Raw genomic sequence first — 72,089 nt, forward strand, 5'->3', positions numbered from 1 at the left:
ACATACGAGACCTTAAAGTTGGTGCTTGAAAAAATTAAATATCACGAGCATGGGTGGCAAACTTGCGGTGATTTGAAGATCATTGGATTGTTGCTGGGACAACAAATGGGCTATATAAAATTTCACTGTTTCCTATGCGAATGGGATAGCAGGGCACGGGATAAACATTGGGATACAGTGAACTGGCCGGAAAGGAAACAACTACAACCAGGATCCAAAAATGTCTTGAATGTAAGTCTCATTGACCGTGAAGAAATTCTATTTCCACCCTTGCGCACCAAACTAGGATTGATGAAACAGTATGTCAAGGCATTAGATAAAGTAGCCTATGATTTCCATATTTATCCACTAAATTTCCCTCATTATCAGAAACAAAAATCAAAGAAGGCGTATTTGATGGACCACAGATTCGTAAACTGATCAGGCATAAAAATTTCACAGACACGATGACCAAAATTGAGAAAAAGGCATGGAATGCATTCAAAAATATAGTGACTAAATTCCTTGGCAACATTAAGGTCCCTCAATACAAAGAAATTGTAAGGAAAATGTTGGTAAAGTTTAAGGAACTCTGTTGTAGTATGAGCCTTAAGATTCATTTCTTAGCTTCGTATGTGGATTATTTCACTCCAAATTTAGGAGCTGTCAGTGAAGAACAAGGTGAAATGTTTCACCAGGATCGCAAAGATACAGAACGAGCTATCAGGGACGCTTGGCATGTGAATATGATGGCCGATTACTGTTGGTCGATTGCACAAGACGACCCTTCTAGAGATCATTCAAGAACTTCAAAATCCCGGAAATTCCACGGAAAACGGAAAAAGACGGAGGTGTGAATCTAACCTGCACGTAATGTACAAGTAACAAAACTATGTATGTTTAACCAAGTAATTTTAATTCAAGGTACGGTTATATTAATTTAAAAGCAACTGTACAGCCGAAACTAAATAGGCGCTTTATGCATCAGTTTCACGAACTTCAATATACAATAATATATAATACAAACCATCTACTTGCTTACAAAGCAACTTTTATGTGTATTTAATGCATGCAAAATATGATTACGTTTTGCAAGCTGAAATTTACATGAATATATCAAATTTAATCAATACTAAGTATCTACAATTTTGCGTAAGAACAAAATAACATTTTGTATAATTGCCACTAAACCAGACGTGATACGCCAAAACAATTCTTTTGCAGACTAGTTTTTCATTGAGAAGCTCTCCGGGACGTTGACAGAGCAGCGTACACAACCTCTGGTGTTCCTGTACACCAACTTGATCCAAATTATAAGCATTTCTGGTACACTATGGTCACGAGTGCAGACCAGATCACACGGTGTGGAACACGGTCGAAAGTCGTTTCAAGGTTAAGGAAGGCAATACACAGTATATGGCTGCTGTTTCGCTCAGTGCTTTTCAATTTGTATTCTGGCAGCGAAAATTGCTTGAGTTGTTCCAGCACCCTTAATGAAGAAGCATTGGTTAGCAATAATGCCAACGATTTCACCAAGTAAATAATGACGGATAACTCGAAAATCTTTTCGTGTGCAATAGGGGACAAACTGGACGGTAATCTGCACATTCTTCTGGATCATCTTTTTGCTTAAAATTAGGCAGAAGGATGTTTGTAGCCCAGTGATATGGAACAGAGCCAGAGTCAACTCCGGCACTGAACAAGCTGGTCAACCAACTGATAATGAGTTCTTTAAATTGCTACAACTTTCAGAAGTTTGCTGGGAGGTCATGTGGTCAGGGCGCTTTTTGGTTCTTCATACGCATGACGGCACTCCCGACTTCCTCTGATGTGATGCATAAGGTAAGACATACCATCTGGAACAGGGTGATGGTGGGAACTCAATGCAGGAAATCTCTACAAATGTAGTTCTCAACGTTTGAGGATTCCGTATCTAACCTGTAATTACTGGTCATCTTCGCCTCTAATGCAGACAGAGTGCTCAAATTTGGTTACATTAACTCATTTGTTCCCAAATTATTTTCTTTTTATCTTTTTGATAATTTGTTATGCTTTTGCTCACAGGGGATCCCAAAACTGCAGTAATTGTGTTAAAATTATCTTACGAAATTTCTAAGTATCTTTTTCCGCACGTTCCATTAATGGAACAGCGGGCATGAACGGGTAGTTTTTCAACAACGAATTTTGCATTTACGCGAGTTTTCATACATTTGCATTTATTGGCCCTCAATTGAACACTAAATAAAATAAAAACACACTTTATTTACAACTTAAATACAGGAAATATTATAATCAGCATGAAAACAAAGAAACAAACGAACAATCTCTGCTGTGTTTAGTAAGGAAGGTTCACAGGATAAGCACTGTACTACAGCAGTGAAGAATTTTCTCTTCATTCTGCTTTTAGTCTTTGTCTCACATGCCATGAAATGCTGCAAAATAGTTGACATGAAGTGCAACGTCACATTTCGTGCACATTTTTGCAGAGTTTTCCTTATACTGTGCGCATTTGGAAGCCAACTGCATGATCTGTTTTTCGTCAAAATGCACTTCATCTGAAACTCTTTTGTTTACTGGACAGACCTGCTTTAGTGATCGGCCAAAGGAAGCTCTCGAACTATATTTTTGTAGAAATGGTAGAGTTACCCTCCCAGTAAATACTTCCTGGAAGAGCGATATATAAACCAAGCATTATTCGCAGACACATTTAGAGGAAATGCAAACAATGGCCGGTACCATTTCTTCATCCTTATGGAGACTAATGACCCCAAAATTTTCGTTGATGCGATCAGCGCCACCCGCTATTGGTGCCGGATGAGGAACATCACTTTTTCTCTTGAGTGATCCCTTCCACCCCTTTGCTGTCCCGCCTGAGTCGAGGCTACGGTAACAATATTGTTGTCATTGTACCGCATAAGCGTAATCCCACCTTCAGCGTCGGTTAACTAATGATGTGATCCCCTTCCCCTCTTGGCTAACTCTTTAGCATTCATCAGCTGAACTTCCCCTAACCTGTTTTGACGAATTATTCCCGTATCATTATGTCAATTTTTGTAATAATAATGTTATTGGCTTTACGTCCCACTAACTACTTTTACGATATTTCGAAGACACCGAGGTGCCAAAATTTAGTCCCGCGGGAGTTCCTTCACTTGCCACAAAATCTACCGACAGGAGGCTGACGTATTTGAGCACCTTCAAATACCACCGAACTGAGCCAGGATTGAACCTGCCATATTGGAGTCAGAAGGCCAGCACCTCAACCTTCTGAGCCACTCAGCCCGGATTGTCTTTTTTTCTGGAGTTCCTCCAAAACTTTGATTGAGGTGGAATAGTTAGCAAAGTAAACATTATAGCCGACGTCCTTCGGTAATAATGATACCATGTCCAGAACTACGGATCCACCTATACCAACTCCAATATCAGGCATCGTGTTTCCTGCACTGGCTCCTTCACATGGATTTGAACTGCGTAAGTCAACTGAATGGACACACTTTTCATCTGATTTAGCATGTTCTTTGTTACACTCATCTAAACGTAAATCTATATCTACAATTTCTAGGTCTATGATTCTCTGTACAGTTGTCTCCACGAGGCAACGGAGCTGGTTGCCCGATAAGTTATCAATATCTTAAGCAGCTTCATCCCCACTATCTTCATATTCTCCGGCGGCCCAAATGACAGCGTCAGTCTCCATTTCATTCTGATATTCTTGTATCTCATGAACTGAGAGTATAGAGTGAAAAAAAATTCCCTCAAAATTATGCAATATACCTACATAACAGGTTTTAAGAGGTTAAGAACAATTTTGTAATCTTACTGAGAAAATGAAGTTAAACTGTTACTTCCGGGTGAGCGATTCCAAATGATTATCTGCTGCCATGTTTCAGGGAAGACAAGGGTAGAGAGGGGTGGCGGAGTGTATGATGCAGACAGAATGTTTCGCGCGTATGATCAATTTCCTCATAGGACTAGGACAGGATTGTCTGTAACAGGCAATATCAACAGCTCATTAATTAAATAGCCCTAATTGCACACACAGTGCGAGAACACACTGTACTTAAAACACACTTGTCAGTCAGTGAAAGCACCAGATTGTTTCACCTCTCGTCTGTTTGTCGCAGTGACATGCTCAGTGCTGCCGCGCCGCGATTGTGTATTCCTTCACTCACAACACTGTAAATACTGAACGAAGGGAACAATACACAAATAGTTTGATTACAGTAGATGTTATGGCCCCTTCTACTTAGGTGCATAGTTCACAATGGGGTAGTAGTGAGTGACCTTCAGACTCTGTTAAGGATGTGTGGTGTGTGGCAAACGATTTGGAAAGCTGCCTGTATTCTTGCTACAAGCTTGTCTTCTCTTTCTATGTGGCCCACTTCGTAGTCAATTTGTGTAGAACAAACTGTACACCGCCTAGCGGAGCTCAGAACTGAACGAGTAACTTGTGCATTACCTCTGTCTCCCACTTGTCACTTATCCGCCCTCCCCTTTTCCGGCTCACAGCAACAGCGAGCGGCTGGCTCTCCCCTGTAGCAAATACAACAAGTTCGTCAATTTGAATCGCGCGCCCGCAAGTAACAAGGTCGCTTCAATTAATTAGAAGAAAAACATTTCCCGCCAATCCGACAGCACCATCATTCTCAGCATCAAACGAAGAGCATGCCTGATTTCTCTGTCGGTATAGTTGTGATACACCTTGTACAAGTGAATGCGCCTCTATTCAGGGACAGATTACTTACCGACACATTTGGCAATGACAATTCTTTCCCTGTGTTCTGGATTATTTTGTTAAACCCAGTTTGTATACAGTATGTCCTTTTTTCCTACACCTCTTCTTCGACTGGAATCATCGATAAGAACGTCTGCTTTTCAATGCGGTAGGAACTATGTTTTGTTGTACCCAAGTTTACTGTTACGGTTGCAGTGAATGGTCTTTAGAATGTGGTCCAAGTGTTGTGAATCGCATTCAGGTCAACGAGAAGAAAATGTATGCTGTTTGCTACGGTCTCCTTCTGCCCTTTAATCCTCCACCACTTGACCTTCTCGGGGGGTATTTATCCCTCCACATCTACGATGCTTAGAGGTCCTTAATTCTGCTATGACTACCTTATGTTAAGGTGGTACACATTAACACCGTTTGCTAGTCGGAGATCACGATGCCGAACAACGATAAGGTCAATTCGGTTGCTGCAGTGATGAGCTGATTGATGCACTTACGAAGAACGTATTACCAGAAATCAAGTCATTTGCCTCGGTGAAATCCAAAATATGAGTTCCATCATCTTTCCAGATACATGACAGATTTTTAGTGTGACCAACATGCGTATTATTATCACCAGAGAGAAGTGGGAACTCATGTTCAGGACAGTCTCAAACATAATCTCGTAGCTCCTGCCAATGCTGTTCCTTTTCTAGGTCATCACAGCCAGAGTGTCCTGCTCCATTGCTAAATGGTTTGCGTGCGTTTCGCCACAGAAATCAGGGTCGGGAATTTTAACCATAACTGGTTAATTCCCCTGGCATGGGACTGGTTCATCATCATTTCATCCTCATCACGACACGCAGGTCGCTAACGGGATTCAAATCAAAAGACCTGCACCTGGAGAGCCGAAGTCCTCAGACACATCCCGGCACTAAAAGTCATACGCCATTTCATTACAGCCAGATTGCGACAGAGAAGTTTGAGAGGATGCAATGTCGACTGTAATTGACATAGGGCTGTCCGAATAGCACTGAACTTTAACAACTCAATCTTGCAGGCTTGCACATATAACACAATATTCCTGTTGGATGTACCCTGGTAGATTAGTTCATAGACATCCCTGATATCATTTGATTTCTGGCCCTTCCAAAGCAAGCAACTTACTATCTAGTTAAAATAGCAACTTTCACTTCTAAACTTCACTTAAATTATTCTTATCACAACAGGTTAACTGAAACAATTGAATTTTAGTGAGAATTAAATTTCTAGGGAGATATCTCCCCTACAATGAATAGATTAAGTAATAATAAAGCAATCATAATATTTACTAATAAAATAACTACACTACTGTAAATCCAAGCCACATTTAGATGTATCCGAATTACAATAGTTTAACTAAAACAACGAATATACTTAAAACTATGAACCTATCGAACTTATGAGCCTGTAAATTTTCATTGAATATGTACATAACATTTAGTTTCCTTGGTTTATGAAAGAGACAAGAAGGTGAAAAGTTTGAATGTAATTATCAGTCAACGAACAGTGGACAGTTGAATTCGTAAATTTAAGCCTTACTAACAATAGTTAAACATAACCTACAGGAAATTGGATTTTTATGATTTCTGCCATTCCTTTTTCACCATTGAATGGTTTTTTACTATTTGTTTTATATCACACCGACAAAGATAGGTCATATGGCGACGATGAGCTAGAAAAAGGCAAGGAATGGGGACGAAGCAACTGTGGCCTTAATTAGGGTACAACCACGGAAAACCCCCTTCGGGGCTGTCGACAGTGGGTTCGAACCCACTATCTCCCAAATGCACGCTGTTAGTTGCAAGGCCAGTTGTTTACTACCACAAAGAAACAATTGCTTGAATTCCTCCTGTTCCAACAATACTGTGAGGGTATCTTAATACGTAACTTCAAACAACACGTTAAAGAGTAAGTTGTTATTTTAGAAATTGGTTATTCTCAATTACCGAGGTTTACACGCAACTTCGGACATAAGTTTTCATATACATGTCCAAAATGATAAGATATATGGGTTACTTTAGAAAATACAGAGTAAAAGAGAACCCCCAATGCATAGCTTTCAAAATTCTATGCAGAGCATGCTTTACTCCCTTGAAGTCAAGATGGGCTGTCTAAGTGCAATCTATTGTTCTAGGATCGAGGTAGCCCTTACTTCATCGCATCTTCTCCGTATGTCTTTCACCGTATCGGCATTGTGATTACAATAGACCATGCTACCAAGTTTATGATTATATTCTTGCAGCACTGTCCGAAGTAACCCCACACAAGCACCCTACTGAGAAAAAGCCGCCGAAGACACAATTCTTGAGGTGATCAAGCTAACGCAAGTTGATCCTAACAGAACTTCAGTTGGTGTAATACACTCAAAAACAATTCACTTCAACTAACATTTGTTGACAATGTGAACGATCAGTACCACACGCAACAACAAACAAATTCTCCCACTGGGGGACAGAGAAAAAGAGACGGCAGTCAAGAAATAGGTTTATCACAATATTTCCATGAACTTTGACTGCCCTATATCAACACAGATGTATACATATTAAGAAACAAAGCGTACACTTGTTTGAAGATGAACCCTCGTCCAGATTAATCCCATGGAATATTTTGAAGCTAATACTCAGAGAAGTGTAAGAAAACACTAGTCAACTGCAGGGTATGTGCTGTAAAACGGAACCATGGATCAAAGGTATCGGGGCACAGAGAAACACTCATGGCTCAATTTAGCTCCAAAGGGAAAAGATAGGGTTGGATCAAACATATTTCAATGACACTTCAGCGAATGATCAATTAACGAATAGTAAAGTTAATGATATCATTATTTAACTGTAAAACCAATTATAGTATTAAAATTAACAACTAAAAGAGAGCTGGGCGGCTGAGAATAGTTAACTGTTAATAATGTAGAATGACACTGCACAAGCATTTTAAAAATCTATAGATAGTTTCACTTTAAAGTTCTACACAGCAGTTCATACTGAATATGAGATTTTCAGACCAGAAATATAATTTCTACAAACCAGTATTACTAATACAACAACACATCAATATATCAAAATATTATAATTTTAATACTTCTGCATCATTGATACAGTAGTAGATACTGTTGAAAGAAATATTTCGTCTACAACACATTGTACCCGTATATTTCAGCATAATTGGAGTTAAAATTGAGATTTCCGCAAGAGCTTAGTTTATTTCATCAGTGTGTAATTAATAACAGTTGCGGGTAATCCAGGATCAGATAACCTAGGAGCAAGTCGCCTTAAGCTCATAGCTGCATGACCGCGTGGGATCCGTTCCTCTTCTCTTATTGGTCAGGAGCCTAGCATGCGACAGACATGAACAGCTAACATTTTCAAGGCTAGCACCGCCCGGCAAGTTTTCAGAACTCTTCACAAGAACAGTTTCGAACCATGATATTTTAAGAAGATATGAAGATAATTTACGATTGGTTTCCAACTAGTCACAGCTACTAGGCTGAGAACTAAAGACACTGTGCAACCGACGCTCTATTTACTCAGCTCTTACTCTGTTGCTTTAATACTGCTCTACGTCAGAGCACAACCTCACTTCGCTTTCCCACTACAATTCTACAAGGTATTCTACGCCAAGCGATGTTTATCAGCCGTGATGTCTTATAAAGGAAACACGTTATTTCGTCTTCTGCAAGACATAACCACTAAGATATTAATTCCAGAACACGTGTGGTAAGCATAAATCATCTGAACCCGCAAATTAAGTACCATTTGTGTCGACTGACATTTAAATAGACATGGCAGGAGCACATAAGTAGGGGCCGTTTTAGTTTCACTGTTTGTCAGTGTGTGTGTGTGTGTATGTGTGTGTGTGTGTGTGTGTGTGTGCGTGTGTGTGTGTGTGTCAGAAAACCTAGTGTTATCACAATTCTGCAAGACAAGGGACAAGGAAAATCATCATGCTGCTTGCAAGAGAAACTTCTGCTTTTACCATGGTGCACCTTACAAGGGATATTTTTTCTGGAATGTGCTACAACCTAAACGATGTGGAAGGGACCAATCGTGAGATGTAGCCAACCAGGAGTTAATCAACTTCGCTCATCAAAATGCAAGTACCTTTTTTTAAGATCCATTTGCTATTCAGAAGAACTTCATTCTTGAAAGAGTATTTTCTATTATTCTGTGTCGTTACAGATTCTTATCGCTTCTGATCAACTTATTGGTTTTGGTAAGTGTTGTGAATGATCGAAACACACTCATGCTCAGATAAAACCAGAACAACTTGAAAGATTAGAGATACAAAGTTCATATTCACGGGGCATGTGCACTAGTATGTTCTAAAGAAATGATTAGCATTAGAACCACGTCGACCCTCAGGTTCAAGGTGCACATCGATATCCCTTCGTTTCTCCACCGAATGGTAAAACGTGCCTGCGGTTCTCGTTGTCGCCATTACCCAGTGTGACTTGACCAAACGTGCAGGATTCCTCGCAGACGTATGTACATTATTGAGCATGTGAGGCGACCAGCTTAGTTTAAGATAATAATCACTCTCTGTGCTCACTCAACAACCCCAAGCTTGTCTGATTGAAGAAACATAAATAATTAATGCGAATTTTAAACAATTACTAGTCTGTCTTCTATAATGTGTGAAGGTAGATTCACAAATTTTCTTAATGTCCTAAAGTGATCATTCCTTTAGTTATTCGATCATGATAGTGAGGGTGACATACATTCTCGAATGTTCATGAAGTTAAGGTTCGCAATAAATAATGAAAATGTACGTAATGTAATACTCATGCCTAAATAAAATGATTAACCTCACATGACCTTACTTCGTCCGGGATTTGACAAGTAAGGCTTCGCCAAGAATGCAAGCTTAAGCTAACAGGCACGGATTCGGCTCAAGGCCAAATGTCACACGCCATGGATTCAATCCTCGGCTGAAGCTTACAGTGTCATTAGCTTAGCTTTACCGACTCAAATTAGACGCCCAAAGAGTGCTGGCTTAGCTAACAGACATAGATTGGATGCCCGGGTTAACCTTACAAGGGCGTTACAGATTCGAGTTTGATATTCGATCCCAGGATTAACCTCATTAAACAAGATGAGACATGGTCCATGGGCTTTAGGGTCTGTGCTTGGAACTGAATGGTGGCCATACATTCTTTAATAGGACTATGGAGATGCTGTAAGGCTTAATGCACGCGATTTATTCATAGGGGCATAACACGGAGCTGAGTGACTGCAAAACGGAAAAAGGCCAAAGGGCTAAACAGCTACATGGCAAAAGGATATAAAAGTGTTAAGTGGTAAAAGACAAAAGGGCAAAACGTCTAAATGGATAAAGCACTGACGGTCGAAATTGGTAAAAGCTGAAGGGCAAAACGGAATGAGCTATTGTCTGGGGCTCAGAGCTGAACTTGGAACAGGATGGTGGTATGGGACTATGGAGATAGTGAAAGGTGCATTATTCATAGGGACATATCTTTATAAAGCTAGTTCAAAGTCTTGAAGCTGAGTAACTGCAGAGTCAAAGATGCTAGCGTGTGCGCAGATGCGAACCATGCTATTGGTTTTAAGTTTTTGGAACCCTAATTTTTTTATTGTAACAAACCTAGCTCTTAGATTTGAATTCTAGAAACTTATAGTAGCGTATAATATCGTGGACACCACTTAGAGGTTAAAACTTTGTGTTCAGAAGTGAAAAACATGTTCGCGCTACAAATGATTGGCAATGGAACCCAGGGCCCTTCCCTTTGGACTGCTGAGTACCACGCTAGGTAAATGACTGCACATTGAAATTGTGCTTTGAATTCAAAACACCTAACGTTTGAGCTGCGAGAAATTACAAATCCCCACCCCGACTGGGAGTCGAACTCAGCATTCTTTCCCTTGGACTGCTGCCTATCATAGTAACTAAATGATTGTGCATTAAATTCAAAAACACCCAACTTTCGAGCTACAAGATATACAAATCGCCGACCCGACTAGGATTCGAACCTGTGGCTCTTTTACTTGGGAAGCAGAGAAGCATGCTAACTAAATGACTGCACATTAACAGCTGATGTGTTTAACTGAAACACGTAGCTTTAGTGCTACAAGAAATGAAAGTAAAAAATCACCGACCGAATTAGAACTTGAACCTGGAGCCCCCTTGGGTCCAAAGCTGAAGTGCTATTCGAATAACTAACTCCAAAATTTCAAACTTATAATTCTGCGCAAATGAAAATATCGCTGATTCTGGATTTCAAACGTGCAGCTCACTTGGACTCAGAACTCAAGAGCTAAACTGCACAACAACAAGAATTTTTTTTTAAAATCCTCAACCCGACTTGGAATTGATGACAAGCTTTGCTTTCCCTGAAGACTAAGTGTGAGCTATTAGCACTAAGTATGTTACCTGAATGTGAATAGAGAATGCAATAAATTTAGTATAAAATGAGGTCGTGACATATGTGCATCACAGGAATAGAAACAGACTGTACGAACATGTTGATTAAACTTGGAATTATTTGCTGTCACACAAAATACAAAGTTCACTGTTTTTGCATTTAGCCTAGTATGCACATCTCAGCAAAAGAACATTGGCAGTACGAGTAAGTTGACTTGATTTGGAAGTAACTTATTTTCTCAGATAGGGAATACATAGTTTATAGTTTCTGCATTTAACTCTGAGCTGAAGATTGAAACCTGGAGACTTGCAATTGCCTGCTGTAAATTTTACATCACTTTGCACCTAACATTATAGCTGCGAGCAATTAAGAAATCCTCAAGCCGTCTGGGAATTACACTTGTCACACATTCCCTTGAACTACTATCATAATAACTACAGGAATGTGCGAAATGTGCATTACATTCAAAACACAACATTCGAGCTGAAAGAAACATAAAAAATCACCGACCAGACTAGGAATCAAACCTGTGGTTCCATAACTCGGGCAAGAAACAAGCATACTATCTAAATGACGGTATATGTGTTTAATTGAAACACTTCAAGTTCGACTTCCTTTCGAGGTGAGGAGAATAATAATATTATTCACATTACGCCTTACTAATTACATTCCACCGTTTGAAACGTTCGCAATAATAATGATAATTTTGAGAATCCAAGCTGGTAAGAAAGTTAAGGCAAGCACTTTACCGTCTGAGCTCGGTGCTTAATGTCCTCAGTTGCTAAGTGCTGAAATAGCAATCCCCGTTTCAAACAGTTTTCGAAGATACCGATGTGCCGGAATTTAGTCCTGGAAGTTTTCCTTTATCTGCCAGTAAATCTAACGACACGCGGCTGACGAATATGAACACCTTCAAATACCATTGAGCTAAGCCAGAATATAACCTGCCAAGTAGGGGTTAAAAGGCTAGCGCCTCAACCGTCTGAGCTACTAAGCCCGACAATTCAACTATTACAGTAAGAAACGAAAACACACATACGCTAATAATAATATAATTTGGAGGATCCTAACCACCTTCATACTGAATATTCAACATGTATACCCAATAAGAAAAATATCTGGTGCTGGAATTTAGTCCCGCAGGAGTTTGCGTCCTATCAGAATCACCTACCTGGTAATAAACAATAAAATCTCTGACCCTGCCAGGAATTGCAAAATCTAGACTATTTAAATCATCATGGATTACACGACAAAAAACAATAAAAATAATTTGTAGGATCCGAACCACCTCCGCACTGAATATTCTACATGAATACCTAGTAAGAAAAAGAAATCTGGTGGCGGAATTTTGTTCCACAGGAGTTCGCGTCTTATCAGAATTAACCAATAAAGAATAAAATTCCCAACCCAGATAGGAATTACAGTCTAGAATAATCAAATCAGCCTGGAATACACCTACATACGCATTATATCTGTCACATAAAATGGTTTACAAGCAAAGTGTAAGTCCTGAACAAGAGAAGTGTTCCACATTCGGCTGTCAAAGATCAAGGGGGTTACTCTATTGGAGTGTCTAACAACTAGGCTCGCGATAATAATGCTGACAAGTAAACAGAAAGTTTCGTGTTACTGCATTCTTTGGACCTCGCTTGCTAGATGTGCGCAAGAATCATCAGAACTGTTAGGAGGATGAGGCTACGAGTTTACTTATTATTACTGTGTGTTTTCGCCACCTTATATTTGAATTTTCTGGCTGAGTAGCTCAGATGGTTAAGGCGCCAGCCTTCTAACCCCAACATGGCAGGTCTGATTTTGGCTCAGCCCGACTTTCCTCCTTAGTGCTGTAACTGTTCCCTCTCCTCGCTTCACACTTGAGACGAAAGTTATTTGCTGGTGACACATGAATATAAATATAAACTATATTTGGCTTGCCCGCAAATTGCCACGCAAATAAAATATCAATTATAATTCCATGGTTTCCCATTTCTCTGTGTTTTGATTGGGCGCCAGCTTTACAGTTTTTAACAAAAAGACCGTACAGCAAATTTTATATTGAATAGCATAAAGACTTATACTTAAATCACAGGGGTAGGATTTTAAATAATTAACCATTAAGTATCGCTTTGAGAAAGAAAATTAGCGCAATATCCAGTCAAATTAATTTATTAAACAAAAATGAGATAAGTCGGAAAACTTCGTTTTAGCTTGGAGGGAATTAAGAATTTAACGTTACTGTAATTTACTGTTGCTTGCATTATCTAATCGTGGCTCACCAATTGCAGCTTTCGTTGAGGTCATCTGAACTCCGTGGTTACTCGTTCCACTTTTCTCGTTGTAGACTGGTTCCATGGACATCCTTCCTTCCTTCTGCAATTTGGTTTGGGCTATCTGGCCTAACACTCCCTAATTGCATCGTCCTTAAATTGGACATTGGCCCTATGCTTAGGAAAGTTGATCACAGCTGAGCTTATGTGGAGAAAATGCAGTGTTATGAATTTTTCCATATTATTAAAAATCTTGAACAAACTAAGCTGTTCTCCTGATACAGTACAGATTTGTACCAAGTACCGTAGACTTGAACTAGCATAGTTCTTCGTCTAGAATAATATAGAATAAATAACACGCAGGGTACAACTCCGTCTCACAGCATCACGGCTCTTGCGTACTGTATATCGATGGTAACTCACTCTGTGTCAGGACTGCTCCGTTCACGATAATATACACGAGACATCCCCACCCTTGGTATCTGCTCCATATCAAGTCTCTTTTCCATCGAAGCACCGGATTCCTTGAACTCATATCAGATCTTTCCCTATCCTGTTTCTTCACAGGTAACCAATGGGCGTGTCTACGATGTAGGCAGGCAGCTCTAGCCTTGCGCGCGGGTCGCTGTATAATCAGGTACTCTTGAGTTTAACCCAGTGACTCATCCCTAATTCCCAGCTTCAAGAATAACTTTTCCGTTTACACAAATATGAGATGAAATGACACAAACTCTGTCTCAACATATGGACCAAATTACAATACATATTAAATTCCTATCGTGATAATTAAAATAATAAATGATGTTCTAATGTAACTAATATGATTCAAATATCATTCTAATTTACAACTGACTGTAGTTTAATTAACAGTTCTCAATGAATAATTGCCGATGACGGACAATTGATATCGAGTGATATCACGTAATTGGACTGTAGAATTACAATCGACGTGGCTGGAGAAGCCTGGACGGTTACATACGCCCTCCTTTTATTTACAAATATCACATATGTGAAAATAACACACTACACGAATACGGCTGATACATACATCATTGCCTCTTATGAACACCTAATAAAACATACATAATCCAAATCTTGTATCCCACTGTAGAGTGTCTGTTCCGATGATACCATATAACACTTGTAATAACTCGTGCCGAATTCCTAACAAAAGTTTGTCAGCAACACTCATAATATTTTACATTACAGCAGGTAAATAACACTATCTTTGCTTCTCATCATCAGAGTGTTCTCCAGTTCTTGGCTATTATAATTTGAATACACCACACACACGTCATCACACGTGGCTTATCTCACTTAGATGGCAGCAAGCAATTTCTTATTTTCATACCAAAACAACAAACAAAAAACTACTTAGAAAATTATTGCATTAATTTCCTTATGCAGTTTCAATAATTTCTCTAGTTATTCATGGCTTCTTCAGTAGTGTCAGTCCTAGGTCCTCAACCTATACATGAATTCATGTTTGCTAACTCAAGTACATTTAGTGTTATCTCAAAACTACACCTGGGAGACATTAAGCTTAATTCTCCAAAATGTATCGTCTCAGAGAACGAATATTATAAGTGGCCAACAGGACAAAATCATCATCTTCAAATCTGTATGCACAAGGACCAACCCGATAATGAATCTTGTATGGACCCTGATACAACAAAAATAATTCCTACGTCACATTCTCTTCATTAGATGAGAGCACGGGAACACGTAACAGAAGAGAATCTCCTATCTGAAATTCGTGTACTCTTCTCAGCCGCTTTAATCAAATTTTCATGGTATTCTGCCCACTTCCACTTACTGCCAGATTTCAGCAAATCTGTAAACGGCTCTAATAAGTAGGAAAATCTTACTACAAATCTTCTAAAAAAATTACATACCCCATTGTATGATCGCAATTCTTTTATATTCCTGGGCCTTTTTGCATTCAATATTTTCTCTATTCTCGTGTTTCTGGAGTCACACCTACTGCAGATACACGGTGTCCTAAAAAGGTGACTTCGGGCTTACAAAATATGCATTTCTCCAATTTAAGAGTGAAAACTGCCTGTTCTAACTTGGTAAATACCCTATCGAGATGTTCTAAATGCTCTTCAAGACTACTAGATAAAATGAATAAATCATCAATATAAATAGTGGCATAGTGGTCGGCTTCGTTCACCAGAGCAATATTCAAAGTACGAATTAACGCAAAAGAACTAGTACGAGCACCATATGGTACACGTCAGAATTGATAAGTTACTCTTGTGACTAAAAGCTGTTAAAGGTCTATCTTCCTCTCTTAACGGAATTTTTCAAAAACTACTACGTAAATCTACAGTTGAAAACCAAACTTTCCCTTGAAAATCCTGTATCAGCTCTTCTACAGCTAACGATTTTATTTGATCTGCCGCAATATGTTTATTCACCTCCCTCGCATCAATACACATACGAACAGAATCGTCCCTCTTAGGCACTATCAATAAAGAATTGACACACTGACGACTCCAAACTTCAATAATACCATCCTCTAACATGGCTTCTATTTGACTGTCTACTGCTTTAGCATATTTATGTGGTATCGGATATCTCGATTCAGCGAATATACTTCGATCCAGTACTGAAAATGAGTGTTCATACACATGTGTTTCATCGGGTTTCAACGAAAATACCACCTTGTGTTTTCTCAATACATACAACAATTGGCCCCCTGACCTTCTTCCAAATTGCTACTATTTACCGCTTCTCTCAAAACATCATCCTGAATCTCCTCTAACCACACTTCACATAACTTAAAATTTCCTCCACCTTCTCCATCTAAATCTTTTGAAACCTTACTGACACACCACATGTTACAAATCTCCACATTCGTCTGAACTTCGGCATCCCACCTGACTTTAATATCCTCATTATCCCACCTTAAATATACCATCGCCTCATTGTAATCTAACCGAGCTGAGTATAAACTTAGCCAGTCAGATCCCAAGATGACATCAAATGTAAAGTTCGGAATAACAAGACATCTGAATTTTCGACTTTACGTTAATACAAACAGGTATGGCAACTTTTTATATATTTGCTTGAATCATTTACCTACAGCAGTGACTATACATGTGGATTCCACGGGCATTTCTTCTATGCCAATATACTCCTGTTTTCTGTCCTCTTGCCACTTCACACTAACACACGACCTTTGACTGCCAGAATCTAATAAAGCCTGATAATGCGCCCTCCATACTACGATTGTAACAACGGGATTATCACTTTTACTAGCAACTTCGACCTGATCCAATTCCACCTCCCGTAATAACTCCTCTGTCACATCGAGATCATAATTCAAGTGCGTCATTACAAAATTTCTCGCAACATGTACTGAAGACTGATAATCTGATCTCTCATTACCGTCTACTCTTAGTTTAAATTACTCTATTTCCTTGTATCCAGATTTCGGCTTGAACCCTCCCCAACATGACGTTCCCTTTGAACAATCCCATTTTTCTGGTGTTATTGATTACCTATATTTTGTTGTCACGCTTGGAATTGACGACGGTGATTGTTTTCTTGTCTTCTTGGTTGTGTTTGATAGTTTGTGTACTCTCGTGTACTACTACCATTTCCTAACGCATCAAAACTTGCTAGCAATCTTTCAATTCCTGTTGCATACAGCTAGCTTTGCGGATATTGTTGGGAAAATGTCTGAGTAATAATTTCACAATATCTCTCACCGCTGACATCCCATCTACGTTTTTACAAATCATATCGTGGCCAGGAAATATTGTCATAGAAACCCCTTCGTGTGGCCTAAATTTCCCAAAAACAAATCGTTCTCTTTCCCTGCTTTGAATAACTTCACTCCAGAATGTCCCCGTGAAATACTTCTGGAATTCCACTATACTGGTCCTGTTGCTCTTATACACCACACACCATGATTTAGTTTCCCGAATGAAAGCATTACCAATTATTCCTAACGCTCCTTCCCATTCAATGACTCCTTCTATTCGCTTTTCAAACCGTTTCTTAACAGTGTTTAACAAATTTAAAGGGTTTGTCTGCCTCCCATTGAATTTCGGTAGTTCTGTTTCACATATGAAATTTGTACCATGGCACTGACTTCCTATATTATCCTGCTTTTCTCTGATTTATTTTCGTATTTGTACCTCCGACCTATCAATACGTTAATTTATTGTTTTCACTTTAGTTCTTACGTCACTCGCAATGTGTTCTGTCTTTCCTTGGTGGCTTTAATTTCAACCGCATTTTCCTCTGCTCACTTAAAATTTTCATTACATATTTTAGCATTAATCTCTACCTTACCGCACAGATCATCGTATTGTTGTTCTACTTGTTCTGTAACTTTACTAACTTCTCCTACTTGTTCTTGAATTTTACGGTTAACTCCTGTGATCTGCTGGTCTATTTCACCGCTAACATTACAATTTTCTTTTTCTGCCAACTCCATGACTTAGCTTCTATGTTCACTTAACTTTCTTTCTACCTCTTTCTCATGTTGGCTAGGTTTCATCTGCTGTTCCCCTAACTGTTTATCAGAAAGTTTCTGCTGCTCTAGTGCTTCATCTAATCTACGATTTAAAGCATCCATCCCAGTATTAACTTCTCTGGTAATTTCGGTTTTCGTCTGTTCTATCTTCTTTCTATGTTTTATCTCTGTCCGCGTTTTCTGTACTTCCTCCCTAATTTCATCAAATTCCTTCCTAATTTCATACGTTTCCTTCCTAATTTAATCTATCCCTTTCGTTTCCTTCCTAATATCATCTATCCCTTTCGTTTGCTCTAATATCCCTTGCATTATCACAAACAATTGTTGAATATTCTTTTCACTATTCGTATTACCTCCTTTGTCACCATCTATCCTAGCTACAGTCATAATCTGTGCTATTTTCGATGTTCCCTCCACTCTCTACCGTTTTATCTACTTCAATGCTCTCGTCTACAGCATCCCCAGAATTCAGCGCCCTTTCTCCCTTAGCTAAGTTTCCGCTACGTAACTTCATGTCGTTTTCACCTTGTGCAGCCATGATTCCCCCAAAATCAAACATGTATATTATATGGACACTCACTTTACCCTCACAAACACAAACTCTAAATTACTGCTTTTTTACACGAATATTGAATGGTGTTCGAGCTCCACGTCGGTGTGACAAATGTAACTGTTCCTTCTTCTCGCTTCACACTTGAGAGGCGAAAGTTATTTTTTGGCGACACATGAATATAAATATAAACTATATGTGGCTTGCCCGCAAATTGCCACGCAAATAAGATATCAATTTTCATTGCATGGTTTCCCATTTCTCTATGTTTTGATTGGGAGCCAGCTTTACAGTTTTTAACAAAAAGACCGTACAGCAAATGTTATATTGAATAGCATAGAGACTTATACTTAAATCACAGGGGTAGGATTTTAAATAATTAACCATTAAGTATCGTTTTGAGAAAGAAAATTAACGCAATATCTAGTCACATTAATTTATTAAACCAAAAATGAGATGAGTCGGAAAAGTTCCTTTTAGCTTGGAGGGAATTAAGAATGTAACGTTACTGCAATTTATTGTTGCTTGCATTATCTAATTGTGGCTCACCAGTTGCAGCTTCCGTTAAGGTCATCTGTACTCCGTGGTTACTCCTTCCACTTTTCTCGTTGTAGACTGGTTCCATGGACATCCTTCCTTCCTTCCTTCCTTCCTTCCTTCCTTCCTTCCTTCCTTCCTTCCTTCCTTCTGCGATTTCGTTTGGGCTATCTGGCCTAAAACTCTCTGATTGCCTCGTCCCTAAATTAGACACTGGCCCTATGCATAGGAAAGTTGATCACAGTTGATCTTAGCTGGAGAAAATGCAGTGTTATAAATTTTTCCATATTATCAGAAATCTCGAACCAACTAAGCCTTTCTCCTGATACAATACAGATTTGTACCAAGTACCGTAGACTTGAACTAACATAGTAAAATGGTGCACGCTGTACAACGCGAGTAAACGTACTTCGCAATTCACCTGCCATATTAGCCAGATAATAATTATTTTAATATTCGTGGGTGTGCTAGTGCTTCATTTAAGTGTGAACTTCAAAAGCCGTGAAGTACTATGACGCCGAAGGACGTAAATGAACGTCTTTCGAAGTTCGAGAAGCGAATGGCAGAATTCCAAGCACGCTTGGAGGAAGCCATGGCTGCTGGTGCGACCAGTGCTGCCAACCCAGGCGAAACACTAACCGGCCTCGCTTCAGAGTTGCAGGAGTTTCCGGAAATAATTTCAGAGGAATTAAGTGAAATGAAGAAGGAGGTAAGCCATCTACAGGAACGTCTCGACAAGCAGGACATCCTGATTGACGAGGCAGAGCGGAAGGAACTGCCTGCTCCTTCATGGTGTCGGTGAGACCGCCGACGAGGACACATACGCTGTGGCGCTGGGCACGTTAAAAAACAGACTGAACATCGAATTGTCTATAGACAGCATAGATCGATGTCATAGACTCGGCCGTATGAAGAGGTCAGCAGCTGAGATGGTGTCCGCAGGAAATAGGCCGATCATCATTAAATTCCTCAGGTACCATGAAAGAGACCGCATCTGGCGCGGCAAGCAAGCTCTTAAAGGTACTAAATTATTAATCACCGAATCTCTGACTTCCACAAGGAAAGAAGTATTGCGTAAGGCTCGGGACTTTTGGGGTTTGCGACGGGTTTCGACGCAGGACGGCCGAATTATCGTTCATTTAGAAGACGGAATAAAGCTCCACATTAACTCACCTCATGAACTTACATATGAGGCTGTTAGGTAGATCATCAGTGTGATATGACCATTGTGATGTGCATACAAAATATTATTATCATCAATAGGTTTACGCGCGCGCGCGCGCGCGTGTGTGTGTGTGTGTGTGTGTGTGTGTGTGGGTGTGGGTGTGGGTGTATGTGTGTGTGTGTGTGGTGCCTTAAGCAATCAGCAGTCCATTTCTTCAGGAAATACAGGTAAGAAATTTTAGGTCTCAGTTAAAGTATGCCCTTTATTCAGGTAGCTACGACATTTCCTCAAGACATTGACCACTCTAAGAATAGCACACCCCTCACTCCTTCCCAGAACATAGATGCCGGCAACCTTTTGAAACAAGAGCTTTCACTATATCCTCATACTCTCCAGTGTTGTCACTTGAACAGCCTAAGTTTGCCAGCATACACTGACGAAATTCAGCTATATTTAACAAAAATAGCGTCCATTTGATAGCTATTAGTGAAAGGTGGTTATCGCCATCCATTCCGAACAATATGGCTATAACTTCTACCGCCATGATCGTACATGTTCTCTGCTGTAGAGATGACGTGAAGAGCCGTATCATTTGTACCTCATCGACCGGTGAACTGCCGAGGACGGAGTTTATGTTCGTCGAAGTAGTTGCTAGTGGACAGAAAATACTTACTGGAGTGGTTTACCGACCACCTAAAGTATCTCATTTGACCGAGTTTGAAACGCACCTACTTAACTTGCTACCAGCTTAGCAACATATCATTATATCAGGGGACTTCAATACTAATCTACTTACGAAGAAATACGATACCAAGAAATTGGAAGACTTGTTTTCCTCGTGTGAACTGACTATCCTTCCCTCTGACCCTACAAAACATGTACATACTGCCAGCAACATTTTCCGCACCTTAATAGACCTCAAAGTGACTAACAACCCTCACAAAGTGGTAACCCACAGACAAATTTCAGTACCGGCCGTGTCCACCCACGATCTTATATTTCTCGCCTACTCACTTCGCGTACCAAAATACAAACCTAGGTATATGACGTGCAGGAATATGAAAAATAATTGACATGTATGAATTAAGACACGATGCCTACAATCTTCCGTGGAATAGCATTTTAAATCTAACAGACATTGATGTAAAAATAAATACATATAATTCGTTAATACACAATCTATACAACAAACATGCACCGAAAAACAGTTCAGAATATCCCGCAAACCTAATCCATGGCTAACCTATGCATTTAAAAATATGATGTCTCAACGTGATGCTCTTTACCGACATTACAAGGGTACTCCGGACCCAAATGACTATGAAAACTATAGAATAATTAGGAATAAAACTAAATAAATCATCCGTAAACTTAATTTTAAATATGTTCGCGAATCAGTAAATAAAAAGCCTAAATACGGCTAGTGTCTGGAGGCATCTCTAAGCCATGGGCATAGGAAAAACACATGAACAGCTTCAGGTAACTGATATTCCTCTCGAAGATTTAAATGAGTATTTCACGGAAGAGAGAGCTCAGTCTAATCCACTTAACAGACCACACGTAAATAACGTCTCAGCACGTGTCCCACCAAATCGCCCCTGCTTCGCCTTTCGTACCGTCAGCACTAATGAAGTTAAGAAAGTCTTGTATTCTATTATATCCAAAGCAAGTGGTGTCGATGAAACTCCTATTACTCTCATACATAACATTATTGGCGCTATTCTACCCATTCTCACCCATATTTTAATTACTGGCTCAACAACGGCACATTACCAAAAATTTGGAAGTACGCCAATGTAATTCCACTTCCTAGAAACCCAGATTCGAAACTCCCATCCGATTACCGTCCCATTTCGATTCTTTCTGCTCTCTCCAAAGCTTTAGAACGGTTGGCACATGCGCAAATACTGGAATACCTTCAGGCTCAAACTCTTCTTGACCCGCTTCAATCTGGCTTCAAGAAGGGTCATAGCACAGCAACTGCCTTACTCAAAGTGACTGAGGACACCAGACAAGTGACAACACTCACACTCCTTGACTTCAGCAGTGCTTTTGACACGATAAACATCCAGACATTGCTGATGAAGCTCAAATCGTTTTTCGGTAATGTTGCTTTAAACATATCTTACAGACCGTATGCAACGTGTTATAGTACAAGATACCGCTGCTCAGTGGCGACTCTGGAAGGCAGGAACCCCCGAAGTTCTGTTCTTGGTCCCGTTTTGTTTGTCCTCTATATTAATGACATCTCCTCCAAAATTAAGTATAATAGATATTACCTCTCCGCCGACGACCTCCATATTTACAGCCACGTTAATATAAATGATATATCGAATGCAATAAGTGATATTAACTCCGACCTTCAACAACTCAGTGTGTACGCCAGTGAAAACTCTCTCCTCCTCAACCCCCCCAAAAAACTCAATCATAATCTGTTCTCAGAAATTATTAAACATCATGTATAAAAATTATGCTTTTCCTCCGTTGACATTAAATGCCACCGTAATCCCGTTCAGTAAGGAAGTGAAGAACCTAGGTATGACCCTGACTGAAACTCTTGATTTGCCTGCACGCATAAGAAACACGTGTAGAAAGATGCACGCGACGTTACACCCTATGAAACGACATAAGGACATTTTGCCACAAGACGTTAAGATAAAACTACTCCACACTTCGATACTACCAATACTTGACTACTGTGACATTGTCCTCGTTGATGCGACCCGTGAACAAACTATGAAACATCAACGAGAATTGAACTCTGGTCTTCGATTTGTTTTTAACTTGAGTTACGATGCTCACATAACCCATAGTTACACATTTATTTTCTGGCTGAAACTCGAGAGGCGACGGAAAATTCACGTACTCACGTTGATATATCGAACTCAGAAGGAAAATCTACCCAAATACATCTCTTCAAAATTCCATTTAATATCCTCATTCCATAATTGTAACACAAGATCTGGCACTTCCCTCGCTATTTCCGTCAACCACTCTTCAATATATAACAGATCATTCGTTGTGGCTGGGTCACGACTTTGGAATTCACTCCCAGCTGCTGTCACGTACTCAAAACTCAATATCAAAAGTTAGGACTGCATGTAGAGATTACCTGTTGAATACCGCTGATTATTTCATCTGTATGACGACGTTGTGTGATTGTGGTTATTATTATGACCATTATTATTATTATTATAGTGTAAAAATACATATTATTATAGTATAATATACATAATATTTAGCTTCTAACTCATGTACATAGATCACTTTTATGGCCATACTTATATTTCCATTTACTTTATTACTTATTGTGTTCTCTTTATGCAATGCTTATTCTTTGGGTTTGTATCCTACTTTTTCATTAAGACATTGTCTCTTTCTTTTTGTCTTTACGCTCCCAATTTTTTTTCTATTTTATTTGTTGAACTTTGCTTTCTTTCTTCATTATATCTGTAATTTTTAGCTTATCTTTGATTTTATACTAGAATAGTACATTTCCTATATATATGTATTATCTGTAAATTGATTATGTGGTCAAGTGTAAGAGAGGGCCACGCGCCCTAACTTCGCCACTGCTAAAGTCATTAAATAAATAAATAAATAAATAAATAAATAAATAAATCGCACGCAGGGTACAACTCCATCTCACCCTTATCCGACAGCATCACGATATCGATGGTAACTCACTGTACTGTGTGTGTCAGGACTGCTCCGTTCACAATAATATACACGAGACATCCCCACCGTTGGTAACTGCTCTCTTTTCCATCGAAGCACCGGATTCCTTGAACTCATATCAGATCTTTCCCTTTCTTGCTTCTTCACGGGTAACCAGTGGGCGTGTCTACGATGTAGGCACGCAGCTCTAGCCTTGCTCGGGTCGCTGTATAATCAAGTACTCCTGAGTTAAACCCAGTGACTCATCGCAAATTCCCAGCTTCAAGAATAACGTCTCCGTTTACACAAACATGACATGAAATAACACATGTCTCAACATATTGACCACATTACAATACATAATATATCGAGCTCGATAGCTGCAGTCGCCTAAGTGCGGCCAGTATCCAGTAATCGGGAGCTAGTGGGTTCGAACCCCACTATCGGCAGCCCTGAAGATGGGTTTCCGTGGTTTCCCATTTTCACACCAGGCAAATGCTGGGACTGTACCTTAATTAAGGCCACGGCCGATTCCTTCACATTACTAGGCATTTCCTATCCCATCGTAATGATAAAACATATCTGTGTCGGTGCGACGTAAAGCAAATAGCAACAACACATAATACATTCCTATCCTGATAACTAAAATAATAAATGATGTTCTAATATAACTAATGTGATTCCAATATAATTCTACTTTACAAATGACTGCAGTTTAATTAACAGTTCTCAACGAATAGTTGCCGATGACGGATGTAATTGGACTGTAGAATTCCAATCAACATGGCTGGAGAATCCTGGACGGATACAGTGTGCATGCGGCATGAAAGCAGCTTGGACCTTCAAAAATTGTATTTATTATTTCTTGCAAACTGGAGTGTAGTTAGTAAGACGTAAAGCGATTATTGTAATTTTCCCACTCAAACGATAGTCGAGCTTGAAGTGTTTCAGTTAAACACACAAGCTTTTAATGTAAACCCATTTAGTTAGCATGCTTGTTTCTTGCCCAAGTAAAGGAGCCACCGTTTCGATTCCTTGTCTCATCGGTGATTTTTAATTTATTTTAGCTCGAATGTTGTATGTTTCGAATTTAACGCACATTCCTTTAGTTATTATATTTGTTCAAGGGAAAGTGTGCCGAGTTTGATTCCCATACGGCCTGGGGATTTTATAGCTCTATTGTTAGGTGCCAAGTGATGTAAACTTCACAGCAGGCAATTATTCCTTTAGTAATTTAACACATTTTCTCTTTAGTCCTTCGACCCTTTCGCAGTTTCTCAGCTCCATGAACTAACGTCGCCTTCGAACATTTTGACCAAAATGAATAAAGCATATGTATTTAGCCTTACACTATTTCCCCAGTAATATTAAAACAATTTGAATAGCCATTATCTTGTTCCAAGATCAGATCCAAAAGCCCCTGGACCATGTCTCAATTGTCTAGTTAGGTTAAGCCTGGGATCGAATCTCAAACAGTAGTTGGTAGTGCCTTTGTAAGGTTACGGTGGGCATCAAATCCATGCTTGTCCCTAATCACATTGGCAGTTGGGTTCAGCTAGCACTCCTGGGCGTCAATCTTGAGCCTGTAAAGCTAACGCCATTGCAAGGTTAAGCCTAGGGTTGAATCCAGGACCTGTGAGGTTAGGCGTCGAGTCGAATCTGTGTTTGTTAGGTTAAGCTTGCACTCTTAGCCAAGAACTATTTTTAAATCCCCCGCCAAGTAAGGTCATGTGAGGTTAAGCATACACTCTTACTGAGCATATTCCGTGAGGCAGAGGAGCATGTGGTGGCGGTGGCTGGCGAACCTGTGAATAGTATCTACTAATATCTTGATCCTTCAGTGTTACATAAACCACGTTCCATACATTCCAAGGACAGTGAATAATATCTCAAAAGTATTATATACTTATACAGTAGAAATTTGTGAGTGTTGATTTAAAATTCAAAAAAGACTTTATTATTGAACATCAAGAGACCTAATTATTGTAATTCTTGTGATTTTTGAGCAGTGATGTAGTCTCCTGTTATACTTTGTGTCATTTGCCAGACGTGTTCCAAGTCCCGTCACATCTAAATATGCCACAAACATTTAAGTGTTGCCAACACAAACAGTCCACCTCTGGGTTCCTTGTCTTCACTAATTAGGTGCAGAGTAGTTTGGGGCAATATATAAACATGCAAGCTATTAAGATAACATTTTATTAGTACAAACAACACAAAGAGTGTTCAAAATCTTTCATTTTGTCACGCTGTGGACTAATATGTAACAATTACAGGAGTTAGGTGGTCTAGATGTCTCCACCGAGCACCTTACTGAGTTTTAATATATTTCTTTACAATTTGTTTTACATCGCACCGACACAGATAGATCTTATGGCGACGATGGGTCAGGAAAGGACTAGGGGTGGGAAAGAAGCGGCTGTGGCCTTAAATAAGGCAGAGAACCAGCATTTTCCTGGCGTTAAATTCGGAAACCATGAAAAACCATCTTCAGGGCTGCCGGCATTGGGGCTCCAACCCACTATCTCCCGGATGCAAGCTCACAGCTGCGCACCTCTAATTGGACGGCCAACTCGACCAGTAGTTTCAATACAATCGATATCTTTGATACTCTAGGTTACATTACATTCAAGTACTTGCAGGATTACTCTCTTCAGTCATAATCCTAACAGTTCCCATCGCATTCGGTCTAGTCCCACCAAACCTGTTCCTTGTCAGATGACAACATGGATGGGGATGTCCTTGTATTACCCATTAGTACAGGAATTTCATATAGTAAAGATAACTCCCTCAATTCGTAACAGCAAAGCCTGAAAGAACTTGCACAAAATTCACCCTACTGTCCTAACAAGCAGCTAACATGCCACGGTTTGAAATGGGCAATTCCTGCAATATACCGCAAGTAGCAATGATACCAACGTCCACACATTATGTATATGGCAAAGAATCTTGGAACGCTATCAGCAGTTGCGTGGCCTTGGAACAAAGCCAGATGTCACACAATACCTAGCAGTGCATTACAGTACTATGTGGAAGACAGAGGAACTACTTGAAGAAAATGAGAATATTCATATAAAAACTACAACATTTCTAAGGAACTTCAGGATTAATGGTTTAAAATAAGGAATGTGGTAGTAGTGGTGAATGATCTTTTACGAGTTAGTACAACTACACAACCATCATCTCAAAGAGTGGCTGTCTCACGTACATGGACGTGACATACATAAAAGGCTTCTAAGATCTTTAAGACTTACTGGAGGCAAAAATGATAAGCTCCACAAATCCAGTACCAAATAATAATGTAACTGAAGCAAAGTATTACAGTGAAACCTCGTTAGAGCGTTCCCCATTTACACCTTTTCTCACTTAGCACGACGTAAATTCGAAGTCCCAATGCTCATCGTATTAAATCCATATAAAATACGTCACTTAGGACGTCACTAATTTTTGCTATTACTGCTTAGTACGATCATATTTTCCTAGCCCTGAAAATGTTATTTGTCATCCCTTGTGGAACGAACGTGATTTCGAACTCCGGTAAGAGCCCTGCCCGCAGTTGCGTGATAACTCGGCAAGGTCTTGAATTCTTTAAGTTCACAGAATAAATTTCACCTTCAAGGAGCCTCAGAAACGCTCTGTTTTGCTTGCTGGTCGGCAATGAAACTGCTGAATAACACTATCAGCCTGTTTGTGCTTGTATTTCACATTCGATTCAAATTTAGAAATGTATTTCCTGTTTAGTTGCACAATGACGGGTAGCAAATATTTGTCGCGAGGTAGCCTACATCTGCAACATAATCGTGTGAAGTTGACCACCCACTGGTCCGAAATAAAATGCTTTCTCTAGCATTTGTTTTAGAAAGAGTGAGATATGCAATAATACTTCGATGTTTTTATGGGCCAAATTCAAATATTTTCATATTTGTTGTTCTTAACACTTTCCGGTGTACAATTTTAATGTTATAAGCCACAGCAGAAAAGGTCTCATATGTGTTCTCTCGTGTTTTTTCACATCACAATAGTCTCTCCTTACAGAGTTTCGCTGTACCCGTGGATATACGACGAGAAATCCGAATATGTCGGAAAATCTATGTACTGTTTCGATATCCCTGTTGGATAATTTTTATACATTTATTCAGTAGTACGTTTTCTCGCTTACCACATTCATTTTCCTTGTCCCCTGCAGAAACGTCTTAACGAGGTTTCACTGTGTTCAAATCAAGAGAATTGGTAAATATGGCAAAGGTCTGGCTTCCAAAAACAAAATTACCAAGTTTCGACGAGACTATATTTCGAGGGCATTTTCGAAAATATGACCACCATAAATTAAAGCCTCATTCGAATACAAAAAAATTCAATATATCACCTCATCCCCGAAAGTTTAGACAAAGAAAACCATAAAAACATATTGCCATGATTGAATCCAAGGTCACCATACTGTACAACTTAAGCTGATTGCATCGGAGTATGTGAAGCACATTCTTGAATCCACGAATAAGCTGTGCTTAGATAGTATTATCATCACCTGGGCATGTTCAGTAAGGCTCGTCCTTACGCTGTTTAACCCTTCTACTCTGAGTGGATCGAATCAAACCAGATTTAATATTCAATTGCGTGTAGCTGATAAAATGTGGACACTATATGCAAAAAGCCTGGTGTATTTGTTCATCTCGTTAGTAGTTATGACATGACTTAAAAATATTTTTCAGCTGATGACTTCTCTACTTGTTCAATAAATTAAATATATGATGAATGGGTTGATGGACCCATCCATTCATTTCAATGCTTCCCTGCATGCTGGTCACTATAGAAACTACCTGCATGACTATGGAGTACTTCAGTAAGGAAAGTAATAATCTGTTCATTGTTTCAGTGTTCAAATATGGCAGGTCAGCAGCGGATATGTGAGAAATTATGTATGAAATTAGTGAGAGTGAATATGAAGAGGAAGCTGAGATCATTCGCTGATCCTGATATTTCGTTTATCAAAAAACTCATGATAAAGATCATGTTTCCCTCGAGGGAGAAGAAAATGATGAGCTCAAAGTATCTGATAATGAAATACAAGATGAGGTTGACTGTACAACAAGATGGGTACATATCTCGAAATAGGACAGAATGGAGAAAATAACCCTATTGACAATCACGTGTAAGGTACATTCAACATATACAGTAGAACCCCTATGTAATGTTTCTACAGGTACCTGATTCTTTTAACCTTAAATGGGGTATACTTTAAATCGAGGTTTCAGTAGGAAGCATACCGTTTCCAGAGATCTTGGCGTGTATTAACATCCAGATTTTTTTATTTTTCTCAATATTTATTTCAAATAACGACCTACTTTTATTTTTGAGAGCAGCCATGTTGCACATCCAGAGCCTCGCTGTCACGTGGGAACGAACTCACCCGCGGTAAGCTCGTGAAATACCGTGACACCTCGGTGGACTTCGAGTACCCAACAATTCTTCAAATTCACGGAATTCTGCGTAACGAGAGATTTTGGCAACACAGTAAATACAGCAATAAATAGTCTAAATTATTCTTAAAACCAACGTGGAGACAGAACCCCCAGGGTTAAATATAAATGCAGTTAAGCCTAAGTACAAATCAGCGTCAGATCAGTGGACTAGCTCCACGTGCCAAGGCCAATCGATGAAGAAAACCCGCTAAACGCCCGGGCAGAAATAATTTATTTCACCTGTTGCGAGTGTGGTAAAATTATGAGATTAAAATATAAATAAATCACAAGTCTGTCCGGAATTCTGGAACAAGTTTCATGAAAATCGGTCTCTTGGACGCGATATTAGCAGATTACGTAATCAAGCTTAGTGGTGTGAGTAGCGTCACTCCTACTGTAAGACTATAAAAGAAACCCCCCTCTGCATTTTTCTCAGTGTCGGTCTGGTTTCTGAAGCAGTGGAAGCTTACGCCCGTCGTCAGCAGAAAATTGTATAAGATTGATCTACAAATAGCTTAGTACATGTTCGTGGCTGTGGTCCACATCTTCTGTTAAAAAGGGAAGGTGATAGAAATTTTCTGAACTTTAGCCGACAAACTGTGAAAGCATAGGCGTCTGTTAAAGTACATAGCAGACTTTATTGTATCACCTCGTGTGTGTTGGAAAGTGTTAAGGGAGTTGGGAAGCTAGTCAGAGTAGTTCTGATTTCGTTATCTGTTGAACACCTGTTGTATTACGGTGACTGAAAGCCGACTCTGGGGAGAAGGGAGACAGTCGCAGTCGACTGCAGAACGAAGGAGGTGTGCTGTACAAATTATAACGATGAAAGTGCGTGATTTGTGTTGTCATTTAATAACGTGTGAAAAGGCAGTATTTGTAAGATTGATATGTTTGAGAAGATGATGTTCTTTGTACCAATGTGCGGCTAAGCATGAGGTCAGCTGGCGAAAATGTAGCCAGAATACTGGAGATGACGTCAATGCAGGTCTGTCTATATTTTGTATTATGTTGAGGTTAGACTTTTTTGTTTGTCCCAACCAATATTTTAAGACGTGTGTCGGGTTGATATTTGTAATTATCAGGCGAGAAGTGTTATAATTTTGGTCAGCGTGTGAAAATCTTTAGTTTTGTAAAATTTCACGTCAAGAAACTGTAAAATGCGACGTTTAAATCTGGTGTTAATGTTCTATGAGATATTGTCCAAAGTGAGGAAAATTAGGAAAGCGATAATGATAAAGTAGTCGTGGCGAATGTCTTAAATTTCAAGTATCATTTGAATTCAGAAATTTTTGTCGAAATTAATAATATTAATAATAATAAGAATAATAATAATAATAATAATAATGTCTACCGCGGGATAAAAATTTTCCTATGTTAAAAGTGCATTTAACAAGTATGTTTTACAAGGATCGCAGGCATTTCGAAAATTCCAGTGAAATTCGATAGAGTTATGTTTTATTCATGGGAAGTAAAATTTTGTGAATCGTGTATGTCGATGATACGGAAAATCGCGGTGTGTTCTTGTATTCTCGAGGTCCGAAAGTTGTAGTAACAGTAAAATAAAAAGGTGTATTTTATAATGGTTATTGCTTTTTACAAGAGGATCGAAATGTGAAAAGGTTCTTGGAAATGTAAGAAAAATGGATTGAGAGCGAAGAATTTATACATGTGGAGATGAGAGTGATAGGAATACTGAAGGTGAAAGGGAGCCTGGATTTTAAGTAATACCGCTGGGATAAGGCGAGGAGAATGAGTTTTGAGACAGGCTATGTTTGCCGAGGAAGGATTTGTGAGACAGGCTGTACTGTGGCAGGCTGTAGTGTATTCCGCTAACAATCCGAAATTTGAGACGACTACTGTGTGAGGCACCGTAGATTTCTAGTAAGATCCCACGTGAAAAACGATTCTAGTGAAGATTAAAAATCTTGGTAGTAAAAGTCAAGTGACTAGTTACGTAAAGTCAGTATGAAGAGTAGGATAATGTGACCTCAAGGATAAAAGAGCATTTAGAATACACGGTTGGTGTTGTGTGACCGTATAAATTTATTGAATTTCGTTTCACTGGATAGTCATAGATATAAATATTTGAAATTGACGGTAGACGATTTGAGGGTTTCCAATGCGGTAGTGATGATTATTATTTTTGGACAACATCCACTAAATGGTAGACGGGTGTTGGGATATTACTTTTTCTTCCCTAAAAATTCATTTCGCATGCTGAGATCGTGTTTGATTTGGGGGATTGTTCGTCACATATATTTATTTTCGAGTTCACGTTTTGTAACGAGATAGAGACGTACTGCATTTTCCGACTTGCGTTTCTTTAATAGTAAGAGACGTTGTTCCGTTGTGTGTTATTAGTCTGACCAGGTTATTACTGAAATGTCAGAGTTTGTTTGAAATTGCTGGTTCGCCTGATATGCCAGGGGAAGCATAATACGACCCATTTTCTGCCCGACAATAGATTTAGGACGTCACATGTTATCCTTGGAGTATACTGATGATGAGACGTCCTAGTTCACGCTCGACGATAGAATTAGGAAGGTATCGTGTACATAGAGATTAGTGTTAGGATGAACAGATTTTAAGTGAGCCCGACGACAGGTGTGGGATGTCAGCTGTACATACTCAAGTCTCAAATTAGATGTTTTTTTTTGTTTTTGCGAAGTGACCTGGGCGAAGGTAGCATCTACAGTAAAATACGAAATATGAAGAGGGTTAGATCGGTAATAATGAGGCCAACTTGTGCACAGCTCCAACAGCTGGAAGGTGCTCCCTAAGATATGGGACCGTTATCGGCGAATGAGGGTTGCCCAACATTGGATATCGACCTGATGGTGATTAAATATTTTACTGTAATTCTCCATGCGTGTTGAGTTAAAATAACTTTGATATTTTATTTTATTTTACGGACTTAATTCTTTTGTCGTTCTGACGTCCGTTTCGTTTTGATAGTGTGCATATTGACACTCAATGTATTAGTGTGAGACTTGAGTTGCGAATGTGGTTTCGATTCGTTAGCCAGTAATATTATTTTTATTTTCAATCTTTGTCGTTCTTTCATCTTTATACGTAGTTGAGTTCGATTAAGTGCTAACTTTGTAGGTAGTGTGTTGGGACAAACAATAAGTAGATGGATCTGTAATGGTAGTCATTGTTTAAAAAGGAAAGAATTCCTTAAGTTTGTTGTATTTTTCAATGTGGACTGCTAATTTTATTAAGCGTAACATAATCATTTCTAACCTGAAAATCGGTTCGATAATAATACTTTTCAAGTAATTTACTACTTTTTAATTAACTTCAGTGTTTGGCATTTCTTCCAAATGCGTGATGAATAAGTGTTTCCTGCATTTCGCAGTTTTGTTCCTTCAGAATGACGTAACGTAAGATCCTCGCGGATCATGTTGTTGGTTCCTTCCGAACAGCTGTTTGGGTGATGCAAATTTAGCATCGGGATTATTTTATCACTTAAGGGTGTCATTAATGACAAATACATGGTGGAATTTTATTTCAATTGTGAATGATGCTGTTAACTCGTAGTGAACACCATGCTTTCCCATAATATTTCGCAACCTATCCAAAGCAACTGATAGTCAATTTGGTTCGATTAAGGGTCCATTCGGCGGGTGTTCCGTATCCGCAAGGGTATTCGACTGGTGGATAACCTTAATTGAGGGGAAATCAGGCGTTCTACTTGTTGAAAGTCAGATTTTCCACGGATCGTGTGGATTAATTCTCAGTTCTCGTTTGGAGTAATAGGTGCCCGGTTTTCAGGTCTTTCCTTTTTCAGTTTTTCAGTTTCGCTGTTCACTAATTTATTACTTTCTCCGAAGCAACTCCTCGATAATTGTGAGAAATAAATCAACGCTATGCAATGTGACTGCGTTTGAAACTTCAATAATAAATGATTTATAATTTTTTATTTCATGGATTTATATTAAAATAACAATGTTGTCGTGCCATTTCGACTTTAATAAAAGTCAGTAAGCACATATTTGCTCCTCATTTCAAGTAGTTAGGCTCTCTTCTGAATCCCATCGTTTGGTTAAGATCGTGACCGAATTTCTTCCCGCAACGACCCATGATTTAAGAGTTATATATTGGTCTACTGTAGCAACTGTGGCCGACCAACGATGGAATGGTAAGTTCAAGGGTTCAACACATTACTTGCACAATGAGAGCAATAAAAGGAGGATATAATTATATATTCTACACACTGTATTGTAGTTACAGTCTGTGCTTCATTTCACACATTTTTGTCAGGAAATGCAAATCGGTTCAGTTTAACGTTTTCCTTATAGCGTTATACATGATTTTCCATAAAAGAAGGAAAATATACTGTACCGGGAACGCCGCTACGAGAGAAGTCCGAAGTATGTTTGTTGAACTTCGCGCGAGGTGGAAGGTAGGCAGCCCGCCGAACGCAGTGACGTACCCAGCGAGTGACGTGGCCGTCGTAAGCCAGCTATCCGCAACCATATAAGGTAATGTTCCAGCTTACCCTCAAAAGTACATTTTGCGCTACTTTATCGCTATTTCGACACTGCCATCTTAAAAACCATTACAATGGATGTCATCTGTCAAGATTTCAAGAAAATCCACCGAGTATTATAGAAGTTATAAGGGCAGATAATACCCGAGTTCTAGACACTTCCATACGAACGTGTGTAAAAGGAGGACCACCCGACCTACGAATACAGTATCTGTCACTCCGCCGTCTCTGTGACACGGGTGACAGCAGGAGTATTGTGTGTGTCGAACTTCTAGTTGACAGTCTTCGAAATCCAAGTATTGGAAATTCGGTATTTTCTCTAAGTGTTGTGTCGGGACTTTATCATCTTCTTGAAGTGCCTGATTGGGACTTTGTTATTTTCTGCGAGAATCGTGTTGGAACTTAGTCATATTGACACATTGGAACTTTGTTATTTTTCGTGTGTCGTGATTGGACTTTGATATTTTCTTAAAGTGCCATATAGGAACTTTGTTATTTTTCTGAAGCGTCTCATTGGAACTTAGTTATTTCCGCCAAGTGTCACGGTAAGACTTAATTATTTTCTTAAGGTGACATACTGGAACATTGTCGTCGGAACTTTATTTTCTTCGAGTGTCGTGTTGGGACTTTAATATTTTGACACATCGGAACTTTATTTTCTTCGAGTGTCGTGTTGGGACTTTAGTATTTTGACACATTGGAACTTTGTTATTTCTACACATTGGAACTTTGTTATTTTTTGAAGTGACACATAGGGACTTAGTTATTCGATGAGGATTGAAAGGACTTTGAATTTTCACGAGTGTTGTGTACCACATTGAACTTGCGTTTCGAACTTATTCGAACTTGTATTTTGTGAATCAATTTCTGGAACATTGACATTTTCCGAGCGTGTAGGATGAACTTGTGCCCTACCAACATAAACTTTCGTGTGAACGATATGACTTGTTTTCCCAAGTGCCTCATTGAATTTACGTCTTGTAAAGACTGTGGAACTTAGGGGACGTTCAACATTACGTTTAATTGTGAAATATGCAATACTTTCCAAGTGCTGCACTGGGACTTGTGTTTTTATTCTTATCCTCATTAAAGACTGTGACAATTCAGAATACGCATGTCGCGTTCCCAGAAAGCCTAGAACTTTCCAGTATTTTGAGTGAATCCATAATTTATGAAATCAGACTTTTTCTTTCAGATATTAGTTTCTGTAATGGCTATTCACTTCGCCTATTGACGGAACAAGACAGTTTCCGAGTGGTATTTATCAGTTCATTGCCAATGTGTTTTAAATCTTCAGAAACTATGCATTAAGAACTATGGTGAGTATAATCCTCTAGAACATTCCAATTTACAGTAAGCTTGCATTATGAACTTGCATTTCTACCGGTACGAAGTCGAAATCATCTTGTCCTTCGAGTGATTATTCCAGAACGCTTTGATTTAATATCTAGAGTGCAGTGACCATAATTAAAAGGTCATATCTGTTTAGACAGTGCCATGAATGTGTGGAGTGCCGTGCAGAAAACTCAAGTGTGAATTACGTATCAAATCGAACCCAGGAACGTGTGCCAATCTTCGAGACATTCCAGAACCTCGAGACATTCCAGAACTCCTCATCCAAGCAGGCGTGGTCCCTGCCCAGGCGATGTCCAACGCCATGCCAGGACTTGGAGGTACCAAGCAGCCACGACACTTCCATGCTGCTGTACGAAGGTGATATGAACTTGCTTTTGATGATCAATAAACTCAATTTATCAAAAGAATCTCTAAAATTGATAACAATACCCCTCTCTGTACCAACTCCAATGATAAAGCCACTCCCTAGGTTAAGAACCATGCTCGTTAATTAAATATCAAGCGCCTTAAAGATATGAACACATTTTAAGGGTACACTTGCAAAAAACACATTAACATTGGTATGAAACAGCAATGGGTTTGTTTAGACATATTCGCAGATGTCTTTCTAGTAGCAGCTTATTCATTGGCACGTATTTTCAAATTAAAATAGTCTGAACACACATATTCCATTACATTCTTAAGAATTGTAATAGTACCAATCCAGAGGATTGTGGCAAATATTTCCATTCTCTTATTCCAAACGGCGTCACCTAACATAGGGTTACCGCACACATATTATGAAAACATATTTCAAGCTCCCTGTAGAATAATGATACAATTTTTACTACTAATTTACATGGAAACAGCCTTTCTGAAATTTAACAAGATGCATAAGAACATAACCTAACCTATGAAATTAGTTATACACAACACTGTATCTTCAGAAGGAGAAGTATCATATTCTTATTTTATTTCAGTACATGGTATTACAATTAAGAAATCATTTACTTACACGTTTATTTCTAAGGAGTTAACAACTGCTGCCATTGCAGTTATTGCAAGAACATGTTATCCCGAGATGTATAGTACACCAGTCGCAGTTGTGAGAAGATCGATTCGCTCGCACGTAGCGAGGAATCGATATGGGAGATGATTGATCACATTTAATATAAACGCTATAGTAGAGTGTACGAATACTGATAACGGATAAAAACTAACATGCCCGAATTTGCCCGTGATAATGGATGAATGAGTAAAAGGATTCTCATTGTAACCGGCAGATATTGCACAGAATAATATAGGAACTTTTGAAGGTTATAATAACACTGTTATTAAAACGGGGGCTCTCTTCTACTACAACGGCCGCGGTTGGATGGGTATTGGAGTCCAACATCTCACTTCGCCCTAAGTGCCCGTCTCTAAATTAATCTTCTTGCTTGAACCATGCATAGCAAGCTTATAGCGTATTTTGCACAGGTTCTTAATTTCCCATAACTAAAATGAATGGAAATATTTGAGAATTTTAGCATTTCCTGAACGCTAAAAGCGAGTTTTGCCCATTTCGAATGACGTGAAATCGAATATAAAATTATATTGCGCTTATGGAATAATTTTCAGTACTGGAAATTTCTTCTGTTAAATGCAGGTTTATGCTAAATGTAGGTCACGCAAAATCGGCATTCTACAGTAATATGGACTATGTTATTGCTTCGTTTACATTATGTACAACCTATATCTATAGGCCTATAAGCTCATCAAGATTTCAGTAGGTTATATTTATAACACTTCAGAGAAACGTACATTTCAATTATGTGTATTCCAGATTGGGTAACATAATGAGAACTGCCCCTGGACCCACGAGATATGCTCTTCAGAGGACAGGTGATTCCCAGATGTTGGCAGTGAAGTTACTCGTCCTTCATAAAATGCTGGAAAATACATGAGTGGAAATATATTGTGAAATTGAGAGGTTTTTTGTAGATAAAGGAAAACCTATAGGCCCATTCCTTTGATAGAGCTTGAAGCATATTTAGGTACGTATGATTTACATTATTTAGTAACAATATCAGTTCCTGTCTTTATTGCTGACTATTAATAATCACGACCAGTTGCATAGAAAATCAATACTGGCGCGCGGAGCTTCCGGCTAGCCACTGAATTATGCTTCAGCCGAGCTCCATGATGGACGGCCCATGTCGTGTTTGTTGGAAGACATATTGGAGTATCTGGGGAATGGATTTAAATACTCCAGGTTAATGTGCTTGAAGATTAAGGCTAAGCCTTAATTTTTTTTAATATTTCCAGTTATTACCTTTCAATTTTTATTTTATTTAAAGCCATGTGAGCACTAAATTGCTGTCTGAATGAGACCAGAATACGTTAATTTTGTATAACATTATTTTGGATAGTCTACAGTAAAAATGTAAGTAATTTGACTTCCCAAACTCATGCTGAATATCTGCTGCCATGGATTAGTTGAAGTTATTACCATAAATTGAAGTAACAAGCCATCGATCATCATGTGACGTTACTAATATTAGGCCTACCGATCGTAGGAAATTTCGGCAACAACTTTTACGTCCACCTAATGAATAATCTTCTCAACAAACAATTGTAATTAGGTTAAAAATATCATATTAACATGTCTAGATTTTTATCAAAACCAAACCAAGAGGTAATTTATGCCTATGAGTGTTAATGTCATTCTAGTTGTTTCATTGAGATTATTGATTGTGTTAATTTTTCGCCTCCATATTTTTCCTTGGTTTTGATTATTATTATTATTATTATTATTATTATTAATAATATATTTATTAAATTTTGGCCGGTGTATTTCATTCTATTTTTCCTTGTTTTTGTTATGTGATCTCTAATCGTCCTGTAAATTTGTGTTTTGCCCTGTGTTGGTTTATTTATCATTATGGGATCATTCTTTTCGCTGTTCTGGGGTCTAATTTTGATTATCCCTCATATACACATCATGCTGTTTCAAAAGCCCCTCACTTTAAATGTTATAACAATTTTGATCACCTGTTAAATACTCTGTAAATCCAACTATCATTCAATGTATTAATAATTATTTTTATTTATCTTCTGTAACTAGGCCTTTCTAGGGAACTGAAATTTGTTTCTCCTGTTCTTTATTCTCCTTTGGTTCATGCTCACATGTCTTATTCACATCCGTGTTTTGTTTTTTTACCTTCCATTATTTATTTGTTGTGTCACTAAGTTCTTATCCCTTATCTTGTGGATGCTTTAATTTTGGCAGGCCTTGCCTGTTAATGATTAATGATAGATTGGCTCGGGTAGCTGTATGCTTCAGTTCGTGTAACATTGTTCTGTTAATTGTGGACCATTAATATGTTTTTCCCTTGTAATAATGTAATTGGTTTGGGAAATTTTTCTACCATTTATTATTGTCATTTAAATTTATTTATTTATACATGTGATTTTATTTGCTGTTCGAGTCACATTTTGAGTTTGCTTGTGTCTGTGTTTCCGTAATTGCTTAAACATTCATGTAAGAATGATTTGAAACAAAGTTCAATTTAATCAGATTAATACTTAGTTACTGGCCAGTATTCTATTTTTTTAGAAAGGTATATCTTAAAATTAAATATTAATTTTTTTAAATGGTCTCAGGTTCATAGTAATAATCTAGAAAGGTATCGACCTTTCAGTATCCTTATTGTTTTATAGAATTGGTTAACTTTTATATTATTTAGTAACTTATTTAAAGTTATTAGTTATCAAATTTCTTGTAATTTTATTCATTTAAAATGGTAATTCAATTGTAGATATTCATGAAATTTAAATCTTTAATCATTAAGTAAATATTTAACTCCAATTCTAATTGTGTCTCTTCATTTGGTAGTGCTGGTTACTTCGACTTGGCAACTAGTTAAGTGGTAATTTAAGATCTTGCCCTCTTAACTGTCTATTATCCTGGGCCCCTTCCATGCTTTATGTTCATATGCTGCTGCTCCAAATAAGTAATTTTGTGCTTTGATGTTGTTTCTTGCTGTTTTACTGTATTCATATTTGTGTCCTTGGCCCATTGCAAAATGGGCATTGAAATACCCCATAACAACATAGTCATACCGAAAGAAGACGACAGAAATGCTATGCAGTGGACGATTGCAGTGATCAAATGGGTATCCTGGTTGTGACGGATTCATTCATGTAACGAATGTTCAGGTGAGTAACGGTCAACATACAAGGACTATTCACAAACAGTATCCATTATGAAGTATGAAACAGAAAGGCTCTCATTCGTGGGGCGTTTATTTATTCATTGCAAGTTTAAGTAATACTATAAGTCACAATACACTAGTAACACCACAGACCATATTAGGAAGAATAAGAATATTTTTTGCTTGCCACGAGATGGCTACAATATGTGTAGTATAAAAGTGATAGCTCATAGTAAGCAAACATATCCCATGCAACTTATACCTACAAATAATTGTATTATCTAGAAATCAATAATTAATATAATCAATAAGATTACAAAGGTGTTTCATTTGGATGCAACAAGTAAAGTATCCAGTAAGAGTAAAAAAATGTATCTTATAGCAACTCTGTGTTCGAAAATATTTACGAAGTCAAAAGTATTAGTAAGAATGATACCAGGTCACAAGTGATAACACGGTACTGGTCTTTCGGGTAATCCTAACTGCTACACAATACATAAAGCAAGATCGTGGAACAACTTGAAGGAAAATGAAAATTAGCGAAGTAAACAGTCAATCTCATAAAAAGTATATTTTCCATAGGACTATCAATCGCATGCATTGAAATGAAGGGTTAACAACTGATATCTGTTGAGCCATTTTTAAACTATTTTCATTACCTGTAGATGGATTATCAAATTATGTACATTACCTCAAGAGTATTTTCCTGTGTTGACCCTGGCTCTGTTAACTCTGATTTAACTTCATTTTTCAGAACTACCATATCTGATACATGTTCAATATTTTCCTGTGGAAAATAAGGCATATTAGGTATGCATATAACACGTATCTACAAATACAGTCACCAACAAATGAACATGATAATTCATTACCTGCCAGTGTTACAGTTACTTTCAAAATTTCACTACTGTTTAAGAAAGATTTCTAGCGGCAGAAGATTGTTAATACCAAAGTCTGTACTGAGAATGGGCTCACTATCCTTCCTCGCTCCTTATGTCAGAGAAAGAATGGGACTGAAAACCAAATATAAAATTAGATATATTTTCTAGTCATATCAGAAGATATCCTAGAAGAGATGGAATAGGGGCCATCTCGCACAGAATTTGGAAGGATGCTGCCATAGTCATTAACACTAAATCGTATGTACTGTATCGGGAAAATATACGGAATAAGGAATAAGGGCTTGAGATTCAACAAAGGGGTGAACGGATCTTATGGAGCAGGTACAGAGAGATGTATTTGCTGATCGAAATAATAGCTGATTTTGAAGACAAAATTTATTCATTTCATTGAGTAGGACTTGCATTTTCCCTGTTATTTGCTTCATCAAAAAATACTTTAATAAACGGACTCAATTTCGTCTTGAAGTTTTAATATCAAATTAATTGTGGCAAATGTCTGTCATTCCTAAATGAATTTCATTTCAAAGTACAACCTCTTCCTTTAAAAATTCTTAAAATTCTTTCTTGAACTCGTTTGAATTATGGGAAAAGAGAAAATTATTGAATTTAAATTAAGTTTCCTTCACTTGACAATATGGAAAATTTCCCTACAGTGTTTTCTAAATGATTAACACTTAAAATTGTGCAAGTCTCCACTAGACTCTCTTTAAACATTTAACACTTAAATGGATATCGCAAAGAGATTCGTCTTATAAAGTTCGATCTTATAATTTCTTTACGAATAGAAGTTTAAATATTCTGATAATACTGTTGGAATATTATGATTTCCAGTAAGAGTGAATAAACTGTTTGTTGAACTGCTATCTAAACCACTGATTCTAATATTCCACCAATGAAAAGATAGTCTTGTGGAATTCAAAAAGAGTCCGAAAAACACTCATATCAACAATAATCTGGAATTCAGGAATGGTTTGTGAAGATATGCGGTTCAGCGAATAGCATGTTTGACAGCCGGTGTCATGGTACCACGTTAAACTCCCTAGTTGAGACCACGTCCCATGTCCCATGTCATCAATCCCACATTGACAGGTAGACATGAATATAATTGACACTCAGGTTTTAACGCGTTTTTGGCTGGATATACAACACGTAACAGTTCAACTGACTAGTAAAAATTACCGAGTGTCTTATCTGACCTGCTTCAGACTACGAACACAGTGCACACCAGCAGTAAATTGCTGATAATTATTGTTCTGAAAATCGTCGTTTAAAATAGCAGTGGGAGGATATGTACAAGTGTTTTCACACTGAGATCACAGTCTATTCAAATGACGGAATGTTGTACCTCGCGATTGTTTACAAGTCCTGATTGCGGTACTACATCACGCACTCGCGACGAAAGATTAAATACGTTGATAGTTCAAAATTGTCATTAGACGTGTATATTAAAGCACTATTATGAGATAGCCTGCTTTAGTAAACGAGACATTATTTTACAAGAAAATGTCCTTAACTTGCACACGTTTATCAGTTGTAAATGTTTTAAGTTATTCTGTCTAGAAGAAAATTATAAGTTTTATATAGTCCAGTTCACTCGAGTTAAAGTCCAAAATGTAAGGTAAGTTACTATCACCAGCACTGTTAAACACTTTAAAAATGATGAGATTACCAAGTTGTAGTAATAATTTAAAAAATTCTAAGTCCGACACTGTTCACTGGACTACAAGTCCGAAGATAATTGAAGCAGAGTACGTGATTGCTGTTCTTTTATATCGTGCAGCTGTGTTAGCTTTCCTCCCCTTCCGATAAAATTCCATTTTTTACTGTGGAATAACTTTTAAATCCGTGGGCCAATTTTAATAAAATTTCCACATGTTGATGTTTAAATCATGGACTACAAGATCGTGTATGTCATTATTTGATATCTCCACGGGATAAATTGTTAGTGAAAGTACTTCTCGTATGTTCTAAAGCAATCATGCATTGTTCACGTGATCATGACGTCAATCTCCAACGTGGAAGTTCTGACGTTAATAGCTCGCTGTTTGCCTGCCTGAGCCGTGCCGTTGCAGTTCTTCGCAAGTCGGGCCGTATCGTTGCAGTTAATTGACATTACACAATAATGTTCCAGGCCGTTAATGCTTCCTAGTACATATTCCTCCCTCAGTGGCTAAAGAAAACTCGAAGGATTTCCTTTTGCTCGTTTTTGTTTCTGGACATATATCTTGAGGTTGGAGACCTTGTATATACCCCCTAGGGTAACATCCATCCTTGCTATCGTCTGATGATGTCTTTCAATAGAGGAGGACGATCATATTCGAGAACCCATCTCTCGTTGAAGACGCGAGCCTCAAGATATAACCTAATACGAACGTTAGACTTGCGAACAATTGCCAGGGGGTTGATATAAGGCGTAACGCAAGGCGAAATGTTGTCATCTTCCTTCATTTGCTGGATAAGGACTTCAGCTTCGTCTCTAAACTTGTTCGGAATCGGATACGGCTTTCTATTATAAGGGGAACGATCAGTTACAATAAGGTGATATAGAAACCCTTAATTTCAACGAGTTGCTCATCAAATACACTTCGATAGATATTGAATACCTCTTGTCCAGCTTTCCCTAATCCGGCTACGAGTTCTGGGTCTTCAGCCACACTGGATAAGGATATAAAATTCTAGGGACCGACTATGGAGTTTTCGTCAAGTACGGACTCTTCTTTGTCGTATTCTGGTTCACCCTTCGTAACAACCATTGCTTCGGCTAGTGCATCCTCGCATTCAGCGGGTAGTACATAGACACGACTGACCTCTCCGGCAGGGGTTCCAATCTCTTCAGTCTCTATGTCCCCATGATCCACCAGCTGTAGCTCTAGAGAATCAGCATTGCTCAAACTTACAAGATTGGCGTCGTAATTTATGGTTCCTCTATATTTTATCATAAAGTCTGACCCTAAAGTAATATTATAGTTGATACGTGTTATTACAAGAAAAATATGCTCAAATGACTTTCCACTGATGTAAAATTCTACGAAAGCTTGCATCCTACATTTGATATTTTATCTGGAATTATTCCTTGGACCTTCAGTTATGCAACTGGCATCAGCAAAATGTCGTTATTATTCTTCAAAGATTCAATCAGTTTGTCAGATATAAGTGAGGATTGCGCTCCAGAGTCAATTAAAGTGATTACATTTAATATCATGACTAGACTTCTCTTGTGCTCTGATATGCTGCTGGTATTCCAACGAAGTTGCTCCAGGGTCATCGTTAGGTTTGATTCTTTCTCTGGCGTATTCTCTCGTTTCTTTCCACCTGCATTCTAGGTCTTCTCTTCTATAATACTTTTTTCTTCTGGAGCTTCCTCCTGTTTTCTCCAAGAAGGTCTGTTCCTATAGGGAACTTCACCACGATTCTGGCGTCTTGGAAATCCACGATACCTACTGAGAGAGGTTGTGTTATTCCGCCTCTCTTCTCTCGGTTTTACGTTCTCTCAATCAGGCGTCCTAATCTCGGCAGAATTGGTAGAAATATGTTTAGTCCTGCCCCCTTTAGGAGTTAACTGGTTGTTAGCAGTATCAGGTCTCCTTATTGTGGCATCCAAGTGTTCTATGGTCCGAATGTTAGCAGTTACAAGTATCTCCTGTACATGGGACGGGAATTGCAAAGTCATGATCTGGATAAGCTCTTTATCCGGCAGTGGAGCATCCAGATATTGCATTTTCTTAAGTTGTATGAGAAGATAATCACAGTATCGGGACGTATTGACTTAAGAATTATACTTTCTGGAGTATAATTGCACTTTTACAAGATGTTGGGTTTCCGTATCCAAAAACCAGTTTAGAACAGCTTTCTTAAAATCCTCGTAGGTATCAAAACTACTCTTAAATGCGATGAACCACGAGAGAACTCTGCCTTCCAGTAACTTAGAGACTGTACATAATCCTCAAAGTTTCGTAAAATTTCCCGGGCTGTGTACTCAACTCGTCCGGAAAATTTAGTTGGTTTGTCGTCTTGGATCTTAATAAGAGTTGTTGTATATGACATATCCTTTTAAGTAGCACGGCTTGATGAAAATGATAGGTTTTCCTTTTGCTTAATTTGTGTCATCTCTTTTTACTTTAGACTGAAATACAGTGTCTCAGGTTTTGAGATCATCAACATTTGTGGTATTTGTGTTTTCTAACTGTCCAGTGAAACGCTTGGGTAGTTTTAATAAGTCGTATTTCGTTATTGATTTTACTAATATCATACTTAAATGATTCACTGAATTTGGGCCATTTTAATCTGACCTTGCAATATGTGGCTGTGTGATTCTTGAAATTCAGATATGAGTTCCTTTAATTCGGAAGCGAACGATTGAACTGATAGAAGAACTGTTCTAATGTCACAATCTACAGACTCTATTGATTTATTGACTTGTTTTATATGGCGTGGCTCAGGCTATGAAGCCTGCGGTTATGCCAGACCATCTTATGTGCGCTACATCATGTGCTCTAATTTCTTCCTTGAGAATTTCAAGATTCTCAAGAAATAGGGTTTTTATTCACTGAGTTTGGCTTCTACTTTACCACTGGAGTCAGAATATCACTTCTCAATTCATGCACCTGCTTCCTTGAATCTTTGCTCACCGAGCTCGATAGCTGCAGTCGCTTAAGTGCGGCCAGTATCCAGTATTCGGGAGATAGTAGGTTCGAACCCCACTGTCGGCAGCCCTCAAAATGGTTTTCCGTGGTTTCCCATTTTCACACCAGGCAAATGCCGGGGCTGTACCTTAATTACGGCCACGGCCGCTTCCTTCCCACTCCTAGCCTTTCCCTGTCCCATCGTCGCCATAAGACCTATCTGTGTCGGTGCGACGTAAAGCAACTGGCGAATCTTTGCTCTAAGTTGGAATTTGATTCATTGAGCATATTGTTAATGGCCTTGTCTGCTTCAGCAAACCTCCTCTCTAGAGCGGATTGACCTTCCACAAACCTAGGCTCCATCTTTTCACTGGTGTTAATTTCTTGGATAGCTAATTCTTCCATCTCCGCATTGGATTGATCAATTTTAATATTTAACTGTGTGCTGGACACCACCATCTGAGTGTTAATTCTATCTTGGAATTTTGGTCAATAATACTCAGCCTAAGTGCTCCAATGGCTGCGAACAAAGCGAAGTGATTAACCACTTTAAAATATTTAAAGTTTGATGAAGCTCCAATAGCACGAAGTACTAAAGGTGTAATCAATTTTGCGCTCGAGTGTTGGAGCAAAATCTGTCCATGTTGATGTTACTTCGTGTTCATAGTTATTCATGTAACTCCACTTAATACCTGCATTACTTTGCACATCGCAGCTCCAAATCAAGTTGGTGCGCCATCTATACATCAATACAAATCGAGGCCACTCACTGGGAGCCGACTATATCCTTCCCTCTCTGTACCAGGAAAAGATATGGAATAAGGAAGAAGGGCATGAGATTCCACAATGGGTTAACGGTCCTTATGGAGCAGGTACAGAGAGAGGTATACGGTGATCGAAATAATAGCCGATTTCTAAGACAAAATGTATTCATTTCATTGAGTAAAACTTGCATTATCCCTATTGATTGCTTGATGAAAAATATGTTAACAAATGGACTCACTTTCGTCTTGAAGTTTTAATATCAAATTAATTGTGGCGAATGTCTGTGATTCCAAAATGAATTTCATTTGAAAGTACAATCTCTTCCTTCCTTCAAAAGTTCTTAAAATTCTTTTTGAACTCATTTGAATTACAGGAAAAGAGAAAATTATTCAATTTAAATTAAGTTCCCTTCACTTGACAATATGGAAACTTTCCCTACAGCGTTTTCTAAATATTGTGGTTTTGCTGAGATCACAGGGGCTACATGCTGCATTGATACAATTCTGTTTCAAACAGCATATTTCAATGCTTGCAAGTGTGAAAATAAAAAACGAACATGCAAGAAGAAGGCTTATCACAGTCATATAGCAGGGAAAGATGTGACATAGCCCAAACTCAAAGCAACTACAAATGAAACATTTTACTACTTCAAGTATGGTATGCAGTGTTCTGAGAACACCATCAGCAGTGTTGTAGTGTACATCAGCAGTTTCAGATCTTCCATGAACTCTCACGAGACCTTTTAATCTCACATGGATTCATAAAACCTCGTCGGTATGAAAGGAGGTGGGGGAGGGAGTGTCATCAAAAGCTTACATTCTAATATAAGTTAATTTATTAATAAAAGTGTATTCAAGTATAAAATTCTAGAATACACTGACTTAACCTATTCAATATAGAAGAAAGAGAACAGTAGGTGATGTAAATAAAGGATGAAAAACATGCACAAAGTAGGGAGGAAAATAACTACAAAGAGGAAAGAAAAGTTATTTTAATCTGCCAGAAATCCTCAAAGAGTTGGAGCCCACTACGAAGTGTCACATTAAATTGAATTTTCCCAGATGTCATATATTCTAGATCCCTTAGACATGGTTCTCTATGTAACATAGACACAGACATGTATTTGAGAAGTAAAATGAGCTAATGACTATTCTGCCTTTCTAAATGAATTCAATGTCTAAGAAAAATACTTATTTTGAAAGAAATCACATTCAGATTTTAACTCTCATATGCCATAGGCAAATCTCCTTTTTCCTTAACACAAATATATTCTAGCAGTTTGTAGATGTGAGGTAACCCAGAGTAATCATACCTGTGTTGACATTCTGTTTAGCAGATTGATGTATCCAGTCTCAAAAACACTGACGAAAGATATGTGATTCAACTTCTACACTAATTAAGACAGGAGTAATAATTTTTACCATGTGGTGATAATGGTGGAGCAGTAGTATTGGAGGATATTATTTTAAAAAAGTAAACTGGGCCAACCATCCTCTATTTTAATCAGAGAGGAAATATAGTAGAGGTGTGACCCCTAAACCAAAGTACATTTGATACAGACAGAAAAAAATACAGACTAATCCAACCCAAACATTAACACACTCACCAACAGTTTCCGATAATAGCACACATTTCTTTAACATCATTTTGAGATCTGTACAACTTAGAAGCAGTATCATTATAAGAAATATCAAACCTAGAGTTCTTCATCAGGAGTGTGCTCATATGTCAGGTTCAAGTTTGACACAGAACATAACAAAGCAAAATGCTCACATCCTTGATATGTTCACACACCTTTACCTTCTGTAGTGCCTGTAAATTAGAACTCAGCAAACACACATTTATTCTGACAATAGTGTGCATTAACTGCAGAATTTTGACTTTAATTATTACCGTCAAGTCACAGTTATTCACTGAACATCTCTCTTCCAACTTTCAAGGTTTTCGAAGACTCTGAGGTGCCAGAATGATGCACAGGAATTCACTTTCATGCTAGTACAACTACAGGCATGTGCTGTGATAATACAGCTTCTTCACATACATCTAGATGGAACCCAAATCACACTCGCCAACACGAAATTAGCAAGTCATCAGTTTACCATCTGAGCTATCAGATGAAGAGCCACTGAACTGAAATCCACACTCAGAGGATAGCAATGGACTGTGATTAGAGTAGCAACAGACAAAGCAAGGAGAGATGATGAAAATATCTTGCTTCTTCTCAAAACAATTCTACGGCATCTCCGCCTTTATCAGCGTGTTTCCTTTAGACGAGCTATACTCACAGCAAACCGCCACGGCAGAATTTACTACATGCTCACCCAACATTAGTGACATTGTACTGACGTTTAAATGATGCAAATCTTACCTGGAATTTTTTTGGAGGAAAATTATGTTCACCATGCGAGCCAGAGACCTACTGTCCATAACCTAATTCAATCTAGCACTCACCATTTTCCATCACTTCAGCAACTACAAGCACTGCAATTGGCTGACATATGACAGGAAATGATGTCAATCCCACAAAGATTTCATTACCATACCATGCAGAATAAATTCATAACCACACACACCTCAGAAATCAATTTCAATAACCAACAGAGGTAAACAATTAAACAACACAGAGTCAGTCAATGGGTACTTAACACATGAAATGCCCTGAAGACTCGATCTTGAGACAATGCCTATCACAAATTTGTCACTACCTGGAACTAACCTAGGCTCCTTCACTATCAAGCCCACAACAATAATTCAGCTTTTTGCCACTATCAAACAAAGAATGCACTGCCATCCACTAGTAAATGCTAGAGGCCAAATGTCCACTCAACGGCTCTAATCTGGGGCTTATGCCACAAGTACTGTTGTTTGTAATTCCTAAGAGTTGACCAAATTTATTAATAAGAATTTATTGCAGCCAGATGGCCATATAATGGGATACAACAATAGGTTTCAAGGTTACAAAGTAAGCATGAAATATTGTCACACAACATACTGCGATTTACAGATGCTTGAGGCAGTTTAGTCTTTGCTATAGTCAACTATGCTCTTTTCCCTTTTACTACACAGTGTTATGTGGTACCAAATTTATTCAGCTACTAAGGGTTAAATTCTGATCTCTATAAATTTATCTGGAATGGGACTTACAAGTGATGCATTTCTTGTTCCTTCAAGCCAGGCTGGTTCCTCTTTGATGTTTACTTCCAGCTCCATTTTACACTGCCACTGAAGTAGTTAGAAGGTACTGGGGATCGTTGATTACTTTCAATGACCTTACACTGAAACACAGGCCAGAAATTGTTATTTCCTAATTGCTGTCATTGCTACTTACATTATTTGTCAACAGACTAAGCAACAAACTTGTAATTCTATATGACTGTCAACAATATGATTATACCCAAAAGACTCAAAATTTTAAATGATTGTTGACATTGTAATCGTACCTATGGGACTTAAAGTTTTCTATGACGGATGTTGTGATCATAGCTAAAAACCTCCAGTTTTAAATGACTTCTAATACAATGATCACCTCCATAGGATATCTAATTTAACATATCTGTCGATATCGAGATCATAGTCCCCTGGTTTTACTTTAAAACTTTTCTTATTTATAGCTATATAATATACTGTTTCATATGGAACTGAAACCACAGCATGTTGACTTTTCTTTCTAAAAATCCAACATACGACGATTGTGATTGAAATTCACAAAATTTCTTGAAGAATTCAGTGACTAATTCGTTTGCATATCACTCTGATCTCCTTGGTCCATATCTTAGAAACTTCCTACCATTTTTATCCTCTGCACTGCGCTCCAGGGCCTTAACATTTGTTCTATCAAAACTTTCCTTCTTAGGATCAAATTCTCTCAAACCATTCTCCTCTCATCAAGCTGATTCACTAACTCTTTATTTGAGACGTGTTCTATTCATCTGATCTTTAACAACTTGCGATAACACGGCATTTCATAGGCTTCCACTCTGTTTTTCTCGGCACCATTTATTTTCCATGTTTCACCTTCACCTCAGTGCAAACATAATTATTAAGGTTTTCATTCCGTTTAATCTAAAGAACGTGATGTAGAAAAGATGCGAGTTTAAGCAGGATTTAGTGATGACATTTACAGATATTGAGGAGGCATATGGCTGTGTACCACAAGTTGTCTTCGATGCACTATTAAAAAAGAAGGCAGGGAGAGGAGAACTAATTATAAAAGCCAAAAATGAAAAATGAGTAATCAATATGAAGACAACTATAGGACAAACAAAATGGTTGAAAGTAGAAACACGACTTCAACAAGGATGTGTATTGTCCCCTCTACACTTCATTACAGTCATGGATGAAATCCACAAGTGGGAACCAATGAGGCAAAGGCCTCACTCTTTACAGATGACTTTGTAATATGGGGAGAAGATGAAATGGAAGTACAAGAACAAGTTACTGTATGGAATCAGGAGATAGAGGAATATGGTAATAAAATAAGTGGGGAGAAGTTCATGGTTATAGTGGTGACAAGAGGTAATAGAAAGGAAATTGAAAATATTGAAGTAAATGGAAGACCATTAGATGTTGAGGAAAGTTTCAAGTATTTGTGAAGAAAAATAGCAGAAGATGGAGAGAAAAATTATGAAATTGGAAAAAGAACTGAACAAGCCAATGTGTTTTATCAATGTGTGAGATGTATAGTCTGAAACTGGGGCATACCACAGGAATGCAAAAAAAATTTGCACCCTATGTATTACACACCGATTTTGATATATGCTGCAGACACATGGACAAGAAAAAATCATGATGAAGGCAGAATCCAACAGGCCAAGATGAAATTCCTTGGATGAATAACAGGGAATACGTGAAGGGATAAAATCAGAAACTTAGAAATCAGGGAGAGAATGGAATCCCTAAACTGCAAGATATGATAGAGACCAGTAAGCTTAAATGGTATGGACACATGGTGAAAATAGAAGAGGCTAGTGTTCCAAAGTGAGTATTTACACAGAAAATAACAGGAGAAAGGCATCAGGGAATGCCCAGAAGGAGGTGGATGGACACGGTAAAGGAGAGATACACACCTGAGGATGTCCTTCATTCACAAGTCTACCCAGAAGACTGGAAATGGAAAATGAAGAAAAGGAATCTGTTGAACTGAAGACACAAATTTATACAACACTGCTATTAGCTCATTTCATTGAACAATGCCACCAACCTTTACTTAAGTGTCCTTTCATTATTTGTCTGTGCATGTCATGTCTTACGACCTAGGGGAGCTTACCAGTGCACCCCTTGAAAGGAGTTCTGTGCAAAACAATTGGTTTAAATATTTAGCAGGTTTTTGTTCCCCAGGTGGTACAAAACTTGTCTGTGTTGAATACCTTGGGGGATGCCTCACAAAATTCATTTCACCCAATAGTAATGTTTGTTAGTCAATGATATCTTACTGTAAAAGTAAACACACTGCCCTAACAGTGAATACTACAATGTTTAACACATGTAATACGACCTTCGTTCCTGTGGCCAACTGCGTAAATTTTTACTCATTACCAGGAAACAGACTTCACATCTATTGAGGAAACTATGATCAATTGTACTTTGTATATTGCAACGTAGGGGCCACAACTAAAGTGTGCCACGTATACTTGTTCTGGCCATCACTGTTTATTCTATTAATATATTCCTGGTTTTACTAGCAAGTAACTGCCTTGTACAGTTTCCAGAGCCTGAATTTAGTGCTGAAGATTTTTCTTTCATTCTTGGAAGTGGTTTAATGTTCCACTAACTTATCGAAGGGAAAGGGCTAAGGTTAGGAAGATATATATTTTTTTTTTTTGCTATTTGCTTTACGTCGCACCGACACAGATATGTCTTATGGCGACGATGGGATAGGAAAGGCCTAGGAATGGGAAGGAAGCGGCCGTGGCCTTAATTGGGGTACAGCCCCAGCATCTGCCTGGTGTGAAAATGGGAAACCACGGAAAACCATCTTCAGGGCTGCCGACAGTGGGGTTCGAACCCACTATCTCCCGATTACTGAATACTGGCCGCACTTAAGCGACTGCAGCTATCGAGCTCGGTGTTAGGAAGATGGGAGAGTTAATTAAGGTTAATTAATGAGAAAATGAGGAAACCACGGAGGCAATTTCTGGGCTGCCCATCGCGGAATTCGAACCCATGCAATCTCACCGCCACTCACCCCTGAAGGAGATATTTTACACACCAATAATTATCAGGAAATATGTTTAGAAGGAGAGGCATTCTACTGATAAATAAAACATAAGGACTAATTACTGGATACAGCTGTGTTGTGGAGTAATGATGTGATACAGAAGAATCTCCATAACAACACTTATATACCAAGAATTCTACATATTCAGATAATATTCCAGATATCCTAAACGGAACAACTCTCAAGATTTCGAACCCTACTACCATCTTTCGCAGCCGACAGTGTAAAGTAAAACTCAAATCGCACACAGAGGTAAATAACGCATTAACACAAATAATTAAAATTATACACTACATCTTGCAATTTCTTTCTGAAACTATCATCCGCGTAGCTCTTCAGAAAAATTCCTCATTCCTCTAAATTTAATTGCACGGTAGGGGAAGGTGGGGAACAGTGAGACATGGGGAACAATGAGACATTTCAAATTAACCGCTTCCAGAGAATAATTATGAAGTGATGTTTTTGTGGTAGCATTTTGAAACACACCCGATACCCATAATCCTGTTTGCAAATGGCTGCCTTTCTTGCAAGTTTGCTTTTGTGATCCATTGTGTTCTTACGGTGAGCAAAGTATATTTACCGTGGTGTCTTCTGTAGTACATATATCTATTCCTGACGAGAATATATTGGAAATAATTTTCCAAATAGAAAGGGCCATCTATAGCTTTGGTTTCATGAAACATTAAATCTGTTCATGCAGGTAGGTTATGGTGGAATTAGGAATACATATGACGATGGCTGATAGGGAACAGTGAGACAAGTCTTAGCGAGTAACAATGAGACAGTGTCTCACTGTTCCCCATAAACAGAGGAGTTAAATTGTAATGCAACTATTATTGAATGTCGCTTCTTAAATAATCTGTAGGCAAGAATAGGTATTCTGAACGTCTTCTATTGTTGCAGATCTCAACAACATACCACGAAATCCAAAGAGAAAGACTCAGATAGGAACATTTTGAAGTGAGACGATGAGCACAGCTGTTGAGCAAGTTACAGCAGGGAGGAGTTTGAGATCTGTTGCAAAAGAATACAATTTATCATTCCAGACACTGGCTAGATATGTCAAGAAAAGGAAAGTAACCCTGGGGAAATTATTCGTATGACTCCAAATTACAGAACCAATCATATTTTCACTGATAATGAAGGGGCTAGTCTTTCATCTTATTTAATAATATGCTCTAAAATGTTTTATGGTTTGCCAATAATCGAATGTCGAAAGTTAGCTTATGAAATGGCTGTTGAAAACAAAATCAAAATGCCAAAAACATGGGAAACCAATAAGATTGCAGGAATTGAATGGATGAGAGGATTTCTTAAACGCCATCCTGAATTATCCCTCCGTACACCAGAAGGATGCAGTCTGTCAAGGGCAACCTCTTTCAATAAACATAATTGTATGATCTTCTATGACAATCTTCACATTGTCTTATCCAGGACAAATAAATTTGCTGATGGAACAAGGATTTTCAACCTGGACGAAACCAGCACAGTCACTGTCCAGAAACCGCCAAAGGTGATAGCAGAAAGGGGAATCAAACAAGTCAGTAAGGTCACAAGTGGTGAGAAAGGTACACTTGTAACGACATGGTGCATTGTGAGTGCATCTGGAAATAGTCTGCCTCCTGCTATGGTATTTCCGAGGGTACATTTTAAGGAGCACATGATCACTGGTGCTCCGCCAGGTACCCTGGGATTAGCAACACCTTCGGGATGGATGAACAGTGAATTGTCCTTCTCTCCTAATTTTTGATAACCATGAGAGTCATCTTTCTCTGGCAGTGCTAAATTTAGCTAAGTCCAATGGTGTAACTTTGCTGACAGTGCCACCTCATTCTACAAATAGGCTGCAACCATTAGATGTTGGTGTGTTTAAGCCTTTCGCTGTGGCTTATGATAGCGCAGTAGATTCATGGATGATGCAGCATCCAGGTAAAACTTCCTCAATCTATGATATCGCGGCGTGTGTTGGATATGCTCACCAGAAGGCATTAACTCCTAGTAACATCATGCCAGCTTTCAAAAAGTGCGGTATCTTTCCGTACGATCGAGACGTTTTCAGTGAGCTTGACTTTCTGCCTTGTTCTGTTACTGACCGGCCTCAAACTACACCAGAAAACTGCAGCAACTTGATGCCTAATCCATTTTCACCAATAAGTCTTCCTGGTCCATCTTCAAGGCCTGAACATGAAAATGTGGTAGATGGAAGGATGCAATCTTTTGATGACAGTTCACAGCAAGAAACTAAAAGTGCATCTCCTCCACCTTCTTCTGAAAGGACTGCATTTGTAAGCCCGGAACAAATAAGAGGTTACCCAAAGGCTGAGAAAAGGAAACTTAGTCAGAAAAGGCAAAACGGAAGAAGTATGATCGCAACTGACACACCAGAGAAAAATGCAATTGAAGAACGGTGTAACAAAATGATGGCAAAGAAAACTGAACCTAGAAGAAATGAAGCCAAGAAAGTGTTAGTTCTTGATGAAGATAACAAAGAAAAAGGAATTTCTTGATTAGATGATTCTTCAGATGATGAATCTGACGAGGATGCACGTCCACAAATCGATCCCTCGGCATTTGGAGCACTTGAAAGGGCGCCTTCAGTAGACGGTTATGTTCTGATAGAATTCAGACAAAAGAATAATAAGCTTGTTTACTACATTGGCAAGATTTTAAGTGGAAAAGATGAAAGTGGATATTTAGAGATTAGCTTTTTAAGGAAAAATAGGGCAGGGAAATTTACTGTTCCAGATGTTCTTGATGTGGCTTCCGTTTCTGAAACTGACATTAAAATGATACTACCAGTGCTAAAAATGACAGGAATAACAGAGACAGCAGTCTTGTTTTTCATTTCAGGTTGATTTTTCACTGATTGACATTCGTTGATGGTCGTCGATGAGTGTCTCACTGTTCCCCCTGTTGTGTCTCATTGTACCCCATCGGTGGGGAAGAGTGAGACAATGTGAGTGTCTTCAAATATATTATTATTGTAATTTGTTGATACAGATTAGGATATTTGTTCTGTAAGGTAATAAAAGAGTATTCTTTGAAGAACTGCATGTGCCATATTTGAAGTCAATAACTTAATTTGTTTTCCTTTTGTGATGACCCAAAATAAAAGTGTCTCACTGTTACCCACCCTCCCCTACATTGTTACAACACATGACTTGCCGACACTTGTAAGGCAAAGGCCAGGAGTTTTCAAGAAGAAAGCTAGTTATAGAAGTATACACTTTTAATGCTTAATAAGCGTAAAATTTAAGAAAAATTAAAAGTATTAAATATAAAAATATGTAGGCTGGAATGCTGAAACAGAAAGATTAGTATTAACTTATTACGGTTCTCAACTGAAATCTGTATGTTCGGCAAAAGTAAATTATTGAAACTTCAACATTACCGACAATACGTTAGAGGGTGTGAACACAATGTAAAATGATAGAAATCACGATTCCTCAATAAAGAAAATATGTAACACAATGAACGGAATAAGCTGTACAACTGGCCAATACTCGTCACATAAAACAACTTACCTCACACTTCGAAACAAAACCGATGATTTTTAATGTAGTACAAATTTAATTTCTATCATTCAGGACAATAGGCTGAATTTACACAAGGATGTATTACCGCTAACAACTCCCAAGTACTGGGTACAATGTGCGGCTATATCTGGCCCACAGAGGATCTATAATAGATAATTAACCTCTCCGGGTATAAACAGACCACAATACACAAATTCGTCATTAGTTGCTGCAGGGGAGAAAAATAATACGACAGCCGGTCCGTAATTGTAAATAATCTGAAATCTATTCTTGTACTTCAGCAACTCTTATGTAAATGAAAATACTCCATAATCCATTCTTGTACCTTTGCAACTTTCATGTTAGTAAATGTAAATACAGTCAGAAATAATTCTCTGTAATCCTCATATTGATGATGTACATATTTTGTATATTGTATGTGTTAATATGTTCAACCATTTACGAATTATCTTATATACACAAACTATATTTTGATGTGTAAGTGCCCGCCAGTATGTAATGTCCTGTACAATTCCTATGTATGAGCCTGCAGGCTCGTTGGAATTAATTGAAATAAATGAATGAATGAATGAACTCGTAACGTATGTGGACAGCCATCGAAGGAGGGATCAACTGGCTGAATTTAAAGATCCAATTCGTCGTATAATAGAAATTAAACCGTACAGTTTTCTTTAGAGCCCAAATTTCCCTCATTCTTTGTGAGTGGGCCTGCTTACGCTCCTCTGTCCAAGGGGCAGCGTGTCTTCTCTTCGGTTGCTCGTCTCGGTTTAGCCCGTTCGTCAATATTTTCTTGCGGAAGACATCTCTGTTAAAGGCGTCTTCAGCTGAGATATGTAGCATTTGCAGGTCTTCTTTGGTATTTCTAAACCAGGGAATTGTGGTTTTGGTGTTTGAATCAAAAAAGTAAAAGATTTCTTTAGTTAACTTTCTTCTGTCATTCTTTTCAGATGACCGTAAAATCGTGCCCGTCTTTTCCTGATTGTGTCGGTAATTTTCTCTATTTTGCTGTAGACTTCCTTGTTGGATCTCTTTTGATGGATTCCATTTCTGTACTTTGATCCCAAGATTCCTCTCACAATTTTGCGTTCTCTTTTCTTCAGTTCTTCAAGTAGTCCTTTGTTGGCATTTAGAGACAGGGTTTCGGCTGCATATAGAACTACTGGCTTCAGAACTGTTTCATAGTGACGTATCTTGGTGTTTTGGGAAAGGCATTCTTTGTTGTAGATTGTGCGGGATGTTTGGTAGGCTATTTCCAGTTTGCTTACTCGCTCCTGAAGTGCTTCTTTGTCCAGTCTATTTTTCATGATGATCTCACCCAGGTATTTGAATTTGTCTACTCGGGTGATGCCACGTATTTTGTATGGAGTTTTGGTGGAGCCTCTTAGATGTTAGTCATTACTTCTGTTTTCTCAAACGATATCTGCAAACCAGTTTGTTCGGCAATTTCCTTTAAAATTTCAACTTGAGCTCTAGCGGTTTCTATGTCGGTTGAGAGAACAGCAATATCATCGGCAAATGCTAAGCAGTCTGTTGCGGTCCCCTTGGATTTGGTTCCTATTCTCAATGGACTGTAGTTGGTTTCCTGTAATCTCACCCGCCAGGTTCTGATGATCTTTTCAAGAACACAGTTGAAGAGTATCGGGGATAGTCCATCACCTTGTCGGAATCCTGTTTTGATGTCAAAGGAATGCGAGAGACAACCGTGGAACTTCACCCTGGATTTTGTATCGGTCAGGGTGGCTCAAATTAATGCCAGCAGTTTCGAATCAACTCCAAATTCATTTAAGGAGTTTAGCAGGACTTCCCGGTCAATGGAGTCGTACGCTTTCTTAAAGTCCACAAAGACAGACACATACTGCTTGGAACTTAGTGTACAATATCTGATGATCGTTTTCAGATTTTGGATCTGTTCAGCTGTTGAGCGACCTTATCTGAATCCTCCTTGGTATTCATCTTATTTGAGTCCAGTCCATAGACTGGTTTGATGCAGCCCGCAATGCCATTCAATCCTGTGCTAAACTTTTCATTTCTACGTAACTACTGCATCCTACATCTGCTCAAATCTGCTTGTCATATTCATACCTTGGTCTACCCCTATCGTTTTTACCACCTACACTTCCTTCAAAAACCAACTGCACAAGTCTTGGGTGTCTTAAGATGTGTCCTATCATTCTATCTCTTCTTCTCGTCAAATTTAGCCTAATCGATCTCCTCTCACCGATTCGATTCAGTACCTCTTCATTCGTGATTCGATCTACCAGAATGTCTGTAGTGAGGTAAATACCAGCCATAGCATCTACTACCAGAATGTCTGTAGTGAGGTAAATACCAGCCTTAACATCTACTACCAGAATGTCTGTCGTGAGGTAAATACCAGCCTTAACATATACTACCAGAATGTCTGTAGTGAGGTAAATACCAGCCTTAACATCTACTACCAGAATGTCTGTCGTGAGGTAAATACCAGCCTTAGCATCTACAACCAGAATGTCTGTAGTGAGGTAAATACCAGCCTTAGCATCTACTACCAGAATGTCTGTCGTGAGGTAAATACCAGCCTTAGAATCTACTACCAGAATGTCTGTAGTGAGGTAAATACCAGCCTTAGCATCTACTACCAGAATGTCTAGAGTGAGGTAAATACCAGCAATAGCATCTACAACCAGAATGTCTGTAGTGAGGTAAATACCAGCCTTAGCATCTACTACCAGAATGTCTGTAGTGAGGTAAATACCAGCCTTAGCATCTACTACCAGAATGTCTGTAGTGAGGTAAATACCAGCCTTAGCATCTACTACCAGAATGTCTGTCGTGAGGTAAATACCAGCCTTAGCATCTACTACCAGAATGTCTGTAGTGAGGTAAATACCAGCCTTAGCACCTACTACCAGAATGTCTGTAGTGAGGTAAATACCAGCCTTAGCATATACTACCAGAATGTCTGTAGTGAGGTAAATACCAGCCTTAGCATCTACTACCAGAAAGTGTGTAGCGAGGTAAATACCAGCCTTAGCATCTATTACCAGAATGTCTGGAGTGAGGAAAATACCAGCCTTAGCACCTACTACCAGAATGTCTGTAGTGAGGTAAATACCAGCCTTAGCATCTTCTACCAGAAAGCCTGCAGTGAGGTAAATACCGGCCTTAGCATCTACTACCAGAATGTCTGTAGTGAGGTAAATACCAGCCTTAGCATCTACTACCAGAATATCTGTCGTGAGTTAAATACCAGCCTTAGCATCTAATACCAGAATGTCTGTCGTGAGGTAAATACCAGCCTTAGCATCTACTACCAGAATGTCTGTAGCGAGGTAAATACCAGTCTTAGCATCTACAACCAGAATGTCTCTAGCGAGGTAAATACCAGCCTTAGCATCTACTACCAGAATGTCTGTAGTCAGGTAAATACCAGCCTTAGCATCTACTACCAGAATGTCTGTAGTGAGGTAAATACCAGCCTTAGCATCTACTACCAGAATGTCTGTAGTGAGATAAATACCAGCCTTAGCATCTACTACCAGAATGTCTGCCGTGAGGTAAATACCAGCCTTAGCATCTACTACCAGAATGCCTGTCGTGAGGTAAATACCAGCCTTAGCATCTACTACTAGAATGTCTGTAGTGAGGTAAATACCAGCCTTAGCATCTACTACCAGAGTATCTGTAGTGAGGTAAATACCAGCCTTTGCATCTACTACCACAATGTCTGCAGTGAGGTAAATACCATCCTTAGCATCTACTACCAGAATGTCTGTCGTGAGGTAAATACCATCCTCAGCATCTACTACCAGAATGTCTGTCGTGAGGTAAATACCAGCCTTAGCATCTACTACCAGAATGTCTGTCGTGAGGTAAATACCAGCCTTAGCATCTACTACCAGAATGTCTGTAGTGAGGTAAATACCAGCCTTAACATCTACTACCAGAATGTCTGTAGTGAGGTAAATACCAGCCTTAGCATCTACTACCAGAATGTCTGTAGTGAGGTAAATACCAGCCTTAGCATCTACTACCAGAATGTATGTAGTGAGGTAAATACCAGCCTTAGCATCTACTACCAGAATGTCTGTAGTGAGGTAAATACGAGCCTTAGCATCTTCTACCAGAAGGTCTGTAGTGAGGTAAATACCAGCCTTAGCATCTACTACCAGAATGTCTGTAGTGAGGTAAATACCAGCCTTAGCATCTACTACCAGAGTATCTGTAGTGAGGTAAATACCAGCCTTTGCACCTACTACCAGAATGTCTGCAGTGAGGTAAATACCATCCTTAGCATCTACTACCAGAATGTCTGTCGTGAGGTAAATACCATCCTCAGCATCTACTACCAGAATGTCTGTCGTGAGGTAAATACCAGCCTTAGCATCTAATACCAGAATGTCTGTCGTGAGGTAAATACCAGCCTTAGCATCTACTACCAGAATGTCTGTAGTGAGGTAAATACCAGCCTTAACATCTACTACCAGAATGTCTGTAGTGAGGTAAATACCAGCCTTAGCATCTACTACCAGAATGTCTGTAGTGAGGTAAATACCAGCCTTAGCATCTACTACCAGAATGTATGTAGTGAGGTAAATACCAGCCTTAGCATCTACTACCAGAATGTCTGTAGTGAGGTAAATACGAGCCTTAGCATCTTCTACCAGAAGGTCTGTAGTGAGGTAAATACCAGCCTTAGCATCTACTACCAGAATGTCTGTAGTGAGGTAAATACCAGCCTTAGCATATACTACCAGAATGTCTGTAGTGAGGTAAAAACCAGCCTTAGCATCTACTACCGGAATGTCTGTAGCGAGGTAAATACCAGTCTTAGCATCTACAACCAGAATGTCTTTCGTGAGGTAAATACCAGCCTTAGCATCTACTACCAGAATGTCTGTCGTGAGGTAAATACCAGCCTTAGCATCTACAACCAGAATGTCTGTAGTGAGGTAAATACCAGCCTTAGCATATACTACCAGGATGTCTGTTGTGAGGTAAATACCAGCCTTAGCATCTACTACCAGAATGTCTGTCGTGAGGTAAATACCAGCCTTAGCATCTACTACCAGAATGTCTGTAGCGAGGTAAATACCAGTCTTAGCATCTACAACCAGAATGTCTGTAGTGAGGTAAATACCAGCCTTAGCATCTACTACCAGAATGTCTGTAGTGAGGTAAATACCAGCCTTAGCATCTACTACCAGAATGTCTGTCGTGAGGTAAATACCAGCCTTAGCATCTACTACCAGAATGTCTGTAGCGAGGTAAATACCAGTCTTAGCATCTACAACCAGAATGTCTGTAGCGAGGTAAATACCAGCCTTAGCATCTACTACCAGAATGTCTGTAGTCAGGTAAATACCAGCCTTAGCATCTACTACCAGAATGTCTGTAGTGAGGTAAATACCAGCCTTAGCATCTACTACCAGAATGTCTGTAGTGAGAAAAATACCAGCCTTAGCATCTACTACTAGAATGTCTGTCGTGAGGTAAATACCAGCATTAGCATCTACTACCAGAATGTGTGTCGTGAGGTAAATACCAGCCTTAGCATCTACTACTAGAATGTCTGTAGTGAGGTAAATACCAGCCTTAGCATCTACTACCAGAGTATCTGTAGTGAGGTAAATACCAGCCTTTGCATCTACTACCAGAATGTCTGCAGTGAGGTAAATACCATCCTTAGCATCTACTACCAGAATGTCTGTCGTGAGGTAAATACCATCCTTAGCATCTACTACCAGAATGTCTGTCGAGAGGTAAATACCAGCCATAGCATCTACTACCAGAATGTCTGTCGTGAGGTAAATACCAGCCTTAGCATCTACTACCAGAATGTCTGTAGTGAGGTAAATACCAGCCTTAACATCTACTACCAGAATGTCTGTAGTGAGGTAAATACCAGCCTTTGCATCTACTACCAGAATGTCTGCAGTGAGGTAAATACCATCCTTAGCATCTACTACCAGAATGTCTGTCGTGAGGTAAATACCATCCTTAGCATCTACTACCAGAATGTCTGTCGAGAGGTAAATACCAGCCATAGCATCTACTACCAGAATGTCTGTCGTGAGGTAAATACCAGCCTTAGCATCTACTACCAGAATGTCCGTAGTGAGGTAAATACCAGCCTTAGCATCTACTACCAGAATGTCTGTAGCGAGGTAAATACCAGTCTTAGCATCTACAACCAGAATGTCTGTCGTGAGGTAAATACCAGCCTTAGCATCTACTACCAGAATGTCTGTAGTGAGGTAAATACCAGCCTTAGCATCTACTACGAGAATGTCTGTAGTGAGGTAAATACCAGCCTTAGCATATACTACCAGAGTGTCTGTTGTGAGGTAAATACCAGCCTTAGCATCTACTACCAGAATGTCTGTCGTGAGGTAAATACCAGCCTTAGCATCTACTACCAGAATGTCTGTAGCGAGGTAAATACCAGTCTTAGCATCTACAAACAGAATGTCTGTAGTGAGGTAAATACCAGCCTTAGCATCTCCTACCAGAATGTCTGTAGTGAGGTAAATACCAGCCTTAGCATCTACTACCAGAATGTCTGTAGTGAGGTAAATACCAGCCTTAGCATCTACTACCAGAATGTCTGTAGTGAGGTAAATACCAGCCTTAGCATCTACAACCAGAATGTCTGTCGTGAGGTAAATACCAGCCTTAGCATCTACAACCAGAATGTCTGTAGGTAGGTAAATACCAGCCTTAGCATCTACTACCAGAATGTCTGTCGTGAGGTAAATACCAGCCTTAGCTTCTACAACCAGAATGTCTGTAGTGAGGTAAATACCAGCCTTAGCATCTACTACCAGAGTGTCTGTAGTGAGGTAAATACCAGCCTTAGCATCTACTACCAGAATGTATGTAGTGAGGTAAATACCAGCCTTAGCATCTACTACCAGAATGTCTGTAGTGAGGTAAATACCAGCCTTAGCATCTTCTACCAGGAAGTCTGTAGTGAGGTAAATACCAGCCTTAGCATCTACTACCACATTGTCTGTAGTGAGGTAAATACCAGCCTTAGCATATACTACCAGAATGTCCGTAGTGAGGTAAATACCAGCCTTAGCATCTACTACCATAATGTCTGTAGCGAGGTAAATACCAGTCTTAGCATCTACAACCAGAATGTCTGTCGTGAGGTAAATACCAGCCTTAGCATCTACTACCAGAATGTCTGTCGTGAGGTAAATACCTGCCTTAGCATCTACAACCAGAATGTCTGTAGTGACGTAAATACCAGCCTTTGCATATACTACCAGAATGTCTGTTGTGAGGTAAATACCAGCCTTAGCATCTACTACCAGAATGTCTGTCGTGAGGTAAATACCAGCCTTAGCATCTACTACCAGAATGTCTGTAGCAAGGTAAATACCAGTCTTAGCATCTACAACCAGAATGTCTGTAGTGAGGTAAATACCAGCCTTAGCATCTACTACCAGAATGTCTGTAGTGAGGTAAATACCAGCCTTAGCATCTACTACCAGAATGTCTGTAGTGAGGTAAATACCAGCCTTAGCATCTACTACCAGAATGTCTGTAGTGAGGTAAATACCAGCCTTAGCATCTACAACCAGAATGTCTGTCGTGAGGTAAATACCAGCCTTAGCATCTACAACCAGAATGTCTGTAGTGAGGTAAATACCAGCCTTAGCATCTACTACCAGAATGTCTGTCATGAGGTAAATACCAGCCTTAGCTTCTGCAACCAGAATGTCTGTGGTGAGGTAAATACCAGCCTTAGCATCTACTACCAGAATGTCTGTAGTGAGGTAAATACCAGCCTTAGCATCTACTACCGGAATGTCTGTCGTGAGGTAAATACCAGCCTTAGCATCTACTACCAGAGTGTCTGTCGTGAGGTAAATACCAGCCTTAGCATCTACTACTAGAATGTCTGTAGTGAGGTAAATACCAGCCTTAGCATCTACTACCGGAATGTCTGTAGTGAGGTAAATACCAGCCTTAGCATCTACTACCAGAACGTCTGCAGTGAAGTAAATACCAGCCTTTGCATCTACTACCAGAATGTCTGTCGTGCGGTAAATACCAGCCTTAGCATCTACTACCAGAATGTCTGTCGTGAGGTAAATACCTGCCTTAGCATCTACTAGCAGAATGTCTGTAGTGAGGTAAATACCAGCCTTAACATCTACTACCAGAATGTCTGTAGTGAGGTAAATACCAGCCTTAGCATCTACTACCAGAATGTCTGTAGTGAGGTAAATACCAGCCTTAACATCTACTACAAGAATGTCTGTATAAATACCAGCCTTAACATCTACTACCAGAATGTCTGTAGTGAGGTAAATACCATCCTTAGCATCTACTACCAGAATGTCTGTCGTGAGGTAAATACCAGCCTTAGCATCTACTACTAGAATGTCTGTAGTGAGGTAAATACCAGCCTTAGCATCTACTACCGGAATGTCTGTAGTGAGATAAATACCAGCCTTAGCATCTACTACCAGAACGTCTGCTGTGAAGTAAATACCAGCCATTGCATCTACTACCGGAATGTCTGTCGTGCGGTAAATACCAGCCTTAGCATCTACTACCAGAATGTCTGTCGTGAGGTAAATACCAGCCTTAGCATCTACTAACAGAATGTCTGTAGTGAGGTAAATACCAGCCTTAACATCTACTACCAGAATGTCTGCAGTGAGGAAAATACCAGCCTTAGCATCTACTACCAGAATGTCTGTAGTGAGGTAAATACCAGCCTTAACATCTACTACAAGAATGTCTGTATAAATACCAGCCTTAGCATCTACTACCAGAATGTCTGTAGTGAGGTAAATACCAGCCTTAGCATCTACTGCAAGAATGTCTGTAGTGAGGTAAATACCAGCCTTAGCATCTACTACCAGAAGGTCTGTCGTGAGGTAAATACCAGCCTTAGCATCTGCTACCAGAATGTCTGTAGTGAGGTAAATACCAGCCTTAGCATCTACTACCAGAATGTCTGTAGTGAGGTAAATACCAGCCTTAGCATCTACTACCGGAATGTCTGTCGTGAGGTAAATACCAGCCTTAGCATCTACAACCAGAATGCCTGTAGTGAGGTAAATACCAGCCTTAGCATATACTACCAGGATGTCTGTTGTGAGGTAAATACCAGCCTTAGCATCTACTACCAGAATGTCTGTCGTGAGGTAAATACCAGCCTTAGCATCTACTACCAGAATGTCTGTAGCGAGGTAAATACCAGTCTTAGCATCTACAAACAGAATGTCTGTAGTGAGGTAAATACCAGCCTTAGCATCTCCTACCAGAATGTCTGTAGTGAGGTAAATACCAGCCTTAGCATCTACTACCAGAATGTCTGTAGTGAGGTAAATACCAGCCTTAGCATCTACTACCAGAATGTCTGTAGTGAGGTAAATACCAGCCTTAGCATCTACAACCAGAATGTCTGTCGTGAGGTAAATACCAGCCTTAGCATCTACAACCAGAATGTCTGTAGGTAGGTAAATACCAGCCTTAGCGTCTACTACCAGAATGTCTGTCGTGAGGTAAATACCAGCCTTAGCTTCTACAACCAGAATGTCTGTAGTGAGGTAAATACCAGCCTTAGCATCTACTACCAGAGTGTCTGTAGTGAGGTAAATACCAGCCTTAGCATCTACTACCAGAATGTATGTAGTGAGGTAAATACCAGCCTTAGCATCTACTACCAGAATGTCTGTAGTGAGGTAAATACCAGCCTTAGCATCTTCTACCAGGAAGTCTGTAGTGAGGTAAATACCAGCCTTAGCATCTACTACCACATTGTCTGTAGTGAGGTAAATACCAGCCTTAGCATATACTACCAGAATGTCCGTAGTGAGGTAAATACCAGCCTTAGCATCTACTACCATAATGTCTGTAGCGAGGTAAATACCAGTCTTAGCATCTACAACCAGAATGTCTGTCGTGAGGTAAATACCAGCCTTAGCATCTACTACCAGAATGTCTGTCGTGAGGTAAATACCTGCCTTAGCATCTACAACCAGAATGTCTGTAGTGACGTAAATACCAGCCTTTGCATATACTACCAGAATGTCTGTTGTGAGGTAAATACCAGCCTTAGCATCTACTACCAGAATGTCTGTCGTGAGGTAAATACCAGCCTTAGCATCTACTACCAGAATGTCTGTAGCAAGGTAAATACCAGTCTTAGCATCTACAACCAGAATGTCTGTAGTGAGGTAAATACCAGCCTTAGCATCTACTACCAGAATGTCTGTAGTGAGGTAAATACCAGCCTTAGCATCTACTACCAGAATGTCTGTAGTGAGGTAAATACCAGCCTTAGCATCTACTACCAGAATGTCTGTAGTGAGGTAAATACCAGCCTTAGCATCTACAACCAGAATGTCTGTCGTGAGGTAAATACCAGCCTTAGCATCTACAACCAGAATGTCTGTAGTGAGGTAAATACCAGCCTTAGCATCTACTACCAGAATGTCTGTCATGAGGTAAATACCAGCCTTAGCTTCTGCAACCAGAATGTCTGTGGTGAGGTAAATACCAGCCTTAGCATCTACTACCAGAATGTCTGTAGTGAGGTAAATACCAGCCTTAGCATCTACTACCGGAATGTCTGTCGTGAGGTAAATACCAGCCTTAGCATCTACTACCAGAGTGTCTGTCGTGAGGTAAATACCAGCCTTAGCATCTACTACTAGAATGTCTGTAGTGAGGTAAATACCAGCCTTAGCATCTACTACCGGAATGTCTGTAGTGAGGTAAATACCAGCCTTAGCATCTACTACCAGAACGTCTGCAGTGAAGTAAATACCAGCCTTTGCATCTACTACCAGAATGTCTGTCGTGCGGTAAATACCAGCCTTAGCATCTACTACCAGAATGTCTGTCGTGAGGTAAATACCTGCCTTAGCATCTACTAGCAGAATGTCTGTAGTGAGGTAAATACCAGCCTTAACATCTACTACCAGAATGTCTGTAGTGAGGTAAATACCAGCCTTAGCATCTACTACCAGAATGTCTGTAGTGAGGTAAATACCAGCCTTAACATCTACTACAAGAATGTCTGTATAAATACCAGCCTTAACATCTACTACCAGAATGTCTGTAGTGAGGTAAATACCAGCCTTAGCATCTACTACCAGAATGTCTGTCGTGAGGTAAATACCAGCCTTAGCATCTACTACTAGAATGTCTGTAGTGAGGTAAATACCAGCCTTAGCATCTACTACCGGAATGTCTGTAGTGAGATAAATACCAGCCTTAGCATCTACTACCAGAACGTCTGCTGTGAAGTAAATACCAGCCATTGCATCTACTACCGGAATGTCTGTCGTGCGGTAAATACCAGCCTTAGCATCTACTACCAGAATGTCTGTCGTGAGGTAAATACCAGCCTTAGCATCTACTAACAGAATGTCTGTAGTGAGGTAAATACCAGCCTTAACATCTACTACCAGAATGTCTGCAGTGAGGAAAATACCAGCCTTAGCATCTACTACCAGAATGTCTGTAGTGAGGTAAATACCAGCCTTAACATCTACTACAAGAATGTCTGTATAAATACCAGCCTTAGCATCTACTACCAGAATGTCTGTAGTGAGGTAAATACCAGCCTTAGCATCTACTGCAAGAATGTCTGTAGTGAGGTAAATACCAGCCTTAGCATCTACTACCAGAAGGTCTGTCGTGAGGTAAATACCAGCCTTAGCATCTGCTACCAGAATGTCTGTAGTGAGGTAAATACCAGCCTTAGCATCTACTACCAGAATGTCTGTAGTGAGGTAAATACCAGCCTTAGCATCTACTACCAGAATGTCTGTCGTGAGGTAAATACCAGCCTTAGCATCTACAACCAGAATGCCTGTAGTGAGGTAAATACCAGCCTTGGCATATACTACCAGGATGTCTGTTGTGAGGTAAATACCAGCCTTAGCATCTACTACCAGAATGTCTGTCGTGAGGTAAATACCAGCCTTAGCATCTACTACCAGAATGTCTGTAGCGAGGTAAATACCAGTCTTAGCATCTACAACCAGAATGTCTGTAGTGAGGTAAATACCAGCCTTAGCATCTACTACCAGAATGTCTGTAGTGAGGTAAATACCAGCCTTAGCATCTACTACCAGAATGTCTGTCGGGAGGTAAATACCAGCCTTAGCATCTACTACCAGAATGTCTGTAGCGAGGTAAATACCAGTCTTAGCATCTACAACCAGAATGTCTGTAGCGAGGTAAATACCAGCCTTAGCATCTACTACCAGAATGTCTGTAGTCAGGTAAATACCAGCCTTAGCATCTACTACCAGAATGTCTGTAGTGAGGTAAATACCAGCCTTAGCATCTACTACCAGAATGTCTGTAGTGAGATAAATACCAGCCTTAGCATCTACTACCAGAATGTCTGTCGTGAGGTAAATACCAGCCTTAGCATCTACTACCAGAATGTGTGTCGTGAGGTAAATACCAGCCTTAGCATCTACTACTAGAATTTCTGTAGTGAGGTAAATACCAGCCTTAGCATCTACTACCAGAGTATCTGTAGTGAGGTAAATACCAGCCTTTGCATCTACTACCAGAATGTCTGCAGTGAGGTAAATACCATCCTTAGCATCTACTACCAGAATGTCTGTCATGAGGTAAATACCATCCTTAGCATCTACTACCAGAATGTCTGTCGTGAGGTAAATACCAGCCATAGCATCTACTACCAGAATGTCTGTCGTGAGGTAAATACCAGCCTTAGCATCTACTACCAGAATGTCTGTAGTGAGGTAAATACCAGCCTTAACATCTACTACCAGAATGTCTGTAGTGAGGTAAATACCAGCCTTAGCATCTACTACCAGAATGTCTGTAGTGAGGTAAATACCAGCCTTAGCATCTACTACCAGAATGTCTGTAGTGAGGTAAATACCAGCCTTAGCATCTTCTACCAGAAAGTCTGTAGTGAGGTAAATACCAGCCTTAGCATCTACTACCAGAATGTCTGTAGTGAGGTAAATACCAGCCTTAGCATATACTACCAGAATGTCCGTAGTGAGGTAAATACCAGCCTTAGCATCTACTACCAGAATGTCTGTAGCGAGGTAAATACCAGTCTTAGCATCTACAACCAGAATGTCTGTCGTGAGGTAAATACCAGCCTTAGCATCTACTACCAGAATGTCTGTAGTGAGGTAAATACCAGCCTTAGCATCTACTACCAGAATGTCTGTAGTGAGGTAAATACCAGCCTTAGCATCTACTACCGGAATGTCTGTCGTGAGGTAAATACAAGCCTTAGCATCTACAACCAGAATGTCTGTAGCGAGGTAAATACCTGCCTTAGCATCTACAACCAGAATGTCTGTAGTGAGGTAAATACCAGCCTTAGCATCTACAACCAGAATGACTGTAGTGAGGTAAATACCAGCCTTAGCATCTACAACCAGAATGTCTGTAGTGAGGTAAATACCAGCCTTAGCATCTACTACCAGAATGTCTGTAGCGAGGTAAATACCAGTCTTAGCATCTACAACCAGAATGTCTGTAGTGAGGTAAATACCAGCCTTAGCATCTACTACCATAATGTCTGTAGCGAGGTAAATACCAGTCTTAGCATCTACAACCAGAATGTCTGTCGTGAGGTAAATACCAGCCTTAGCATCTACTACCAGAATGTCTGTCGTGAGGTAAATACCTGCCTTAGCATCTACAACCAGAATGTCTGTAGTGAGGTAAATACCAGCCTTTGCATATACTACCAGAATGTCTGTTGTGAGGTAAATACCAGCCTTAGCATCTACTACCAGAATGTCTGTCGTGAGGTAAATACCAGCCTTAGCATCTACTACCAGAATGTCTGTAGCGAGGTAAATACCAGTCTTAGCATCTACAACCAGAATGTCTGTAGTGAGGTAAATACCAGCCTTAGCATCTACTACCAGAATGTCTGTAGTGAGGTAAATACCAGCCTTAGCATCTACTACCAGAATGTCTGTAGTGAGGTAAATACCAGCCTTAGCATCTACTACCAGAATGTCTGTAGTGAGGTAAATACCAGCCTTAGCATCTACAACCAGAATGTCTGTAGTGAGGTAAATACCAGCCTTAGCATCTACTACCAGAATGTCTGTCATGAGGTAAATACCAGCCTTAGCTTCTACAACCAGAATGTCTGTAGTGAGGTAAATACCAGCCTTAGCATCTACTACCAGAATGTCTGTAGTGAGGTAAATACCAGCCTTAGCATCTACTACCGGAATGTCTGTCGTGAGGTAAATACCAGCCGTAGCATCTACTACCAGAATGTCTGTCGTGAGGTAAATACCAGCCTTAGCATCTACTACTAGAATGTCTGTAGTGAGGTAAATACCAGCCTTAGCATCTACTACCGGAATGTCTGTAGTGAGGTAAATACCAGCCTTAGCATCTACTACCAGAACGTCTGCAGTGAAGTAAATACCAGCCTTTGCATCTACTACCAGAATGTCTGTCGTGCGGTAAATACCAGCCTTAGCATCTACTACCAGAATGTCTGTCGTGAGGTAAATACCAGCCTTAGCATCTACTAGCAGAATGTCTGTAGTGAGGTAAATACCAGCCTTAACATCTACTACCAGAATGTCTATAGTGAGGTAAATACCAGCCTTAGCATCTACTACCAGAATGTCTGTAGTGAGGTAAATACCAGCCTTAACATCTACTACAAGAATGTCTGTATAAATACCAGCCTTAGCATCTACTAGCAGAATGTCTGTAGTGAGGTAAATACCAGCCTTAGCATCTACTACCAGAATGTCTGTCGTGAGGTGAATACCAGCCTTAGCATCTACTACTAGAATGTCTGTAGTGAGGTAAATATCAGCCTTAGCATCTACTACCGGAATGTCTGTAGTGAGGTAAATACCAGCCTTAGCATCTACTACCAGAACGTCTGCAGTGAAGTAAATACCAGCCTTTGCATCTACTACCGGAATGTCTGTCGTGCGGTAAATACCAGCCTTAGCATCTACAACCAGAATGTCTGTCGTGAGGTAAATACCAGCCTTAGCATCTACAACCAGAATGTCTGTAGGTAGGTAAATACCAGCCTTAGCATCTACTACCAGCATGTCTGTCGTGAGGTAAATACCAGCCTTAGCTTCTACAGCCAGAATGTCTGTAGTGAGGTAAATACCAGCCTTAGCATTTACTACCAGAATGTCTGTAGTGAGGTAAATACCAGCCTTAGCATCTACTACCAGAATGTATGTAGTGAGGTAAATACCAGCCTTAGCATCTACTACCAGAATGTCTGTAGTGAGGTAAATACCAGCCTTAGCATCTTCTACCAGGATGTCTGTAGTGAGGTAAATACCAGCCTTAGCATCTACTACCAGATTGTCTGTAGTGAGGTAAATACCAGCCTTAGCATATACTCTCAGAATGTCCGTAGTGAGGTAAATACCAGCCTTAGCATCTACTACCATAATGTCTGTAGCGAGGTAAATACCAGTCTTAGCATCTACAACCAGAATGTATTTCGTGAGGTAAATACCAGCCTTAAAATCTACTACCAGAATGTCTGTCGTGAGGTAAATACCTGCCTTAGCATCTACAACCAGAATGTCTGTAGTGAGGTAAATACCAGCCTTTGCATATACTACCGGAATGTCTGTTGTGAGGTAAATACCAGCCTTAGCATCTACTACCAGAATGTCTGTCGTGAGGTAAATACCAGCCTTAGCATCTACTACCACAATGTCTGTAGCGAGGTAAATACCAGTCTTAGCATCTACAACCAGAATGTCTGTAGTGAGATAAATACCAGCCTTAGCATCTACTACCAGAATGTCTGTAGTGAGGTAAATACCAGCCTTAGCATCTACTACCAGAATGTCTGTAGTGAGGTAAATACCAGCCTTAGCATCTACTACCAGAATGTCTGTAGTGAGGTAAATACCAGCCTTAGCATCTACAACCAGAATGTCTGTCGTGAGGTAAATACCAGCCTTAGCATCTACAACCAGAATGTCTGTAGTGAGGTAAATACCAGCCTTAGCATCTACTACCAGAATGTCTGTCATGAGGTAAATACCAGCCTTAGCTTCTACAACCAGAATGTCTGTAGTGAGGTAAATACCAGCCTTAGCATCTACTACCAGAATGTCTGTAGTGAGGTAAATACCAGCCTTAGCATCTACTACCGGAATGTCTGTCGTGAGGTAAATACCAGCCTTAGCATCTACTACCAGAATGTCTGTCGTGAGGTAAATACCAGCCTTAGCATCTACTACTAGAATGTCTGTAGTGAGGTAAATACCAGCCTAAGCATCTACTACCGGAATGTCTGTAGTGAGGTAAATACCAGCCTTAGCATCTACTACCAGAACGTCTGCAGTGAAGTAAATACCAGCCTTTGCATCTACTACCAGAATGTCTGTCGTGCGGTAAATACCAGCCTTAGCATCTACTACCAGAATGTCTGGCAGTGAGGTAAATACCAGCCTTAGCATCTACTAGCAGAATGTCTGTAGTGAGGTAAATTCCAGCCTTAACATCTACTACCAGAATGTCTGTAGTGAGGTAAATACCAGCCTTAGCATCTTCTACCAGAAAGTCTGTAGTGAGGTAAATACCAGCCTTAGCATCTACTACCAGAATGTCTGTAGTGAGGTAAATGCCAGCCTTAGCATATACTACCAGAATGTCCGTAGTGAGGTAAATATCAGCCTTAGCATCTACTACCAGAATGTCTGTAGCGAGGTAAATACCAGTCTTAGCATCTACAACCAGAATGTCTGTCGTGAGGTAAATACCAGCCTTAGCATCTACTACCAGAATGTCTGTAGTGAGGTAAATACCAGCCTTAGCA

General features: G+C 39.3%; 1 long non-coding RNA gene across 1 annotated transcript; it reads right to left on the minus strand.

Annotated features, from left to right (window-relative positions):
• Positions 1-19,096: 19,096 nt before the first annotated feature.
• On the minus strand, positions 19,097-48,809 carry LOC137502404 (uncharacterized). The gene is made up of 3 exons (XR_011018772.1): positions 48,680-48,809; positions 39,938-40,033; positions 19,097-19,143 (listed from the first exon to the last, which is right to left on the minus strand). It is a non-coding gene; the product is annotated as an uncharacterized lncRNA (long non-coding RNA).
• Between the last annotated feature and the right edge of the window lie 23,280 nt (positions 48,810-72,089).

Source organism: Anabrus simplex, chromosome 10 (genome assembly GCF_040414725.1).
Source record: "Anabrus simplex isolate iqAnaSimp1 chromosome 10, ASM4041472v1, whole genome shotgun sequence".
Lineage (NCBI taxonomy): Eukaryota > Metazoa > Arthropoda > Insecta > Orthoptera > Tettigoniidae > Anabrus > Anabrus simplex.